This window comes from Solanum dulcamara, chromosome 7 (genome assembly GCF_947179165.1).
Source record: "Solanum dulcamara chromosome 7, daSolDulc1.2, whole genome shotgun sequence".
Classification (NCBI taxonomy): domain Eukaryota; kingdom Viridiplantae; phylum Streptophyta; class Magnoliopsida; order Solanales; family Solanaceae; genus Solanum; species Solanum dulcamara.
This window is the reverse complement of record NC_077243.1, coordinates 68,335,048-68,407,136: the sequence shown is the minus strand read 5'-3', so window position 1 is coordinate 68,407,136 and position 72,089 is coordinate 68,335,048. Positions and strand designations below refer to the sequence as shown.

General features: G+C 35.1%; 3 protein-coding genes, 1 long non-coding RNA gene and 1 pseudogene across 4 annotated transcripts; 1 reads left to right on the top strand and 4 right to left on the bottom strand.

Annotated features, from left to right (window-relative positions):
• Nucleotides 1-25,999: 25,999 nt before the first annotated feature.
• Nucleotides 26,000-27,460, top strand: LOC129896475 (elongation of fatty acids protein 3-like). Its single transcript, XM_055972394.1, has one exon. It carries the CDS (start codon nucleotides 26,366-26,368, stop codon nucleotides 27,242-27,244), a length of 879 nt encoding a protein of 292 aa, XP_055828369.1. The 5' UTR covers nucleotides 26,000-26,365; the 3' UTR covers nucleotides 27,245-27,460.
• Nucleotides 27,461-34,048: 6,588 nt separating this feature from the next.
• Nucleotides 34,049-35,632, bottom strand: LOC129894837 (uncharacterized; annotated as a pseudogene).
• A 19-nt stretch (nucleotides 35,633-35,651) lies between these two features.
• On the bottom strand, nucleotides 35,652-36,175 carry LOC129894045 (uncharacterized). The gene is made up of 3 exons (XR_008767609.1): nucleotides 36,101-36,175; nucleotides 35,891-36,001; nucleotides 35,652-35,815 (listed from the first exon to the last, which is right to left on the bottom strand). It is a non-coding gene; the product is annotated as an uncharacterized LOC129894045 (long non-coding RNA).
• A 9,966-nt stretch (nucleotides 36,176-46,141) lies between these two features.
• On the bottom strand, nucleotides 46,142-47,679 carry LOC129894836 (uncharacterized). Its single transcript, XM_055970462.1, has 4 exons — nucleotides 47,182-47,679; nucleotides 46,829-46,836; nucleotides 46,317-46,726; nucleotides 46,142-46,146 (listed from the first exon to the last, which is right to left on the bottom strand). The coding sequence occupies exons 1-4, from the start codon at nucleotides 47,677-47,679 to the stop codon at nucleotides 46,142-46,144; spliced, it is 921 nt and encodes a 306-aa protein (XP_055826437.1).
• A 21,814-nt stretch (nucleotides 47,680-69,493) lies between these two features.
• On the bottom strand, nucleotides 69,494-70,444 carry LOC129894835 (uncharacterized). Its single transcript, XM_055970461.1, has 2 exons — nucleotides 70,325-70,444; nucleotides 69,494-70,243 (listed from the first exon to the last, which is right to left on the bottom strand). The coding sequence occupies exons 1-2, from the start codon at nucleotides 70,442-70,444 to the stop codon at nucleotides 69,494-69,496; spliced, it is 870 nt and encodes a 289-aa protein (XP_055826436.1).
• Between the last annotated feature and the right edge of the window lie 1,645 nt (nucleotides 70,445-72,089).

Genomic DNA, 72,089 nt, shown 5'->3' with positions numbered 1-72,089 from the left:
TGAAGATCATGAGTGAAAAAGAATTTTGGCGAAATATGTTTTGTTCTGTCTCCTTTGATGTATCCTCCCTTCAGTTGAGCTATACATGCAGCATTATCTTCATACAATATTGTTGGAGCGTCTTTTGTCAAAGAAAGACCACATGTTTCTTGAATGTGTTCAGTTATTGATCTTAACCAAACACATTCTCGACTTGCTTCATGAATGGCTATTATCTCTGCATGATTTGAGGAAGTGGCAACCATAGTTTGCTTTGTTGAACGCCATGATATAGCTGTACCACCACATGTAAATAAATAGCCTGTTTGCGATCGACCTTTATGGGGATCAGATAAATATCCCGCATCTACATAACCGATCAATTGTGACGTGGAATCATTTGAGTAAAACAATCCCATATCAATGGTACCTCGAAGGTATCTGAATATATGCTTAATTCCATTCCAGTGTCTGCGTGTTGGTGAAGAACTAAATCTTGCTAACAAGTTTACTGAGAAAGCTATATCTGGTCTAGAATTGTTGGCAAGATACATTAATGCACCAATTGCACTAAGGTATGGTATTTCAGCACCAATAAGTTCTTCATCATTTTCATAAGGCCGAAACGGATCTGTATTAATATCAAGAGATCTCACAACCATTGGAGTACTCAATGGGTGTGCTTTATCCATATAAAATCTCTTTAAAATATTTTCAGTATATGTTGACTGATGGACAAATATCCCATTTGTAAAATGTTCAATTTGTAGACCAAGACAAAATTTTGTCTTTCCAAGTTCTTTCATTTCAAACTCCTTTTTCAGGCATTTTACTGCCTTTGAAAGTTCTTCCGGAGTTCCAATAATATTTAAATCATCAACATATACTGCTATTATGACAAATTCAGATTCAGACCTTCTCATAAAGACACAAGGGCAAATTGGATCATTTTTATATCCTTCTTTTAGCAAATATTCGCTAAGACGATTGTACCACATTCGCCCTGATTGTTTCAACCCGTACAAGGATTTCTGAAGCTTTATTGAACAATTTTCTCGAGAATCCTTGTATGCTTCAGGCACTTTGAACCCTTCGGGAATTTTCATAAAAATGTCGTGGTCCAATGAGCCATATAAATAGGCAGTGACCACGTCCATTAAGTGCATTTCAAGCTTTTCATGAACTGTCAAATTCATTAGATACCTGAAAGTAATTGCATCCACCACAGGGGAATATATTTCCATATAGTCAATGCCAGGTCTTTGCGAAAAACCTTGGGCTACAAGTCGTGCTTTATATCTTACGACTTCACCCTTTTCATTTCGTTTACGCACAAAAACCCATTTGTGCCCTACTGGCTTGACACCTTCAGGTGTTTGAACTATTGATCCGAAAACTTCACGTTTTTTAAGTGAAGTTAACTCTGCTTGAATTGCATCCTTCCATCTTGGCCAATCATTTCTCTGTCTGCATTCATCGACAGATTTTGGTTCAAGATCCTTATCTTGTTGCATTATTTCAATGGCAACATTATAAGCAAAAATATTATCGACCACAATATCATTTCGGTTCCACCGTTTTCCTGTCGAGACATAACTTATTGAGATTTCTTCATTCTCATTATTTTCAGGTACTTGGACCTCCTCGGTGGTATCACCATTTGTTGTGTCTCTGGGCTCTTCTTGAGCACTCGCCTCCAAATTATGATCATCTTGATCATTTATTCCTTTCCTTTTTCGAGGATTTTTATCTTTGGAACCAAATGGTCTTCCACGTTTTAAGCGTGGTCTAGACTCATTTGCCTGAACAAGTTGTCCTACCGGGACATCAACTCGAACTTGAGCATTAGCAGCTGGGATATGCGATTTAGTAACCCGTGGAAGGTTAGTAAATGCATCCGACAGTTGATTTGCAATATTCTGCAAATAAATCATCTTTTGAACTTCTTGCTCACATTGATTTGTTCGAGGATCTAAATGAGATAGTGACAATGAATTCCAATCTATCTCATTTTTCAACTGCTTATGTTCTCCCCCTAATGTTGGGTATACTGATTCATCAAAATGACAATCAGCGAATCTTGCCGTAAATAAATCTCCAGTCATAGGTTCCAGATATTTTATAATAGAAGGAGATTCATACCCAACATATATTCCCAACTTTCTTTGGGGACCCATCTTTGTGCGGTGCGGTGGAGCAATTGGGACATATACCGCACACCCAAATATTCTAAGATGGGATATATTTGGCTCCCTTCCAAACGCCAACTGTAATGGGGAAAATTCATGATAATTTGTTGGCCTTATGCGCACAAGTGCTGCTGCATGCAAAATAGCATGCCCCCATACTGAAATAGGAAGTTTTGTCCTCATTAGCAATGGTCTAGCTATCCATTGGAGGCGTTTAATCAATGATTCTGCTAGACCATTTTGAGTATGTACATGAGCGACCGGATGCTCAACTTTTATTCCAATCGACATACAATAATCATTAAATGATTGAGATGTGAATTCACCAGCATTATCAAGACGAATTGTCTTTATTGCATAATCTGGAAATTGTGCTCTTAACCTTATAATTTGAGCTAACAATCTCGCAAAAGCCATGTTGCGAGTTGATAATAAGCACACATGTGACCATCTTGTAGATGCATCTATCAAGACCATATAATATTTAAATGGTCCACATGAAGGATGAATTGGCCCACATATATCACCCTGTATACGTTCCAGAAACGCAGGGGATTCAATCCCAACCTTAGTTGCTGATGGTTTGATAATCAGTTTTCCTTGGGAACAAGCAACACAAGAGAATTCCTTAGATTGAAGAATTTTCTGATTCTTCAAAGTGTGTCCATTTGAATTCTCAATAATTCTGCCCATCATATTATAACCAGGATAGCCCAACCGGTCATGCCAAATAATAAAATCATTAGAATCAGTAAACCTTTTGTTTACAATGGCATGTGATTCAACAGTACCAATATTTGTATGGTACAACCCAGAAGAAAGTGCAGGTAATTTTTCGTGCACAATTTTCTTCTCCATATTTATTGTAGTAATATAAAGGTATTCAACCTTTCCTTCATTTGCAGTCTCAATATGATAGCCATTTTGGCGAATAACCTTGAAACTTAACAAGTTTCTTTGAGACTTACTACAATATAATGCATTATCAATTACCAATATCGTTCCTCCAGGTAGTAATAAGGCTGCTTTTCCAGAGCCTTCAATTAATTTTGTACTACCAGATATTGTATTGACATAGGCCTTTTTCATAATCAAATGACAAAAATATTTCTTTTCTTTTAATATCGTATGAGTTGTGGCACTATCCAAAATGCACATATCTCCATTATTCATCTTGAATCCAATTGAAGACTGATAAATTTATTTATCTTTATAAAATAAAAATGCATTGTAAGAAATAAAATAGGTAACAATTTTGCTAGAAAAACATAAGTCCCTTTTTTTTTTGTAAAGTTAAATTATGGTAATTTAGAATTTAAAAAATTATATGATTCAATTATGATGAATGTTACAATAATTTAGTTTATGGAATTATATACTTATTAACCTTAAATAAATATTATACACAAGTATTAAAAACAAATATAAAATATTATAAAACATTAATATAATATTATTCATCATGTATAGATAATTTGTTTATTGACAAAAATAATACTATCATTATATATTATTAATGTCTAAAACATTAACAAGAATAAACAATTAGTATAATGACATTAAATAAGGCGAATATTATTTTTAGTAACAATATGATATTATGATTAAATAATAGCACATTAATAGTAATTAATTACAACATTGTAAAATAGCACAATGTAATAAACAATATACAATTATCATAAAAATGTGACCTTGATTATTATTATTTTTTTTTCTTCAAATACATAAACGTAAAAACACAATAATTTCGAAGTACATGATAACATATTGAAAAACATGAAATTAAACATCAATTAAGATCCTTAAAAAAATCTTCAACCTCCAAATGAGTAATATCATTGAGGTCATTAAAATCATCATCTCTTAAGGCCAGATTTGCTTCAATATTATCATTATTCAAAGGCCTTGCCTCAACATTATTTTCGAACGCCAAGTGTGACTCTATCCGAGCATTAGAAGAAGAGTCACCACCTCTATTTGCCTTTCTTTTAAAAGAATTTTGATAAAGTCTTATAAAATGCTCAGGCGTCCGACATTCATTTTTCCAGTGGCCTTTCATGCCACAACGATGACAGTTACTTTTTGAAGGGCCATTTTGAGAACTGATATTGTTCTCCCTTTTATGTTGACCACCACCACGACGATTATTATATCGTCCTCTGCCATTGCCACGCCCACGCACATTATTGTGACCTTGATATTTATTATGTCTTCTTTCAGACTAGCCATGTGCTTTTACCATATTTGCCTTCGGTAACGGAGCAGTTCCAGTGGGACGGGCTTCATGATTTTTCATTAAAAGGGCATTATGTTGTTCAGCCACCAGAAGGCATGATATCAATTCAGAGTATTTTTTAAAACCCTTTTCACGGTATTGCTGCTGTAATATTACATTAGAGGCATGAAAAGTAGTTAGTGTCTTTTCTAACATGTCCTCATCATTTATATTTTCCCCACATAATTTTAATTGGGAAGTTATTCTAAATACAGCAGAATTATACTCAATTACGGTTTTAAAATCTTGAAACCGTAAGTGCATCCACTCATAACGAGCCCTTGGAAATACCGTTGCCCTGAGGTGGTCATACCTCCCTTTTAAGTCTTTCCACAATTCAAGTGGATCTTTCACTGTCAAGTATTCCATTTTTAGGCTTTCATCTAGATGATGACGAAGGAAAATCATAGCTTTTGCTTTATCCTGACTTGATGCTGTATTTCCTTCAATTATAGCATCACCAAGACCCTTAGCGGTAAGGTGAATTTCAGCATCAAGTACCCATGACAAATAATTTTTACCAGAAATATCAAGTGCCACAAATTCCAATTTTGACAAGTTTGACATGATGAAAATTAATTTGAAAGTAACAAAGATAACTTAAAAATTAAATTTCTTTAGTAGATATACCTGATATAGAAGTTACTTTTCTGAAAAATTAGAGCTTCGTGCTGATAACGTGTTATAAATTAACTTACTTGACAATTTTATAAAGGAAGAAAAACAAGAGAATAATATAGAAAGTATTAATAGAGAGAGTAGTAATATAGAGAGAGTAATAGTAATTCTCTTCTTTTATATGTTTTGTGTGTTTTTACATTGAAGTTTAAAGCTATATTTATAGTCATATTTACAAGTGGAGGAAAATATTAGTGGGCATTTTACCCACTTAAAAAGTAAATGGACTATCCACCATTTTAAGTGGACAACTATTTTACTTGGTTGATAATAATAATAATAATATATATTGTGGGATGGTACTTTCTAAATGTGTATATAAGGTATATTTTGTTGGTGGAGCATTTTGTTTAGTTTCTACATTTTGATAATTGAGTTATTATTGTAGAATCATTTTTTTAAATAGTATTACCCTGTGAGATACCATGATTTTATTTTTTAATTTGTGAGTATTGCCTTTTTCATAAGAGATCATGATAGTAGTAGTATCGGAAATAACTTAAAGGGTGGAAATGACTTCCACCCCCAATTTTGCTTTTAAAATCAAACTCCCCTCTGTCCACTTAAATTTTTAGAATGTCTTTCATTTATCAATTTTATTTACTTCTTTAGAAATCATGCTATTTTTATTTTTTTATTTAATGTAATAATTTTTTCATAAAAGCACTAAAAAAAATTTTGGATAAAAAATTGAAAAATACTAATTAAATATATAAGTTAATGATGTTCTATAATGAAATAAATTAGCATAATATGAAAAAAATAATTTTATTAAGAATAATCAAAACTCTAATATTTATTTATACAAGTGAAAATAGCAGAGAATAATAACTATAAAATATATTTCAATGTAGGAAATACAAATAATTAATGTAATTAAGGACAAATTTTTAAAGATTGTATTATTTAGAATTTAAATTATTTTAGATTATAAAAATTTATGTAATACTCCATCAATGCCAATCAAAACTTGTTTATTTACATAGAAGAGAATATCCACCGCCATTTATATTATTTGATTCTCATTCTAAAAATAGTTGTATTAATTTACTTGTCCAGTTTATGAAATTAAAAAAATTTCTAATATCATTTTATTTCTACTCTTAGTATTAAATAACTGCATAAAATAGTAATAGTCAAATTTAAGGTTTCAAAATATTATTAATAATGTTAGTTTAGTAAAATACACCTCTAATTAATTTTTTTAATGGATATCATATATATCAAGAAGAGTCAAGTAATATGAAACGCATGGAGTAAAAATAGTGGAGAAAAGAAAAAATATACATATGCATACATATGCACACACTTAATGCATATTATATTGAAATAACGGTCAAAAAAATAGTATTAAACTTTGTGATAAATTCTTAAAAATATTATTCTACTTATAATGTTAAAGAACTTAAAGAAAAAATTATAAATATCTATGTTAAAAAATAAATTATATATAATATAAAAAGATATTAAATATATATGATATAACAAGGGTAAAATGGATAATGTATGAAATAAAAAGAGAAGTCTGATTATTGTTTAAAGTTGAAATGGGAATTTAATTTTAAAAGAAAAATTGGGGTGAAAATGATACCCTATAAAAGTATGTAATAACTTTAATCATGGCATTGTATATTGTTGAAAGAGTAGATAATGATATCATTCTAGGAAGTTTTTGTGTTCGTAATTGGGTGGACTTAATATTAAAAACCGTAATTTGTTGGGGCTTACAACAGTCCGTTACTACTATTAAACATCAAATGCACGAGTTCAAAAAAGAAAAAACTATACAAAATAGATCAAATTGTGAAATTATTTATTTAAGTTAGATTCAATTTAAAAAATTTATATAAATATACTATATTAAGAAAATATTTATAATTTATAGCAATAGTATTTATTTCACTGAACACTTATAATACAATTATAATACAATTTTAATACATATTAGCGAGAATAATTTATAAAACTCATATAATACAAGTTTTATTAATGGATAATATATTTATCACATACTTTAATACACTTATAATATATTGTGTCAATTTCTTACCAAACAAGTATAATATATTTTAAAACACTTATAATACATTTATATTGCATGCATAATTCACTTTTAGTACATAGTAGATATATCATAATATTGCTATAAATGGTAATAAATAAAGAGTATCGTTAAAATCAGTAAATATTTAGTAAAAAGTATTTTTCCAAGTAATTTTTCCTTTAAACTATTTATTATTAATAAACTCATGACCTAAATTATTTACCCTCTTATCTCATTTTTCTCTTTTTAATTTCGAGCATGACGTCATGATAACATTAGAATCACTGCTATCAAATAATCCTCTATTATACTCCATCGTTATATTGATACTATATCGATATCATAAAGGATTGAGCTTAATTCTATGTGTTATTTCATCGGTATATTGATACCTTCTCAGTATCATATTGGATTACACTCTTTTTTTAAGAAATAAAAATAAAACAATTAAGAGAAAATTATTAAAATCACAATCTTAGTTAATAAACTCTAAAGTAGTAAATATATTCTTTGTGATACTCCATCAATATATTGATACCATATCAGTTTCATATAGGACTGAGGTTAATCCTCTATGATACTCCATCGATATATTGATATCCTATCGGTAGGGCTGTACAGGGTAAACCGATAAACCGCACCAAACCGACAATTCGAACCAAATCGGAAAAAAAACCCGACTAGTGGTTTGGTTTGACTTGGTTTGGTGTTTGGAAAAAAAACCCCGACCATTATAGGGTTGGTTTGGTTTTAACTAAAAAAAAGTCAAACCGAACCCAAACCGACCCGATTATAGATATACTACTTTTAAATTATATTATACATAAAAATATTTATTAAAATGTAATTTATAAATATTTTTAAAATTTTTTTCATAATTTTTGTTTTCTTTCATACATTTAGATTTGGACTTGAGAAGCACATCTAAATAATATACAAAAAAAGTTCATCTTATAAAGTTATATTATAAAGTTAAAACTTCAAACTAGGGGTGGGCGTTCGATATTCGGTTCGGTATTTTCAAAATTTAGATTCGATAATTCGGTAATCGGTAATTCAAAGTATATACCAAATACCAAACTTTCAAACTTCGGTTCGGTAATTCGGTAATCGGTAAATAAAAATTCGGTTCAGTACGATATTCGGTAATACCCAAATTTCTGCATCTTATAAGATCAACACAAATGCAATCACTTTTTTTTACAAGATAAGTAGCCACAAACCATCTTAAAATAAAACCTAAAACTAAAAGGCAACAACAGGCAACAACAACAAAGTGCTTCAGCCTTCAGCTGCAACACACAAACACTAACAACAATACAACATAAGCTGCAAGCCTGCAACAATACACCAAGCAGCAACACACTACACACAACACCACCACCTCCTGCAGCAGCTCCCTACAACACCTGCAGGCTGCACTGCAACAACAATAAGCCAATAATTGGCAAGAGCAACAACAGTCAACAACACCTGCAACAGCTACAACATGCAACAACAGCTACACACAACACCACCACCTCCTGCAGCAGCTCCCTACAACACCTGCAGGCTGTACTGCAGCAACAATAAGCCAATAATTGGCAGGAGCAACAACAGTCAACAGCACCTGCAACAGCATACAACATGCAGCAACAGCTACAACATGCAACAACAGCTACACACAACAACAACTAACAACATAAGCTGCAATAAGCTGCAAGCCTGCAACACTACACCCAGCACTGCCAGCAGCAGCACACTACACACTACACACAACACCTCATGCAGCAGGTCCCTACAACAGCCACCAAAACAAGCAACAACCAGCAACAATAACACCTGCAGTACACCTGCAGCAGCAATAAGCCAATAATTGGCAGGAGCAACACAACAACAGTCAACAGCACCTGCAACAGCATACAACATGCAACAACAACAACAAAATGATTCAGCTGCAACACACAACAACAACAAACAACATAAGCTGCAACACTACCTGCAGCAGCAGCACACTACACACAACACCACCACCACCTGAAGCAGCTCCAAAATCAGAAGTCAGACACAGTAGCAGCAGAGGAAATAGAGTCCAAAATTTGCTTTTACTGTTTTTCAGCTTGAACAATGCAAGTCAATATCATCCATAGCTAAAAAGAATTTAAAATGTGTCAACAATTAAACAAAGTAAAAAAATATAAAAATATTAGCATTCTATTTCCTTGTTGGTGATTTTGAACATGATCCAGTACAACAGCCACAGCTTCAGGTCGAACAACACTGTGACAATGTTCTTCAGGAAGATGCAAGTCTTGACGACTTTTTGAATTTGAGCTTGTTGATGGTGATTCGAGGCACTCTATATAGCTTGGAAGCTTCATAACACCTTGATGAGTCTTTTGGAATTGGTCTCTTGCCAATTGGTTCAACGGAGCTCCGGCACCACCAAAGTCGTCTTGACGACTTTTTGAATTTGAACTTGTTTGTGGAGATTCGAGACATGTGTTATAATTAGAAACCTTCTCCACACTGTTATGCACCTTTTGGTATTGGTCTTGGATGAAATGGTTCGCCGGAGCTCCGGCGACTCCATTGTTGTCAGAGCTCAAGGGGATATTCGAAGAGTGTGGCAATGATTCGAGGTGGCGCACATGGCTAGGAAGATGGGAAACAGCTTGAGGAATATTTTGGCATTCATCTTGTGCGATTTGGCTCGCCGTAACTCCGGCGCCGACGACCAATTGTTCGCCGGCGTTGAGTTTATCGAAGATTTTTGTTCCCGGAGGGGCGCCATGTCCTTGCGAACAAAGCCCAGGTGGTGCGATGTCTCTAATGTCGCCGGATGTGGCTGGAAATTGAAGGCGCACTGGCAGAAGTGAAGAACTGAAGAAGTAGAAAAAGTGAAGAACAGAGAACTGAGAAGAAGAGAAAATGAGAAACAGAAATAAAGAATAACATTTAACCCTAGCTAAATGGATTTTTGTTGTAATCTTGTAATGTTGTTGGACTGGGCTGTTGTTATTGGGTTAGCGATTTGGGCTGAATTAAAATATTTCATAAAGGGCTTAGGCCCAACACATATAATAGACTATTAATAGTGGACTAGTCATATTAATTACGGTATTCGGTATTTACCGAAATACCGAACGGGAAAAAATTAAATACCGAAACCGAATACCGAAATTGTGAACTTTTGGTACCGATTACCGAACCGAATTACCGAATACCGAATACCGAAATACCGAAATAGCCGGTTCGGTTCGGTAATTCGGTTTTCGGTATTTTATGCCCAGCCCTACTTCAAACAGTGTTGTACCTCAATCTTATATGTTGATATTTTGTACTAGAACTCTTTTTAAGAAGCACTGCTCTGTGCTTTTTATTAGATACTATGAAAAACCCGAGAAATCCAAAAAAACCCAAAAAACCCGAGAAAAATTGATATAAAAAAAACCCGACTTTTATTGATTTGGTTTGGTTTATATATTTAATAACCCGATACAAATGGTTTGGTTTGGTTTGTAAAAAATCTGAACCAACCCGGTCCATGTACACCAATACCTATCGGTATCATATAGGGTAGGCGCTGATGTCAACATGACGTCAACGCACAAATTTTAAAATAAAAAAATATGAAAATAATGGGACATTTACGAATAAATATTTTCTCTTTTTGAAATATAACTGTTATTTTCCCAATAAATCTCACTAATGGATCTGTATTCATCTATGATGGATACGATTTCATCATTCAATTCTCGTCCAAATTTCCATTATTATGATAGGGTAATAGTTGTTCCAATATTTATTATTTATTGCATTGATTTTTTAAATCAAAAAATTATGACTATTTCAAGTTAAAAGATAACTATCCCTAATTAAAAAATCAGTATAATAAATAAGAATTGTTGGAACAACTATTATACTATCACAATAATTGATGTTGGATTTTTTGTTTGAAAGAGATTTGAATAGTGAAATTGTATCCATCATAGATGAACAATGAAAGTTTTGCGTTTTAAATGTTTAGTGAATCCGATGGGTCAGATTACGAGAATTTAAATGAGTTAGTAGATTTAATTAAAAAAAATATTACATAAAAAATTTAAGGTAGGACATGAGAATTTAATGCACTAGAAATAATTATGACTGTTTTAGAGTATAAGAATAAATATAATCCTAAAATTAGATGAAAAGGGTAAATATATTGAAGATACGAAATTTGAATGATGAAGAGGTAAATATAACCTTTTTGAGTGTAAAAGGACAAGTTTGACCCTAAAATGAATGATAAATATATTTTTAAAAATATATAAAAGGCAATTATCACTTATTTTTTTAGAGTAATGGAGAAAATAAGACCATTTCTTATTAAAAATATATATAGTATTTTAAATCTTCTCATCTTAATATTTCCATGTAAAATTAAAAAACAATACTCCCTCTGTTTCAGTTTATGTTGCACTTTTTGAATTTCAAAATTTAAACAAGTCTATTTTTTATCATAATTTTTTATATATCTTTTAAATATTTTGAATTGTCAATTATTGTGACTTATAATATTTTTTACATAATTTTTAAATATATAAATTTTTATTTTTTAAAAATTAAATTTATTAGGTCAGTTCATGGTCGAAATTGAATTTGTTTGATTTTAAAACTTGAAACTATACAATAAAAATTGGGATAGAGGAAGTAAAATAAAAAAAAGGGAAAAGGTTCAAATATGCAATCAAACTATTAGAAAATGATTATTTATGTCATCCGTTAAAAAATTGGTTTATTTATGTTATTTTCGTTTGAGAAAAGACTCGTTCATGTCATTATTTGCTAACTAAAATGACATAAATGAGCCAAGCTTCTAACGAATAGCGTAGATGAGTCTTTTATCAATGTTCTGCATATTTAAGCTTTTTTCCTTTTAAGAAATGATTCAATTAATGATGTGGTCGAATCACAAAATCGAATTTGTTTTAGTTTATAAATAATGATATGGATGAGTTTTTTCTCAAAATTCAATGGCATATTTAACTTTTTTTCAATAAGAAAAGACATTTTTAATTAAAAACAGATAAAAAAAAGGAACTTACAAAAATCACAGTCTAGAGGGTTAATTATCATTTTTTTCTATCTTTTTTCAATTTACAGAAATCTCTTAAAAACATGATAATTCAGATATATTAATTCAGTAATTCAGATATATTAATTGGAATTTTATGTATCAACAGATAATATTTAAAACATGATACATTGAATATAAAGATAATTTATGAATCATAATTAATATATCCAAATTATTGAATTAATATATTCAAATTATTGAATTTAATGTATTTGGATAAAAAAAGAGATTTTTAATTTTTTTTTAAAAAATAAAAATAATAAAAAATATAATAAATAAAGAAGTGTAATTAAGTAATTTTTTTTTAAAAAAAAGTAAGATATTTGTTGAATGAGGGAGTACTGCAATTCAATGTTGTACGTTTCTGTGGACCCAATTCCTGGCTGAACTTCATTTTACAACCATAAAATCTGTCTAATTTAATTAGGTCTTATCCAGCACCGACCTTAATTGTTGGTGAGGACCAAATGAATGTGAAAAGTCTGAAAAGTCCCCCACTACACCTACATTTGTGTAAACTAATTCGAATTTACATCATTCACACCGAGTAGGGTCATGCCAACACTTTTTTTATTGAGAAAAGAGTTATCCCATCTATTACACCCTATTTCAAGGATGATCGATTTCGTATATCAAAAAGAATAAATGGTGATAAATATATCTTCTTTCATCGACCGATCTATATGAGAAATGATTTATCTTCCTAAGAAATCAACAACAACGAGGATATATTCAATTTAATTTTATGAGTGGAATTTTTTTAAAAAAAATAATATACACAAATTTTATTCTTAACTTAAAAGTAAAGAGATTTTTTTATAGTTGTTTTCGGCAAAATAAATTAGTTCAGAAAAAAACGGAAGAAGTTCTGACAAAATAGTAGTGTATATAAAGTATGACAAAGCAATTTTAAAAAATAAAAGAAAAATTATCATAAAATAATACAAAATATAAGAAACAATAAATAAAATAATGTACACAGAGAAAGAGAAGGACAAGAAAATTTACTTATCAAAAATAAAAGTAAAAATTGATGCCATCTTCATTATGTAAAAATTATAGGGCCTAAAATGCCCTTGAATAATTGAAAATGGTATAAAAATACCTTTCATAAATTTATTGGACCTAAAATACTCTTGACATCCACCTTTAGGTTCAAAAAATGACATTTTCTTTAACGAAAAAGGGCATTTTAAGCCCAATAGATGAATGGAGAGTATTTTTATACCATTTACAATAATTCGAGGACCCCTTTTCCGAAAATTATATACTTAAAAATTAAATATAAAAATTAAAAATATCATATAATATGAACATGAAGAAGTATATTAAATATGTTGCACATTCAAACTCTCGACTTTCGTGAGCAACACCCAATATTTTTATTTTTTATTTATTTTTATTGCAGGGCTTAATTTGAGAGTGATACCTTTAACAAGATTTTCTCCAAATTTAAGATTTGAACTGAAGACTTTTGATTAAAAATAAAACAGTACCAAAGAGTACCACGATTCATAATGATGTTTTAACCAAACAACTTTTATATTGAGCGAATAATACGTTAAACAATAATAAACACAACCTTAGGTACTAACCAAAGAGAGTGCTTAGCTCACAATCTGTAACACTTGAATTCAATTGGAGCAGATAAAAAAATGAATTAAATTAGCCATGATCAGATGTGGACTAGAATTTAAAGACGACGACATCATTATCTTAATATAAACCGTAACAAAATTTTTAATGATAACGGAGGAATATACTGTCGGACTAGCCGCTAATAGTGTGAGCAGTTGTGAAAACACAAGTACATGGGTTAAATATAATTTCTAAGATAATAATTAAACTTTAACAAAATTAAAATAATTAAAAAAGATAGCTTACAGGTTAAGGTTGTGCAAAACGCATATACAAAATACACATCAATCCAGAGATCACATGCAAGGAAAGCGACGACCATAACCAAAATGCCCAAAGAATGCACAATAAATTACATACTACCTAGTTTTTCAAAATATAAAACATAATTTTTTAAAAATTAATGGGTGTACGTACATCACGATCCAATCCATCTAACCGTGCGGGCACCTACTCTATGACCTAAGTAGGAGAACTCTTAACCCCTTATATAAAACATTGCGGAATTTAAAGTAATTAAGCCAAAAATTTATAAAAATCTGAAGCAATACACTTGTATATGAATAACACCTAAAAATCCCCAGAGATACTAATCTAAAACAGGTACAACAGGTGTTATGAGTAGAAATAAATTAAAAGACCAATAACCCAACTTCCACCAAGAAGAAGGAAAAATTAAAGTTGTTGGAGGATCGCCTTCGTCTTCACCTAAGAGACATAACTGACCCTGCAACCAGACTATATCAAGTGGCATAGCAAAAGTAGTATCAGTACAAATAACACGTACTGGTAGGCATCATCGTTCAATCTGATACCCACCATATAATATATAAACTAAAAAATAAGAGATATCATACTAATTAACTTTATCATTTTATCCACCCCAATCAAATAAGTACACTCCTTATTCCCACCTAAGGTGTTCACCATTCCAAACTTCAGAGCTCTACTACCACCTTAGTTACAACTTAAGACCTGTGGGTTATGATCTGTACCTTACAATTGCTCAATCAATTAACAGTCTTCACCTAACAACCTTAGCCACTCAATGACTCCACCTAACTATCACTGGTCTTAGACCAACTGTCTCATGACACAGGGCCTTAGCCCTCCCACACCCACACTTTCTACTCAATCCGGTTTTAGGTAACCACTACTACTACCTCAGCTACTCGTTGGAATATCAATGATAAGACTCCGGTCAACAAGAACCTTAACCTCTACGCCTATAAGTATAGAATGCGTTTATAACACATATGTCACATCAAGACCCAGTACAACTCATACTCTTACCCACCAATAAGTTGTTCAAGCTCACACTTCTATATAACCAACACCTAAACTCAAGAGTTCGTTTATAGGTTTTTAATCCATGGCGCACTTGCCACTAACCTTATATTACATGGAATTACAAATATCATCAGGTCCTCTCATGGGATCATTCACGCATACAAATACTTGGCCCTCTCAGAGGACCCAATTCAGTCATATTTGTATTGGAACGTGATATCCGATCTAAAATTCATGTCGGAATATGACACCCGATTCAAATATATATTGGAACGTGGCACTCGATTCATATATGTATCAGAATGTGACACTTGATCTAGTCATACAAACCAACCATAAAATACTAACAATATATCACATTATATCAATAAAACATGTTCATCACAAACAAGCCAGCAAATAACAACAACAACAACAATAACCCAGTGGAATCTCACACCATGGAGTTTGGGGAGGGTAAAGGGCAGAATAACGAGACTCTGTACTAGCCTTCTACCCTAATATGGGTCCTCCATACCCTCCTATATAGGGTCATGTCCTCGGTAAGCTGTAAATGCACCATGTCCTTTCTAATCACCTTTCCCAATATTTCTTCGGCCTACCCCTACCTCTTCTGAAACCATCCATGGCCAACCTCTCACACCTCCGCACTGGGGCATCTGTGTCTCTCCTCTTCACATGCCCAAACCATCTCAATCGCACTTCCCGCATCTTGTCTTCCACCGAGGCCACTCCTACCTTGTCCTGAATAGCCTCATTTCTAATCCTGTCTCTCTTGATATGCCCACGTATCTATTTCAACATTCTCATCTCGGCAACTTTCACCTTTTGGAAGTGAGAGACTTTAACTGTCCAACACTCTGCCCATATAACATAGCCGATCTAACCACCACTTTATAGAACTTGCCCTTAAGTTGTGGTGGCACCTTCTTGTTGCATAGCACACCGGAAGTGAGCCTCCATTTCAACCACCCTGCCCCAATACGATGTGTTACATCATCGTCAATCTCCCCACTGCCTTGCATAATAAACCCAAGGTACTTAACACTACTTTTCTTTTGGATGCCCTGGTCACCCAGCCTAACTTCTGTGCCAACCTCTTGAGGTGTCTCACTGAACTTGCACTCTAAGTATTCTATTTTGGTCCTACTCAGTTTAAATCCTTTAGACTCCAAGGTATGTCTCCAATCCTACAGCTTAGCATTAACTCCACTACGAGTCTCATCGATCAGGACTATGTCGTCGGCGAAAAGCATACACCATGGCACCTCAACTTGAATTTGTCGCGTCAATCCATCCATCACCAAGGCAAATAGATATGGACTAAGAGTTGATCCTTGATGCAACCCCATCACAACTGAAAAGTGCTCTGAGTCTCCTCCTACTGTCCTTACCCTGGTTTTGTCACCCTCATACATATCCTTGATCACCCTACTGTACGCCACAGGTACACCTTTAGCCTCCAGACATCTTCATAGTATCTCTCGTGGAACTTTATTGTAAGCATTTTTTAGGTCGATGAATACCATATGCAAGCCCCTCTTCCTCTTCCTATACTGCTCCACCAATCTCCTCATAAGATGGATGGCTTCTGTAGTTGAGCATCCCGGCATAAATTCGAACTGGTTCTCTAAAATAGACATGCCTCTCCTCACCCTCATCTCCACCACTCTTTCCCACACTTTCATAGTATGACATATAAGCTTGATACCTCTATTTGTTGCAGCTCTAGATATCCCCCTTGTTATTGTATAGAGGGATCATTACGCTCGACCTCCATTCTCCGGGCATCATTTCTGTCTTAAAGATGACATTAAATAACCTAGTCAACCACTCTAAACCTACCGAGCTTGCGCTCTTCCAAAATTTCCTAGGGATCTCGTCGGGTCCAGTCACTTTTCCCCAGCGCATCCTACGCACAGCATCCTTAACCTCTTCGATACTTCTGCAACACCCAAAATCATGACACCTCTCTATATGTTCCAAATCTCCCAACACAATCTCTCTATCCCCTTCTTCATTCAAGAGTTTATGGAAGTATGACTGCCATCTCTATTTAATGAGGGTTTCCTCTACCAATACTTTTCCATGCTCGTCCTTAATGCACTTCACTTGATCCACATCGCCTGCTCTTCTCTCCCGCGTCTTGGCTAGCTTGAATAATTTTATATCCCCACCTTTCTCTCCTAGTTTAACATAAAGGCATTCAAAAGTTGTCATTTTTGTCGTCGAGACCACCGACTTCGCCTCCTTTCTCGCTATCTTATAAAGTTCCATATTCGTCCACTTCTCCACCTCATCCTTGCTTTCTATCAACTTCTCATACACCATCTTCTTTGCTTCCACCTTCCCTTGCATTTCTCCATTCCACCACCAGTCCCTTTGATGTCGACTACGAATACTTGTCGAGACTCCCAACACTTCTCTTGCTACAACTCTAATACAACTAGTCGTCCTATCCCACATATTATTTGCATCCCCACTACTATCCCATTCCACCATATCCTTCAATTTATCTCCCATCTCGAGGACACTAGCCGTGGTTAAACTCCCTCATCTGATCCTAGGTCGGTCATCCCCGACCCTTTTTTTCCTTGTTATCTTGATCCCTAAATCCACTACCAAGAGCTTATGTCGGGTTGTAAGGTTGTCGATCGGAATAACTTTACAATCTTTGCACATACATTTATCATTCTTCCTAAGTAGTAAATTATCTATCTGGGTCTTAGCCACCGAACTACGGAAGGTTACCAAGTGGTCCTCCTTCTTTGGGAAAGTCAAATTGGCTATCACCAACCCAAAAGCTCTTGCGAAGTCCAAAAGCGAAACTCCTCCTCCATTTTTGTCCCCGAAGCCAAAGCCTCCATGCACATCATCATACCCTCCCGAAATAGACCCGATATACCCATTGAAATCTCCTCCCATGAAAAGTTTCTTAGTAGGCGGTATGCCTCCCACTAACTCATCCAACGTGATCCCTTCAACGACCACATTAATCGACATCATCCTATCAATGACTCTTCTAACCTCCACCACTTGATCCCTTAAATCACTGTCTACTAAAATTCCTACCCCATTCCTATACTTCGATCTACCAGAGAACCAAAGCTTATACCCGTCTACCTTCTTAGCTTTAGAACCTACCCATTTGGTCTGTTAGACACAAACTATATTAATCTTTCTCTTTTTTAGAATCTTAACTAGTTTTATGGATTTTTTCGTTAACGTCCTAATGTTTTAAGAACCTACTCTCAGTTTAGACGCTCTTTTACCCCACTTACCTCTCCTTACTCTCGTCCCCGTCCCCATCCCCGTCTTTGAGTGAGAACATGACCCTAGTCTATCATCACTATCCAAAGCCATGAAAATGCGTATGAATTAAAAAATTACTCAAATGTCTAAAGTTAGCAAAATATAACTATAACTGTATGAGCAAAGAATAGATATTAAAAGATATGGAAACCGGAGGTACCAACTCCAGTTGAAATAAACATGGTTGCTACCAAACAGATGGGGTGCACATCAAGAAATAAGATCTGTTGGAAACTAATGATCTTACACCCACAACAGCTGAGATAATCACAAGCTTTTTTCGGGATCCGAAGTTTTATCTTGCTCCTAAAATTTCCTGAGTTATATTTATTCCCTGGAAATGTAGCTGAAGTCCTATGGTAGTGCTTCTCGGCTTGGAGATTCTCGACGGCTCCGTTAGCGACTTCTTCGGCGGTCCTGCAAAACAGAAATCAAGCAAAAATCCAACAGCTTTTTGTTCAAAAATCCAAGTTTTGAAGTCCTGTGGTAGTGCTTCTCGTCCCGGAGATTCTCAATGGCTCCATCAACAACTTCTTCGGCGGTCCTGCAAAATAGATGAAACAAAAGAAGGGAAAACAAGATCTGAAACTAAAATAGAAATATTGATTAAGCGAGGATGAACAATATCTAGTCGGTAAAAGATTAAAGGGGCATCTTAGAGAAAGTATAAAAGGTAAGAGAATGATCACAATGATGATGCATAAAAAGAGATGTGAATATCAAACAAGTCATCAAATAATTGTATATATAAGAACTAACTTATTTTCCCTATCGGTACACATTTATGCATGTCATAAGTAACACAATATCACACATTAAAATAACTCCGGGAATCAAACCAACACCCACATTACCAAACCCTTAGGGTTTATCATCAATCTCTACTTAGTTTTATATCCCTGTACACAATACTATGGCCATTATAAAATAACCGTCTATATGCAATAATATCATACCCAACACAATTTCCAAATCATTACAACTCCTTTTTACTCAGGTCACCTTTAAATTAGACCCTAACACAACCGAATTTATGCCCGTGACCCATGACCCAATTTAATTATATGATTTCTCATTGAGTTTCCTTTTATACTACATAATAGATATAGATTTACTACTCAGATAAAAGAAGATTAGCCTACCTAGGCGCCAAGCGACTATAGAGAGATAATGCTGCTGAATTCATTGGTTCCAGCTATTCTACGGACAAGACTGGATTGAATTCCACAGGTTGAAGCCTTCCAAATGTTGAGATTCCTTCCCCTATTCTCCACAGGTCAAGAGCAGCCTTTTTGGAGGTTTTTCCAGAAACCTTGCCTCTAACTTTCACTTGGGAGAAGTGGGAGAAATAAAAAATTCGCGACTTAAGTTCTGTCCCACGACATCCCGCTCTGACAAGGACAAGGATGCTGCTCCTCCCTCTTAGTCACAACCACCAGTTGACCCTCGCTTGGAGGAGGACTTAGCCCCGGTTCGGAGGCGACTAGGAGGCCACTTTGCCCAGACCCCTACTCCAGTGCCACCAGCTACCATTATGGAGGTAGAGATGCTTCGTCGTTAGCTGTGATGGGAGAGGGGGAAGAGCATAGAGAGGGACCGCCTCATGATGAGGATGTGGAAGACTATCAAGACCATCTTCTCCTGTGTCTCTCCCTAGAGGGAATTGCCTAGGTTGGAACCCGATGATTTTCGCGAATTTGCCTTCCTAAATGAGGCCTAGGTAGGAGAGTACCCCCGGAGGACCTAGATTCAAATGTCGACACTTCCCCTCGCCCCCGTTAGGATTTATTATTTGATTGGGTTGTCCCGTTTGGGCAAGGAACAGACAATTTATAGTTTTTCTTTATTATTTCTCTTATTTTTGTAAGCATCGGATGCTTTTTAATTCCTTCATATCTTTGGACATAATTCTCGCTTTGGCGGGATATTCCTGCTAGTGTGGGATTCGCCGAGACTGTAACCTCATAAATCTTCCTTGATATTTTTCTTGCCCCATATCCCCCTTAGACTCCCAGAGTTAAATCCATCTAACTCTTTTTTTCACGAAAATTTTGACATGAATTGTCCCGGAGTCGAGCCCAATGCTACACCTAGGAGATTATCGCTCCCTATTAGACCAAAGACATCAAGATAAACAAGGCATCTTTTAAAAATAACTTGCAGCATCAAGTTCTTATTAACTCAAGCTAATGGTTCAATCCATTATATCAGATAGACACAATTTAGCAACATCTTATTTTAACTCAATTACGAAATATGCTAAGGGTCTTTCATGATCACCATTAGCCTAATATACAACACTAGATCTTTTCCTCACCTGATTTTCAACCAAGTTCCGACTGCCCCAAAATCAGAGTTTCTCCACAGTCCCTACTGGTTAAATTTCCTTACAAATTAGCATAAATGGTAAGTCCATGCACCATTTACAGGCCGCCTTCCCTCACATGAATATATCATTCAACACATCAGAACTCAATCGTTAATAGTATTGGGTCTTACATAGTTCAATGCACATAATTCACTTATGACTCTTTTCGGACATCAAACCCTCAAAATTACTATGAAACATATACCACACAATTTCAGCACACATGCAAGGTGTTTTATACTTTAAATCAGGAGTCAATATGCATATAATCAAATATTCGGCTACATAACTTAAGCAAGTAAAGTAATTTTGTTCGCTCCATAGATGACCATTAGTTGATCATCTATGCATTCTCACCGCCTCTAATGCAAGATACCAATTGGAACCTTCTTGGTTCCAATTTCCTTACTTGTGTTCCTTCAGCCATGACAACAACATCTAGTTTACCTCGTTGAGATACCAATTGGAACTACTTCCTAAAATGTTTCATAACTTCCTGAATATTAGATGCAAATGTCAACACACCAATCTGCAGGAGTCTATTCCACACTCGCTCTTATACTGGAAGACCGGTAACCTGGGATTTGATACCAAATTATCACGATCCAATCCACCGGGCCGTGCGGACACTTACTCTATGACCTAAGTAAAAGAACCCTTAACCCCTTATATAAAAAACATTGCAGAATTTAAATCAACAACCTGAGTAATTAAGCCAAAAATTTATAAAAATCTGAAGTAATACACTTGTATAAGAATAACACATAAAACCCCTATGGATACTGGTCTAAAACTGGTACAAGAGTAGCTTTTTTGGAGTGTTTTGTAGAACCCCCCGCCTCTAATTTCCACTTGGGAGAAGTGGGAGAAATAAGAAATTCACGACTTAAGTTCTATCCCAGAACATCCCGCTCTGGCGATGCTACTAAGGCGGGACCATCAAGCTTTGACGGGATGGTGGGACCCAGTCAAGCCAAATTCTTGCGATTTTTTTTTAATCGTAACTAATGATGATTCCGGTCGTTACACAATAAGTATAAAAACATAATTTTTTTTATAAATTAATGGGTGTACGTACACCCGCCCTTCATTCACCTTTGATTTTGATTTATATATGTTAAATGTAAGGAAAGGGAAAAAATAAGTATGAAGAGTATTCAATAAAAGTGTCATCGACCATACCTAATAAAGTAGTGGTGAGACACGTTGGTAGCAAAAATACTTCTTCAGCTCACAGGTAAGCCATGCAAAGACAAAACATATACACCAAAATACCAAGGATCAAGTAAAACAATATGCAGAAATAAGGGAACATATGAAAACATCCACAGACTAGCCATAGTCCATAGATATTGCAAATACTTTTTGTTAAAAAATAAAAAGTTAGCAAAATTTATTTAGCCATACAATTTATCTACTCTTTGTGAAATTTAAATAATTAAATTCCAAAATTTCAAAATCTATTAAAAATATATTTTATCATTATTCCAAATTTTTATATTTTATTTTAAAAAATCATCTTTTTATGATCACAACTAATTTCTATCTATCTTTTTTTGGTCATATATCTGATCTGGAAATGTATATTATTGTGAAGAGATTGTTTGTACAAGTGCTGGAAAGATTATATTAAAGAATAACTACCTATTAGCGTTGTTGTTGTTGTTATTGTTATTTATTTATTTATTTATTTCACTGATGGATCTTCCTAAGCATTTATAATTTGATGAATGTAATAGTTAGTTTAAAATACGGAAAAAGGAATTAAAATGCATTCGAATTATTGTAAATGGTACAAAAATAAACTCATCTATCTATTGGGCCTAAAATGCCTTTGACATCCACCTTTAGGTCCAAAAATGACATTTTTTTAACGGAAAAGGGCATTTTAGGCCCAATAGATGGATGATGGACATTTTTGTACCATTTTCAATAGTTCGAGGGCATTTTAGGCCCTTTTAACAGAATTTTAATTAAATAATTTGAATAATTTTTTTAAACACGTGGCGGTCATCTATTGGTTACAATTTAATTATTTAAAATTAATTATATCTAAATTTATTTAACAGAATATTAATTAAATAATTTAAATAATTTTTTTAAATACGTGGTGGTCTTCTATTGGTTACAATTTAATTATTTAAAATTAATTATATATCAAAATTTATTTAAAAAAATTTTAATTAAATAATTTGAATAATTTTTTTAAACACGTGGCAATCATCTATTGGTTACAATTTAATTATTTAAAATTAATTATTAATCAAAATTTATTTAACAGAATTTTAGTTATGGAAAAGGACCTAAAATGCCCTCGAACTATTAGAAATGGTACAAAAATTCCCCTCATCCATCTATTGAGCATAAAATGCCTTTTTTCGTTAAATAAAATGACATTTTTGAACCTAAAGGTGGATGCCAAGGACATTTTAGGCTTAATAGATGGATGAGGGGCATTTTTGTATCATTTTCAATTGTTCGAGGGCATTTTAGGCCCCTTTCCGTCTAAAATATTGTGTTATAATTTTAAAATAATGTATTATCTTGTTCATTATAAAATAATAATTTTGTAACAAATTAATGGATATTCTTGATAGTTTTAAGAACTTATATGTATAAGTCATATTTTATAGTTTTAATCCAACTTTCACCCCAATTTGATTTTTCAAAAATATTTGAAAATCTATAGTTAAACTCTACCTTAATAACTTGTGCGGGAGGATCCATATATGAGTGGAAAAATCAGGTTCAGCTAAATCCACTGTTAAATGCTCTCTCTATCACGGGATTTAAGCTTCTATTAGGAAAAACAACCTAGCTAAGCAAATATACCTATTATATATAGATAACTTAGCAATACTTTATTATAAATTATTATCTTATTGAATTACTTAATTATAATAAATTTACACACTTTCATATACACATGAGCATAAATAAATAAATAAATATCCTCTATCACATTCAAAGGGAAAATGAAATATATATGAAGCTAATTAGACTAGAGTAATTTACCCACTTTAATATTAATCTGAATATAAATAAGTAATTACCTTCACCAAAGTCAAATGGAAATGGAAAATATATGAAAAAATTACCTAATTACACTCATTTATTTATCATATTTTTCATTATTTCTATCTATTTCAAAAACTTTCAAAAATTCCTTCTTTTCATCCGGATACATTAATTCAGTAATTTGGATACATTAATTCTGATTCATAAATTATCTCTATATTCAATGTATCATACTTTAAATGTTACCCGCCGATACATAAAATCCTAATTAATGTATCTGGATTACTAAATTAATGTATTTAAATTATCATATTTTAAAGAAATTTTTATAAATTAAAAAAAATAGAAAAAAATAATAATTAAGCCTCTATATTATGTGATTCCTAAAAAAATTGAAGAAATTAGAGCACAATTGTTATGTCAATACGCGTCCGGCTTCATCATATTTAATGTCATTTCAACTTAGGACATGATTTGTAATTTAACAGATAATAGGTGGGTTTTTTTTTTTTTTTTGGAGTTATTGATAGGGTTTGAATAGCAAAATAGAGAAGACAATCCTCTTAAGCAAGCTAATCTTGCAAAATATTTCAAAAATTATAATACCATCAAAAATTTCATTTAATGATCAAAAACTAACATGTTGAAACTGAAATTGTTAAAAATTGAATCGAAATTAATAATTTAAATCGAAGAAAAGTTAGTGATTCATCTATAATGAATTATTGATTTATCTGTTTTGATAATGATTTTGATTTTTTTATATGGGGTTATCGATTCTTAATGGTTCAATTTTTTTTTCTTAATGGGTTAATTATACCATTCGGTATATAAAGTTTTTGACTTAGAGTTTAATTTCGTATTTTTATTTCTGATTGTCTCGAACTCTAGATTATTCTGCAAGGTGTCAGTGTTTGTTTTTGAGCAATATACAATCTTTCAACTCATGTGCATGCTTCTTTTGGTTTGTCATCTTGTTTCTAAGTGATTGTTAATATTTTTTGTATCAAATCTAAATGATTGAACTGATAACGATTAATAACCAATAAGTTGATATCTAAGTGGTTCTATAACAATTTAACATGTGTATAAATCAATAATCGATAAATAAAACTAATAAATTTAAATATGAATCGAACCGCTCGATATACCACCCTAGTTGAAACTAACCTTTGTAATATATAGAAAGAAAAAATAGAGAGATAGAAACTATTTATTTCAAATAGAATTAAGGGTAAAAAACACACCTAAATTATTTTATTTTATTGAATTTTACATCTGAACTATTGAGAGTGTGAGTTTCCTACTTGAACTATCACCCGATGGTTAGCGAAACACACCTAGACGTTAACTAAACCAAATATTTGTGTAGAAATGCTTCTAGGCGTATTTGTCCGTAAAATTTTCATCCACCTAGCATATATAAAGACTCTATTTACTGATACATTATTTTTTTTAATTGACTTCTTTAAAATCCTAAACACTCCACTTTTGAGTTGGAGATAGTGATGCCACAATAGAGACGAGACCATGACTAAGAAGGTGGAGAAAAAATGGTGGATGTCACAGTTGAAATATATTAATTTATACAGTGATAGTTTTAACTTTAGGAGTCGTTTGATATAAGGTATAAGAAATAATAATTGCAGGATAAAATGTAGCATTATTTTATCATGTGTTTGGTTAGATGTATTAGATAATCATGAGATTATTTATTCCACCATTGATACCTTATTAATTAGATAAGTTATTCCATATAAATAGTGGAATAACTTACCTTGGGATAGTTAATCCCAAGATAACTTACTCCCAACCAAACGATCGCTTAATCTTAACTTATAATCTAATATTAATTTATTTAAATTTTCTACAGTAAAATTATTTTTCCACATGAAGTGCAACGTGACAGAATTTTTTTAAATAAAAGAGAGAGTGTACACAGATCATCAGATATAAATAAAGGTGTGTTTCGCTAATTTTTGAATGATAGTTCACATATGAAACTCAAAAACTTGAGATAATTTAGATTTATTTTCAAATTTAAATATATTTTCATTTTCCTCGTCTCAACATACCATAATGTTTTTTTTTTTAGATAAAAAGAAATATTCCTCCTTTGTCATTCCTATATTTTGTCCTCACTAGTCTTGAAGGTTGCAATACATGGTATCCCTGGTTCATATATATATGGGAGTTCGGTAAAGGAGCAGAGGTGCAGAAAGCTGTTGGGTTTCTCTCATTCACCGTCCTCCCAATTTTGACCTTTTGTTCCCACTATCTATATCTCATCATCCATATTTCAATTCTATACGTATAGTATTAATTATAATAATACAAGGAAAAAAAAAAGAAAGGAAAATACTGATCTTCGCCGGCGTAACTCCGGTACCGGCAACGGTTGCAGCAGAGAAGATATTTTTTTCTGTTGATCAACAAGATCTTCAATTTTCTCCATCTGCCTGAAACCACGATGATTCAAACCCTACGTTATTACCTCTCTGAACATCCTTCAATCGTCGGATTCAGATGGACTGATAGCCAATCATGGGGAAACACGTGGGTTTTCTTGTTCATCTCGATATTAGCATACATCATGTTATCAGTTTTCCTTCATCTATTCCTCCTCCTCCTCTTCCGTCACCGTCGTCCGCTTCCTCTTGGTCCAATCCCGGCCGTTCACTCCCTTTCCATGGCGTTAATCTCCTTCACCATATTCGCCGGAATCCTCCTCTCCGCCGCCGCAGAGATTCGTGACACCCGTTGGTTCTGGCGGCGGTATAAAACGACGCCGTTTCAGTGGCTCCTCTGTTTTCCTCTCGGTACACGTCCTTCGGGTCGGGTTTTCTTCTGGTCATACATTTTCTACCTCTCCCGTTTTCTTCATACTTTCCGCACCTTTTTCACAATCATACGACGTCGTAAACTCTCGTTTTACCAACTGTTCAATCACTCAATCCTCATATTTATGTCATTTCTATGGCTTGAATTCTCACAATCCTTACAAGTTCTTGCTATAATTTTGACAACATCAATTTACTCTGTGGTTTATGGTTACAGATTTTGGACTGCTGTAGGATTACCCAGTAAGTGTTTTCACTTTGTGAATCACTGTCAAATTGTGTTGTTGGGTTGTAATGTAATTTGCCATGTTGGAGTACTTTTGCTGCATTTCTTAAGAGGTGGGTGTAATGGAATTGGTGCTTGGGTTCTCAATTCAGTACTCAATGGTGCTATTCTCTTCTTTTTCCTTAATTTCTATGTCAAATTGCATTTGGAGAAGAGAAAAATTAGTGCTGCTGGTAAAGAAACTCAAACTTTGGTGGACTCTCTTAAAGACAAGGATAATTGAGGTCTTCTGCTCTGGTCTGTTAGGCTGAGTTGGGCGGATTCTTTATTTTTATGTTGTATTCTTGACATTTTTGAAGAGTCCGATTAATATATATATATAGTACTAGGAATATTCTTCCAGCCTTCTCATATATATATTTCTTGAGATTTTGTAAATGAAAATGTATAAACTGTGTATTTTTGTTGAGATGTAAGAATAAGCATACATGTTTATTGAGTGTGTGTATATATATATATTCACAACTTATTAATTTGATGTTTATTAGAAGTGATGAATAGTTCTTTTTAAAGCTAGTCTTTTGTTCGATTTTCTGATAATTCAAATAAGAGAAGCATCCGGACACATATTTCGTAAAATGGTTCATATATATTTTTTGTTTCATTATTATGTGTAAATGCGGCTATTCTATTTGTAGAGATAGAATGGAGGGGTTCATGTAATCCTTGTTTATATGAAGATGAGTTCGTTTTGTTGCTCATGGCGTTTCCTCATGCTGCTAATTTCAATAATTTTGAGTTCAAATTAATATATTAATTTAATTTTTACTTAGACATTCTAACTATCAATCATTTTGGGATCATATATGCAAAGTGGTTAACGTTTGTGACATAAGATAATATTTTAGAGTTTTATATAATTTAGAATGAACAGCCAATAATTAAGTGATGAGTACTGCTATAGTGAATCATGATGACAAAAAAGGGTGCCTGACTTGGTCAATTTGGTAGTTGCTGAGTACTTTCATTGGTGCTCTAGTATGTTGACCTAATAACATGGGCTAAGACTTTTGTACATCGTTACTCAAAGAATAGGTTGCTGGATTTTGTTGTATAGGACAAATTAATAGCTTGTTTGGGCCAAAAATATCTACTTCTTTTTTAAAATAAATAAATAATTACTTAAAAGAATTGAGATATTTGATAATGCTTCTAAAAAAAAATAGTACTCCTCTTTTGAATACTAACAAAGCAGTGGTTCTTTAGAAACTTAAAAAAGTTTTTTCAAAATCACTTTTGAATAGTAGCCAAACACAAATTTTGCTCTAATATCGATAAAAGTGCATTTTAAATTGATAATCCAAATGAAAAAAAGACTATTTTCTAAAAGTATTTTCCTCGGAAAATATTTTTCAAAATAAGTATTAAAGCTGATCATGTTAGGTCTCTTGTAAGATTGAATTCTTTCCCAATATTTGTTAGGGTTAGTTGCACGAGGAATCATCATTGATTAGTTGAGTGAAAATCATGAAAGTACAGGATTTTTTTTTAAAAACAACTACTGGAGCTAAAAGCTCAATTTTATTTAGTGAAAATTGCACGGAATGACAAATATTATTAGTTTGTTATTTTATATGAGTATAGTTTTATTTTATTATTACTTGTGATATATTTTGCTGAGATTTGCTATAATTCGTTTATATATTTCGCTATATAATTCATGTATAATGTTTGTATAATTCGCTATATAATTTGCAGTGTTTGTATATTTCGGTATATAAATAATTCGTGGGTATAGTGTTTGTAAAATTCGCTGTATAATTCGCTATACAATTCACAGTTTTTATATAACGTTTGTATTATTCGCTATACAATTCGCAGTGTTTGTATATTTTGGTATACAAATAATTCGCTGGTATAACGTTTGTATAATTCGCTATAAATTTCACAATTTTTGTATAGTGTTTGTATAATTCGCTATACAATTCACAATATTTGTATGTTTCGGTATACAATTCGTGTACAATGTTTATATAATGACAAACAGAAATTTATCATTATAAGTAATTAAAAAAACTATACCCATATGGAGTTATTATGCTTAAAAGATTTGCCATATATGACATTTTTCCTTTCATTTAACCCATTAAATTGGTACAAAATGGGCCAAATGAACCCCAAAAAAGCAAAAAAAGAAGTAAACTTTACCTAAATCCCATAATGGAAAAGTTTAATTACTATACATCCCTCATTGTATCAAAATTACCCGATATCCCCTTTTTTTCAACTTTTCTGATACATTTGATTTGTATCTGATACATCAATTATCTAATGAGTAATTAATGAAGATCATCTATTTATGGATAGTATCTTAATATAAGGGATGATTGGTTCTTTAAATCAATTATTGATCTAATTAATAGAATTAATTTGGTTAAAAAAAGAACGGTTGTGTAGTTGAAGATTTAAGCCAAAAAAAATAGAGCATAAATTCAAACCAACTTCGATTTCAATTTTTTTTCAGTTTGGGTGATACATAAGTTATGTATCTGATACATCAATTGTTAAAAAAATCAATTGTTATGTCCATGAAGATTCAAGTCAAAAAACAGAGCGTCGTCTCGAATGGAAAAAACAGAGCATCAATTCATACCGAAGTTGATTTCAATTATTTTTCCACTTTTGCTGATACATAAGTTATGTATCTGATACATAAATTTAGCTATAGAATAGTTAATGCACATAAGCTATTTATGGATAAAAGATTGGCTCTTTATATCAATTACTGATCTATTAAAGAAGGCGACAATTATGTACATGAATTTTGAAGCCAAAAGTCAGAGCATCGACTCCAAGGAAAACAACAGAGCATCAATTCAAAGCAAACTTCGCGTTTCATCAATTAATCGATATGAATATCCCGATACTACTGAGACATTCTGGAGTTTGGCAATCCGATATTACTTATGAACAATACAAAAGTGATGGAATCGTTGTCGGTGACAATGTATCTTACTCAAATCTAAAAGCAACAATCGCTGCTGAATTGAGTGTGGATGAATCAGAGAAAAAAATTGAAATCCGATACATAATTAAAGGTAACTCATCGCCAATATATATTCGTAATGATATGAGTGTTAATCTTTACATAGAGTTGAAGAAGAAAGAGCCTGGTTTCGTGAATTATCCCCTGTGCATATCAAGCTTTGATATAAAAAGATGTGAGATAAAATCATTCGACAGTACATCTGGAGCAATCGTTTGTGCCGAATCAAATGCGAATGAGTCCCAAATTTTTGGTTTAGAAGAATCTGGTAATGTTGCAAATTGTTATATAGCAGAATTGGAGTTGACGAACTACATAGATGATACAAATGGTGCGGAAGTGAAGGAGAATCAATTCTATAAGGATAAAGCAACTCTAGTTGATGTAATGGCCAAATACAAAATCAATAATGAATTTAATTTCAAGGTTAAAAGATCCGACAGTAAAATGTATGCGCATATTCTGCATTTGGAAATTTTGATGTTGGATAGTATCCAACAGTATGTATCAGATACATATTAATGTGTGTATCTGATACATTCTTAAAATAAAATAATTTTTCCTGTCATGATACATCAAAACTCTATTTCTGTAACTCAGTTAAAAAATGATAATAATGCTGTCAGTATGTATCAGATTCATAATACTCTATGTATCAGATGTTTTTTTTAATAATACATACAAAGAAGCATGTATCAAGTACATGGGTTGACACACTTCCTATCAGTATGTCACTGTATTTGTTGATATTATAAATGAAAAAATATTGGTATGATACATGTCATTTTTTTTATACAAATGCAGTTATGTGTTAGTATGCCTTTCAGATGGCTGTTGTTGGAGAATGAAAGCTTCATGTTGGAAAAAATCTGATATATTCAAAGTTAGATATTTCAATAGTGAACATTCATGTGCACTGAGAGATAAGATTTTCAACAAAGTTCATGCTACAAAGGCTTTTGTTGGTGCATTCACAGCCCCTAAATTGGTTAATCATAAGAGAATTGTCACCCCTAATGATATACGAGAGGATATTAAATCAGCGTATGGAATTGATATTACCTATCAACAGGCATGGCGTTCAAAAGAACATGCTTTGGAGATGTTAAGGGGAAAACCTGCTGATGGATATAGACAGCTGCCTGTATACATACATATTCTAAAAACCGTATATCCAAATTCGTACATAAGTATGCACAAGTCATCAACTGATGAGTTCATGTATTTGTTCATAGCGTTAAGGCCCTTGATGAGGGGGTTTCAGTTTTATCGACCAGTAGTTGTTGTTGACGGTGCACATCTTGATGGACCTTATAAAGGGACGTTTGTATCAGCTAGCACACTTGATGGGGCAGGTATTACTTTCTTATACTGTTTCTTATTGAATAACAGTGTGTCATCTCATTTTTCACGTTTGTTGTGATTCTGATGAATTCTAATAACTATTGTATCGCTATTATTGATTTATTAGGTTGCATATTGCCGTTGGCGTATGGTATTGTTGATACGGAAAATGATTCATCATGGACGTAGATTTTTTAGAATTTCAAGAATGCATTTGGAGAGAGGGACAATATGTGTGTTGTATCAGATAGGAACGAAAGCATAATCAAGAGTGTAAGCATGGTATTTCCCAATGTTCCTCATTTTGCATGCATATGGCATATATGGAAAAATGTGTGTACTAAATACAGAAGGAGCAAAGCTGTACTAAGTGACATCTTCTATTCAATGGCCAAGGCATACCGAAAAGATGAAGTCGATAAATTAATGGCCAAAGTTGAAAGAATCGATCAACGGGTGGCACAATATTTAAAACATGCAGGATACAAAAAGTGGTCAAGGGTTCATGCTACTATCAACAGGGGTAGAATAATGACTTCTAACATCGCAGAATGTATCAATAGATGTCTTGTTGAAGCACGAGAGCTGCCTATGATTGACTTTTTGGAGCAAACGAGAATGTTATTTGGTTCTTGGAACTGCAAAAATAGGGAAATAACATCTTATACAAAACATACTGTGGGTAAAAAATTCGAAGATATCCTAGTTTCAAACACGATCAAGTGTTCGAGAATGAAGTACACGATACATACTTTCTGACACATATATACTGATACATCAGTTCTGGTACATGATACATACTTTCTGATACATACTTTCTGATACATATATATTGTTACATCAGTTTTGATACATCATTTCTGTAATTGATACATACTTTCTGATACATATATGTGAAATTTATTTCTTGGTGGCTGATGATTCATCAGTTATGTATAACTTGTGCTAATTAAATAATGAAACTTAAATTATGATACATAAGTTCTACATTTGATACATAAGTTCTGATACATATATGTAAAGATTATTTTCCTTCAGGCTGATGATTAATCAGTTATGCATAACATGTTCTAAATATATACTGATACATCAGTGTAGATACATTAGTTGTGTAGATGATACATAAGTACTAATAGATATATGTGAAGTTTATTTATATCAGTTTGTTGCTTCATCATTTAGGTATAGCCTGTGCTCATTATACACTGATATATCAATTCGGATACATCAAATGTGTAGTTGATACATAAGTACTGACACATATAAACATAACATGTTTAAAATACATACTGATACATCAGTTCTGATACATCATTTCTGTAATTGATACATGCTTTCTGATACATATATGTGAAATTTATTTCTTGCTGGCTGTTGATTCATCTGTTATGTATATCCTGTGATAATTATTACCCTTTTACATCAGTTCTGATACATAGTTGTGTATGTGAGGAAGCAGTACTGATACATATATTTGAAATATAATTCTTGCAGGTTGTTGCTTCATCAGAGTATCTTTATTCTGTTTACGAATTAGGTATAAGATACATTGTGTGTATAGAGAGAAAAACATGCACTTGTGGTAGATTTCAACTAGACGAGATACCATGTCCATATACAATTGCAGTGTTGAAGAGCAAAAACATTACTGACCTGCACCCATATTGTTCTGATTACTACAAACTAGAGGCGTTGGCAAATACTTATGAATTACCAATGATTCCAATGCCAGATAAGAAAGACTGGACTGCTCCGAAGGAAATTTTGGAAGAATTTGTCTTGCCGCCAATATACAAAAGGATGCCAGGAAGACCAAAGAAAGGGAGAAAAAAGTTCGCTAGTGAGAAGATAACAAGTAGCACAAATTCTTGTGGACGTTGTGGCCACGAAGGCCACAACAGAAAGACTTGTAATTTCATTCCTAAATAGATATGATGTTTGTGGTATCTCGATATACATTCTATTTGAATCATATAATAACATCTATTATTATATTTTATATTTGAGTTTGACACGTGACATAAATATAAAAATCTTTTTTCAGTTGATATGTATCAAGATTAGAACATTTTATTGCTATAATTTTTTTAAAAATAATATACAGGACGTCCATCGGTTCGCCTTGACTTGGATTAATGAAATCTCACATGGTTTATTTTTTGGATCATTATTTTCCCAAACATAAACATTCTTGTCTTTTCGACAACCATAATTACACAAGAGTTGTGGGTGATACATAAGATCTTATTTGATATAGGTTGTAGATTATCATATGCAGTAAATCTTGATAAATGCGAATCTGATACATAAGCAAGATGTATCATATACGTTAAATCTTGAGACATAGAATTCTTATGCAAAAAATTAATGTATCGGAATCATTAAATATTGAGAAATGAGAATCTGATACATGTGCATGATGTATCATAATAAGTAAAACTTGATTCATGTATCAGAATTCACAAAATGTGACACTTATGAATATTATACTCAATACAAGTTTGATACAGTAGAATATAAAACATAAACTTTGATTTTATATTCGATTTTGACACCAGAGAAAAACATAGTAAATCTGATGTATGGAAATATTAAAACATATTAAATCTGATACATTACAGTTTATGTATTAGATACATTAAAAGAATCAGAATCACCTAAAATGTTTACTATCAAAAAAAAACTATTGGACATCAATCAGTTCTCCTTGGTTTGGAGAGATGTCTCTCCTAGGTTTCTTTGGATCATCGTTATCGCTAACATAACCATCAATGTCTTCTGACAACCATATCTCCATAAGAGTGCGGCATATCTTGAACGGAAGAATTCAGCGTTTAGTCCGGTATTTGGAATAGAAATTCCATCACTAAGATATTCAGCAAACATGGCCAGGAAAACTCCACAATCCCTGCAAAGAAAGGAATACACGAATTTAAAAAAAGTAAAATTGACATATGAATGATTTAGGTATACATAGACGATGTTAATACTCACAAGCTGTCACTTCCCTGTTGCGCAATTCCTTCAACATACTCAACTGCAAATGGGTGATGTGGTTCAAGCATGTTACCGGTTGATTTGTCCTTGTATGAATCAAGAGACGACCAATCAGTACGTTCGTTATTGTCAAAGAAACCACTGTCTTGCAGGTATGTTGGTAGCATTGCTGCTATCTTTTGGATCTCTTGGGAAGGGTTGCTACTTCTTCGTCTAGGCGATGAATCATACACACGTATCAACCTCTCTTTCAACACAACTACCGCAAGAACCCAATGAAAATCCCTGTCGCAGTTTACTGGAATGTATACCGCATTTACCAAATGCCAGGGCAAACCGGCTGGTATTGAGAAACCTCTTATTATGTTCTTCACGGATCTCTCGTGATGAGCTGTAACAGTGGCCCTTGCCATATCTTCTTGTGTAGAAATGTTAGGTAGAAGGTGATAGTAGCGTGTGTGTGCATATTCGATGTAAATTTTGAAAATGCAGTTTGTCGTTGTGTATCGATACTGATTGCTCAACTGCATCTTCGATTTCTTCCGAAGGTAGTAAAATATTACATCGATGTGCTGCACATTTTAAGAAAGTATTAGTTATATAACAACTAGCATCATATATCAGATTATGTATGTATCAGATACATTTATCTATATATGTATCAGATACATTAATATGTATGTATCAGGTAGTTAGTATGAGTTGTATCATATTATTTATGATGAAATTTTTACCTCATCGTTCTAGCATCTGTTCGGCTGTGACATTAGGTAGAACCAGTTCTTATCTTTAGGAAATGCCACAACAAAGTCCATTTTTTCAAAGCCGAATGAAGAGCACTTAGATCTGTAATGATCCTCCTTCGAATTCCTGAATGGAAGCTTGTAGTTTAATAACATAACAAATATAATACACGACTTGTATGGGTATAAGTTGAATATATCATACTTACTTGTTGCCATGTAATTTTAGAAGTCCTTTATCTATCCATTGAGAGTAGTCTGTGACAAGCTCGGATGGGGGATGATAGCATATACCAAAACCTTCAAAAGGGTGTGTCTGATGCATAACAACTGATAAATTTTCCTTTCCCTTTTCACTCGACCCAAAGTTTGAAAGATACGGCGACTGTAAGATCTTCGAAGGAATCCTGCCTCTTCGAAATGGTGTCTTCGCATCGTCAGACAATACATTGGCTTTTGATGGAAGAGTGGTTGGTAGCTGGCTATCACGTAATAGACATTCATCCTGAACTTGCTCATGACTAACAGATGTCAATGGCATGGCTGGTAATTGAAGTCCGTATATTAGAGCATCTATCACATCCAGAGTTTCGGTCGAAAATGGTGCTGAAGTATTGGATTCTGATGTGCTTGGTTTGATTTTTTCTTTTTCAATCTCCTCAACTTGCTCTTCTACTTTGTCAGTTTTATCATCGGCTACTCTTCCATCTTTCTTTCCAGTGTTCTACACGTAATGTATAACGTCATTAAAAAACTTAATAATGTTGACTTTATCTCAGTAATGTATCTGATACATTACCTGTAATGTATCAGAATCAGCAATAAGCTGATCAGTATCTGCTCTTTGTGGTTCCATTTGGTGTGCTGATACATCCTTCAATTGTGGTGTAAAATTTAATATTTTCGGTTCCTACAAATGTTAAAAAAAAATTACTTAATAAAAAACTGTGGATATCATACATTATCTTAAAAAACCAATTACTTAATAAAAAATGTGCAGATATCATACATCATCTGATACAATGTTATGTTGTGATACATCATCCACCTTTTGTATCTTGATGGATGGTTCATCTTCCTGTAAACATAATAAAATTTACTTATGATATATATGTACTAAATATCTAGATATATATATATATTTAAAGAGGTTGAGCTTATACAAAATATATATATAGAATCAAATTATTCATCAATTTGTTTATGATACATTACCTTTAATGTATCAGAATAAACTTGCTGATCAAATAATTCAGGAACATCTGCTGAAATGCTTTGTTCCAATATATTGTCCACCTGATTTATCATGGTGGATGGTTCAGGTCCCTGAAAACATAATAACATTTACATTTGATACATGACAATGAAAAGTATCCAGAAGTTTAAAAGCATAAATGTCACGCCCCGAGAGGGTACCCTAGGTGTGGCCGGCACTCAGAAACCATTTCTGACTTCTGAGAGAACCACTTGGTCTCATTTCTTATTTATTCATGAGCGGAAGACTTAAGAATACTAATGTGGGCTTGTCATAATCAAAGGAAAAATAGATAATTATTAGAAGAAGTAGTTTCTAAGGAGAACTACTCCGATTACATCATCAGACTCTGTCTATGAAGCCTCTAATACTCTTAGATGGTGCCAATGACATGTCCATGGCTACCTCAAAAGAAACATCACATTCAACAATAATAAAAGGATAAGGAGTTCCTTCGAATACAAGAAGGACTCACCAAATAGCTGAAAAGAAATGATCTTCAATGATGCGCCTGTTGAGGATCTCTAACACCTGTATCTGCATCATAAAACGATGCAGGTCGAATGACGTCAGTACGTGGAATGTACGAGTATGTAAAATGGCAGGAAGGTAAGGATAGATATCAAGATACTCCTCTCAATAAAACTCAGCTCAGAACTCAACATCATCTCAACATGAATATGTAATGCAAGTTTAAAATATAATAATAAAAATAATAGTAATAAGCAATGCTTACTCAGTTGGGAGTTTCTCTAACCGACAACCATCACTTATGAGCTAGCGATGATACAACGAAGCGATGTCGTTGCCACATCCATCCAATACCTTGCCAGGGTAAAGGACATCACCATCTTGGATCCATTCATCAAGGTCCTCTTTTTGGGACTTAAGAGGCATAGCCTCCATCCTACGCTGGCTACGTAGTTCTGGGGTTTGAGTCAATTAAACTCTTACCCAACTCGGTGCTCAATACTACTCCCAAAATATGTGCTCATATTAAACTCATCATCTAGTCTCATTGGACTTTAATTTAAATCATCAAACTCATCTCATTTCATGTTCATCAATCATTATACTTCCAAAAACATCATTTACATCTCATCAAAACATCTTGATCAAAATATCATTTTCTCAAATTCATTCAAATTCAACTCTTTTACTCTTTCAAAACTCAATAAAATACATATATAGTATTAATTCATATAACTCTCTTTTTATCAATAAAAATAATAAAAAGCCAACATCTTTACTCAAAACATATGTAAAAATATTCATGAACATCAAATCAATTAGAATAATGGGAAAGTAGCCATGAACAATAATTCCAATAATATGAGAGATAACAATAATAATAATATTAATGCATAAATATATCAAACTCAATAGAAGAAGAATTAATTCATCTAGAATTCAAGATTTGAATAAAACTCAACTATAACTCAATTATAATAAATTTAAATATTGGGCGCATGGACGAACTCAATCCAATGCTATGAAAGCCTTACATACCTTAAATCCGAAGGTTTACTCCGAATTGGAATACTCTTGGATCCCTAGCCTTTTCTTCTCGCCGGAGCGTTTTGTGTACTACCCGGAGTATAAGAATAACCGGAGTAGTATTTTTATACTACTAAAACTAAAACTATATTTGAGAAGAAGTATATAGAGAGAAGAAATGCTTAGGAAAGCTTGATGAATAAAATGAGGAAATAAGGTGGGTATTTATAGGTGGGAAAGAGGGACCTAACAATAAATAAAATAATTATAAAGAAAAATCTGAAAATTTAATGGAATATATTGATGTCATGGATGATGTTAAATGGAGGACAATTTATGTCATGCATGATGTCAAATGCATCTAGATGTTTCCATGGTAGGTAAGATGAGTTCTTTTTAACAGAATACTCATTTTCGAAGCTATGTTTGAATACGATAAATTCCTTATTAGGATTTGGTTTCTTCATAAGAATTGTAGATATGGAAGTCTAGTTTCATATCGTTCAAGAATTAACCAATTTGGAGCAACCTACAGTGAGATATGAATTTTCTTCTATCAACACTCAATTTCGTCACAGCACTATATCTTGCAAAGATTAATTTATTTGACCTACTTATACTCCGAATTTGAAGTTATGTTCTTCATGAAAGTTGTAGGTAAGGATGTTGTGATTACCCAGAAATTTGAATCACCTAATTTGGACCAACCTATGAAAAGTTATGCCCAAAATACAAAGGCTGTATTATTTTTGTCGAGAATTGAAATACCGACATACAACATTTTAGGGGTTGTTACAATATCTCCCCCTTGGGATCATTCGTCCTCGAATGAAGATGAAAATAGGAGACATAAAGAATGAATATCATCAATACATCAACTCCGATACTCAAATGGTTAATGACTCAAACTCAAGAATAAACATCGACTCAAAGGTAGAAGTAAGGAATATTACCTTGAATATCGTCATCAGAAGGCATAAATAGATGAGGATAGTTAGCCTTCATATCTTCTTCAGCTTCCCATGTAGCCTCTTCAACAAATTGATTTATCCATAGGACTTTGACAGATGCCACTTCCTTAGGTCTTAATTTGCGAACCTGACGATCAAGAATTTGAACTGGAATCTCTTCATAACTCAAACTCTCTTTCACCCCAATGCTCTCAGCTGGGACAACAAGTGAAGGATCTCCCAAACACTTCTTAAGCATAGAGATGTGAAACACGGGATGAATAGCAGCTAATTCTGGAGGCAACTCCAATTCATAGGCTACGTTACCTACCCTCCTCATAATCTGATAAGGACCAATGTAGCGGGGACTAAGCTTCCCTTTCTTTCCAAATCTCATCACACCCTTCATGGGTGAAACTTTCAAGTATACCCAATCGTACACTTCGAACTCTAAATCTCTTCTTCTAACATCAGTGTAGGATTTTTGGCGACTTTGAGCAGTCCTCAACCTCTCTTGTATGGTTTTCACCTTCTCCATAGCTTGGTGAACCAAGTCTGGTCCAATCAACTCAGCTTCACCAACTTCAAACCAACCAATTGGTGATCTACATCTCCTCCCATACAGAGCTTTATAAGGAGCCATTTGAATACTCGAATGGAAACTATTATTGTATGCAAACTCAATAAGAGGTAAATGATCATCCCAATTACCTTTGAAGTCAATGACACAGGCTCTTAACATATCCTCCAAAGTCTGTATCGTACGCTCTGCCTGGCCATCTGTTTGCGGATGAAAAGCAGTACTAAGGTTCACTCTTGAACCCAAGCCCTTCTGAAATGACTTCCAAAACTGAGCAGTAAATTGAGCTCCCCTATCAGAGATGATAGACAAAGGAACTCCATGCAGTCTAACAATCTCTCTAAGATATAGTTTGGCATAATCCTCTGCAGTGTTCGTAGTCTTAACCGGCAAGAAATGGGCCGATTTGGTCATCCTATCCACAATCACCCAAATAGAGTCATGTTGTTTGCGGGTTCGTGGTAAACCGGTAATGAAGTCCATATTGATCATTTCCCACTTCCATTCCGGTATCTCTATATTCTGAGCCACTCCACAAGGCCTTTGGTGCTCAACTTTAACTTGTTGGCAATTTGGGCACTTGGACACAAACTCTGCTATATCTCTCTTCATTCCACTCCACCAGTATACTTCTCTTAAGTCATGATACATCTTTGTTGAACCTGGATGGATGGAATACTTAGAATTATGGGCTTCTTTCATGATTCTCTCCCTAATACCATCAACACTTGGAACACATAATCTTTCTTGATATCTCAACACTCCATCTCCCCCTTTGGTAAAAGCCATTACCTTCTGCTTGTGAACCTCATCCTTCAGTTGAAGAAAAATAGGGTCCTGATCTTGCTTTTCTTTCACCTCTGCAACTAGAGATGATTCGGCTCCATTTCGTACTATTGTACCACCCTCACTAGAGTCAATAAGTTGAACTCCCAAACGCGCAAGTCTATGCACTTCCTTTGCCAACTCCTTCTTTTCCTCTTCCACATGAGTTGTACTTCCCATAGATAACCTGCTAAGAGCATCAGCAACTACATTTGCTTTACCTGGGTGGTAGAGAATGCTCATGTCATAATCCTTGAGCAACTCTAGCCATCTCCTTTGCCTCAAATTCATCTCCTTCTGGCTGAATACATACTGCAAGCTCTTATGGTGTGTGAACACATCCACATGTACACCATAAAGATAGTGACGCCAAATCTTAAGAGCAAATACCACAGCTGCCAACTCAAGGTCATGAGTGGGGTAGTTCCTCTCATGAGTCTTAAGCTGCCTGGAGGCATAGGCAATGACCTTACCTTTCTGCATCAATACACATCCCAACCCAACTCTTGAAGCATCACAATAGATTACAAAACCATCCATTCCTTCGGGTAGGGATAGTACTGGAGCAGTAGTCAATCTAGCTTTCAACTCTTGAAAACTTTTCTCACAAGCATCAGACCATTGAAACTTAGCCTTCTTCTGAGTCAGCTTAGTCAATGGTGAGGATATGGATGAAAATCCCTCAACAAACCTCCTGTAGTAACCAGCCAAACCTAAAAAACTCCTTATGTCGGTTGGAGAGGTGGGTCGGGGCCAGTTCTTAACTGCCTCAATCTTTTGAGTATCAACTTGGATTCCATCCCCAGATATAATATGACCTAGGAATTCTACAGACTCAAGCCAAAACTCACACTTTGAAAACTTAGCATACAACTCCTTCTCCTTAAGAGTTTGAAGGACTATCCTAAGGTGATTAGCATGCTCACTCTTACTTCTAGAGTAGACCAAAATATCATCGATGAAGACAATTACAAATATATCTAGGTATGGCTTGAATACTCGGTTCATGAGGTCCATAAAAGCTGCTGGAGCATTTGTCAATCCAAAGGACATAACAAGAAACTCAAAATGACCATAGCGGGTTCGAAAAGCCGTCTTCGGGATGTCACATTCTCTCACTTTCAACTGGTGATAGCCTGATCTAAGGTCTATCTTAGAGAAGCATGTGGCACCCTGAAGTTGGTCAAATAAATCATCTATTCTGGGAAGAGGGTACTTGTTTTTAATGGTGACCTTGTTTAGTTGTCGGTAATCAATGCACATTCTAAGGGACCCATCTTTTTTCGCACGAATAGGACAGGAGCGCCCCAGGGTGAGACACTTGGCCTAATAAACCCCTTATCTAGGAGGTCTTTCAGTTGTTCTTTCAACTCTTTCAACTCAGCAGGAGCCATCCTATAAGGAGGAATGGAGATAGGTTGTGTATAAGGAAGGATATCAATACCAAAGTTTATCTCTCTATCAGGAGGAATTCCGGGTAGATCCTCAGGAAAGACTTCAGGAAACTCATTCACAATGGGAACTGACTCAAGAGATGGAGTCTGATCATTAATATTTTTGACTCGAACTATATGATATATACATCCCTTAGAGATTAATTTTCTGGCCTTAAGGTAGAAAATAAATTTACCCCTAGGCACTACAGAATTCCCCTTCCACTCTAAGATAGGCTCATTTGGAAATTGAAACTTGACAATTCGGGTCCTACAATCAACCGAAGCATAACAAGAATAAAGCCAGTCCATACCAAGAATCACATCAAAATCAACCATGTCCAACTCAACTAAGTCAGCCATGGAATCCCTATGATAGATTGACACAGTACAATTTCTATAGACCCTCTCAGCTAAGATAGAATCACCAACAGGAGTAGACACACTGAAAGGCTCAAGAAGACACTCAGGAAGGATCTCAAATTTACTAGCCAAGTAAGGAGTCACAAAAGATAATGTAGCACCCGGATCAAGTAATGCATACACATCAAAAGAAAGGACTCGAAGCATACCAGTAACAACATCGGGTGCGTTTTCTTGGTCTTGGCGACTACCCATAGCATACAGACGGTTGGTTCCCCTACCTGCACTTGAAGCTGCACCTCTATGATTACCTCTATTCTGTGGAGCTGCAGAAGAAAACTGAGCTCTACTACTTCCATCTCCCTGCCTTTTTGAAGGACACTCATTCTGGAAGTGACCTATCTTTCCACATCCGTAGCAAGCATTGGTGCCCACACGACACTCTCCTAAATGGAGCCTCCCACATCTAGCACATGGTGGTTTTTCTCTAGAACCTTGAGCCATACTTAATTGGGACTGAGAACCTTGAGATCGAAAGTTTTGGTGACTTAGCGATCTCTGATCATACCTGGTATTAGGTGTAAAAGCATTTGTTGGGGAAGGTGCATAATTGGAAGACCTTTTCTGAAAGAAAGACTTGTTACCCTTCCCTTGCTTCTGCTCATTCTCATGCCCAGCAGACTTAGCCTTCTTGCTTAGGTGTTCTTCTCGGTCCTTTTTCTTGTCATCCTCAACCTGCTGAGCATACACCATCAATCTAGAAAAATCCATGTCAGAAATCATTAGCATTGCCTTACATTCTTTCTTTACATGTTTGCCTAGGCCAGAGACAAACTTCCTCATCTTAGACCTCATATGGGGAATCATTTCTGGGGCATATTTGGACAATTGAATAAACTTCAAACTATATTCTTTCACAGTCATACTCTCTTGCTTGAGGTTCACAAACTCCTCAATTTTTGCTTCACGTAGCTCTTGGGGAAAAAAGTTATCAAGAAATGCTCTTTCAAACTCATCCCAAAGAGCAGGCTCTGCATCTTCACCTCTACTTTCTTCCCACTGGTTATACCAGACATTTGCGACATCCTTGAGTTGATAAGACACCAACTCAACACCCTCAATCTCTGTAGCGTGCATCGCTTTTAGTATCTTCCACATCTCATCAATGAAATTTTGGGGGTCTTCATCAACGTTAGAACCCGTGAAGACCGGTGGATTCATTCTCAGAAAATCTCTGATCCTCGTGGCAGCAGACGGCTCTTGATAACTAGAGCTAGGAGTTGGTGAACTCTGGCTACTATTTCGAGCAGCCACCAACTGGGTGAGCATAGCAATCGCTCCTCGAAAATCATCCTCAGAAGTAGGAGTGGTCTGAACAGTAGGTACTTGGGGTACCTCAGTAGACCTTGCAGGTCGGCCCCTAGTTCTCCGTGGAGGCATCACTGACTGTGGAACCTCAGTGCTGGGAGCGTTCCTCTGACTAGCTGAACGTTTAGGAGGCATGTCTGAAACGTGTAAACGCACGAATTAGAAAGAAAGCTTTTATAGAGTTAAACTCTATCGCACGAACTCAGATTATGAAAGAAGTGAAATAATTCCTAATGTCCTATAGCTTCCTGATTATAAGTGTGGTGCACGACACACCTATAAACAAGACTCTACTAGACACGGCTTCATAGACACCCTAGGACTCTTGAACCTGGCTCTGATACCAAGTTTGTCACGCCCCGAGAGGGTACCCTAGGCGTGGCCGGCACTCAGAAACCATTTCTGACTTCTGAGAGAACCACTTGGTCTCATTTCTTATTTATTCATGAGCGGAAGACTTAAGAATACTAATGTGGGCTTGTCATAATCAAAGGAAAAATAGATAATTATTAGAAGAAGTAGTTTCTAAGGAGAACTACTTCGATTACATCATCAGACTCTGTCTATGAAGCCTCTAATACTCTTAGATGGTGCCAATGACATGTCCATGGCTACCTCAAAAGAAACATCACATTCAACAATAATAAAAGGATAAGGAGTTCCTTCGAATACAAGAAGGACTCACCAAATAGCTGAAAAGAAATGATCTTCAACGATGCGCCTGTTGAAGATCTCTAACACCTGTATATGCATCATAAAACGATGCAGGTCGAATGACGTCAGTACGTGGAATGTACGAGTATGTAAAATGGCAGGAAGGTAAGGATAGATATCAAGATACTCCTCTCAATAAAACTCAGCTCAGAACTCAACATCATCTCAACATGAATATGTAATGCAAGTTTAAAATATAATAATAAAAATAATAGTAATAAGCAATGCTTACTCAGTTGGGAGTTTCTCTAACCGACAACCATCACTTATGAGCTAGCGATGATACAACGAAGCGATGTCGTTGCCACATCCATCCAATACCTTGCCAGGGTAAAGGACATCACCATCTTGGATCCATTCATCAAGGTCCTCTTTTTGGGACTTAAGAGGCATAGCCTCCATCCTACGCTGGCTACGTAGTTCTGGGGTTTGAGTCAATTAAACTCTTACCCAACTCGGTGCTCAATACTACTCCCAAAATATGTGCTCATATTAAACTCATCATCTAGTCTCATTGGACTTTAATTTAAATCATCAAACTCATCTCATTTCATGTTCATCAATCATTATACTTCCAAAAACATCATTTACATCTCATCAAAACATCTTGATCAAAATATCATTTTCTCAAATTCATTCAAATTCAACTCTTTTACTCTTTCAAAACTCAATAAAATACATATATAGTATTAATTCATATAACTCTCTTTTTATCAATAAAAATAATAAAAAGCCAACATCTTTACTCAAAACATATGTAAAAATATTCATGAACATCAAATCAATTAGAATAATGGGAAAGTAGCCATGAACAATAATTCCAATAATATGAGAGATAACAATAATAATAATATTAATGCATAAATATATCAAACTCAATAGAAGAAGAATTAATTCATCTAGAATTCAAGATTTGAATAAAACTCAACTATAACTCAATTATAATAAATTTAAATATTGGGCGCATGGACGAACTCAATCCAATGCTATGAAAGCCTTACATACCTTAAATCCGAAGGTTTACTCCGAATTGGAATACTCTTGGATCCCTAGCCTTTTCTTCTCGCCGGAGCGTTTTGTGTACTACCCGGAGTATAAGAATAACCGGAGTAGTATTTTTATACTACTAAAACTAAAACTATATTTGAGAAGAAGTATATAGAGAGAAGAAATGCTTAGGAAAGCTTGATGAATAAAATGAGGAAATAAGGTGGGTATTTATAGGTGGGAAAGAGGGACCTAACAATAAATAAAATAATTATAAAGAAAAATCTGAAAATTTAATGGAATATATTGATGTCATGGATGATGTTAAATGGAGGACAATTTATGTCATGCATGATGTCAAATGCATCTAGATGTTTCCATGGTAGGTAAGATGAGTTCTTTTTAACAGAATACTCATTTTCAAAGCTACGTTTGAATACGATAAATTCCTTATTAGGATTTGGTTTCTTCATAAGAATTGTAGATATGGAAGTCTAGTTTCATATCGTTCAAGAATCAACCAATTTGGAGCAACCTACAGTGAGATATGAATTTTCTTCTATCAACACTCAATTTCGTCACAACACTATATCTTGCAAAGATTAATTTATTTGACCTACTTATACTCCGAATTTGAAGTTATGTTCTTCATGCAAGTTGTAGGTAAGGATGTTGTGATTACCCAGAAATTTGAATCACCTAATTTGGACCAACCTATGAAAAGTTATGCCCAAAATACAGAGGCTGTATTATTTTTGTCGAGAATTGAAATACCGACATACAACATTTTAGGGGTTGTTACAATAAATATCAAATATTACATGATGTATGTACCTTAATATCTTCCTGGACATTAGATTTGTCATTTTTTTTGGGTGGGTCAGATTTATTTGCAAAATTGTGCACCTCCAATTTAGTAGGTGCTTCTTGTTGTTCAACCACATGGAATGTTTGATCAAAATCATCTGTTTTAACTTGAGATGATGTGCCAGTCATTCGGTTCGCCATACTGTCGATGGCTTTCAAAAGATCAATGTGATTTGAATCAATTTTATTCTCCAAACGCTTGAACTTCCGGTCAACCTTGATACATGTATATGAAAAATCAGAATGTATCACCTAATTAAAAGTATATTGTATGTGAATCATCTTAAAGTAAAAACTTACGTATCTCTTTAGAGACTTCTTTATGGACTTCTTCAATGCTTTGAATTGCATATGAATAATTTGATCCGAATGACCGGAAGATTTACCTCCTACAACTGACTTCACCCCTGGTACATTGTCAGGAGAAACAAGCTTTTCTGATTCATTTGGTGACTTCGCCCCTGATACATTATCAGGAGAAACATGTTTTTCTGATTCATTTGGTGGTATGAAATCCTTGTGCATGTTGGCTGTTTCTATTTGAATTGGCTTTTTAGCAGGGGAAGTCTTCATTCTCTTGGAAGGAGGTGGAGAAGATGTATCAGCGACATGACTGGATCTCTTTAATAATTCTGTGGGTGGTGTTGTTGAAAAGTCCTCAAAATGCAGGGACTTCATGAGGTTTTCTGAAATTGACCTTGGCAGCCGATGTTGAAGATTCAGGTTTCTGTTGGCTGCCATGAATGATAATAGATTCCATTTTATGTTGAGATTGGACAATGTTGGAGCATGGATACTGCAAAAAATATTGATTGATTGTCAGAAAATAATTGAATAATTGATACATTTTAATGCTGATACATAAACATGATGTATCAGAAATATTAATCCTTCATACATGCTAAACTGATAGAAAAACAACATTATCTGATACATACATGCAGATGTATCATGAGATGTAATTCTTGATACATTATAATTTGATACATAAGATAGAGTTTTCATGAGCTGTAAATACTGATAAATGAGTTTCTGATACATACAATTATATGTATCAGAAAGGTTATATAAAGTATATGTATCAGTTACATTATATCTTGATACATTTATATCCTGATACATAAATATATGAGCTGATACATCTACTTTATGAATCAAATTATACTGTATCAAGGTCATGAATATATAATGTATCTTAGATTTTATGTATAATGAATCAGTGCATAAACGAATAATATTCAAAGCATGTACCTCACTGAAGATGGTAGACATGAAGGTCTCAAATTTTGGCTTCACGGCGACAACACGCCAGTTAAGAATTCTGGGAATTTTATTACCCACTCTTAAAGCAATTTCAGAGGGAACTTGAGATGCACATTCATATATCCAAACATTCAGAGCGTATGGCATGCCACCTAGACGATACATTTGTTTGGCATTTGAAAACTCCTGACGCATTCCTTTTATCAGTTTTGAAAATGCTATTTTCCCCCATGGGTATTGCTCATACCTACCATCTTCTACCATCTTAAAATCATCAACTGATATAGGTGCATCACCTAGTTGAGAAAAAACAAAAGTGTGGATGAAATAAAGAATGGCCATCTGAATAGCGTCTTCATTTGTTTTCCATCCTCCAACTAGAAAACGCTCAACGAAACGAGCTTTGTTGACCCCATTTTTGGCACTAGGAAAATATAAAGACAATAATCTACTTGTTTGGTCATCAGAATACCGAAAGTCATTCATATTACCGGTACATCGCAAACCAGTAATGATAGCAAAATCATTTATTGTAAATCGTAGTATATTACCCTGCACATGACAAATGTGCAATTCTTCTTTATTTTTTTGGTCTACCTCAAGAAGTAGGAGGCATTTGATGATTTGCCCTTAAAAATTGCAGTTTGGCATATCTAAGTAGTGACCAAATATGGATTACCTAAATAACTTTATACCTTCTTCACCTATTGATGATTCAAAATCATCAAGAAAATTAGCCCTATATGCCGTTCCGAATCTCAATTGGTGGGACGGGATCTTTTTGATAACGTATTTCATTCCCTGCATTGATATGAAAATGGTTAAATACAACTTGAACTTTATACATAAATACGATGTATCATATGCATTAAAATATCTGATGCATGAGATGAGATTCTGATACATACAGAAGATGTATCAGAAACAATTATATATTATATTCTGATACATAAATGTAAAAGTATCAGAATTATTAAAACATGAAACATCAAAAAATAACACTTACACATGATGTATCAGAAATAGTAAATCTCTAAAAAATTGCATTTGAAAAAAACATTATGTATCTGATACATAAATGTATATGTATCAGAATCATTAAAACTTGAAATAAAAAATACTGAGACTTAAAGATGATGTATCAGAAATAGTAATTCTAAAAAAATTGCATATGAAACAGACATTATGTATCTGATACATAAATGTAGATGTATCAGAATCATTAAACTTGAAATAACAGAAACTGAGACTTAAACATAATGTATCAGAAATAGTAAATCTCAAATAATTGCATTTGAAAAAGACATTATGTATCTGATACATAAATGATATGTATCAGCTTCATTAAAACTTGAAACAACATAAAATGACACTTAAACATGATGTATCAGATATAGTAAATCTCCAAAAAATTACATTTGAAAAAGACATTATGTATCTGATACATAAATGTATATGTATCAGAGTCATTAAAAATTAAAACAACAGAAACTGACACTTAAACATGATGTATCAGAAATAGAATAAATACAAAAAAATACATTTGAAAAAGACATTATATATCTGATACATAAATGTATATGTATCAGACTCATTAAAAATTAAAACAACAAAAACTGACACTTAAACATGATGTATCAGAAATAGAAAATCTCCAAAAAAAATTCCTTTTAAAAAGACATTATGTATCTGATACATAAATGATATGTATCAGAAACATTAAAACCTTCACAAAATTTTCATTCTAAAACAAAAAAACTTAATTGAACACATACCTTTGGGAGATTAGGACGTGTTGTAACCCCTTCAATCTTATTGTCTATTTCTTATGGTGCATGTTTAACTGTAGCTTTCGACTTCAATTTCTCACGTAGCTTATTCATCACTGCTGGATCATTACGATGTTTGGATCTAACTTCGTCGTAACCTTCCCAAGACGAATCAGAACCAGGAGAAATAAGAATTCGTTGATTTTTAGTGGACTGTTTGAGACAATGAACGGATTCCATATGTATCATTGAAGGTATGAGAAATAAAAATAGAAAGATTTACAGAAGAAAGCAAATGATAAAAATTTAGAAGATTTTTCAAAGATTTTCAGAAGAAATCAAAATATACAAATTTTAGGAGAAATCAGATTGAATGAGGATGAAGTAAAATTCCATATAAGGAAAGATTGAAATATACCTTATTTGGAACCTTGAAATTGATTAACAGTTGAAGAGTAACAAATTAACTAGAGCAAATTAGGGCAAGAATGAAGGAAGAGGCGGATGTATCAGTGAGGTATAGAGAGAGAAAGGAAAAAGAGGGAATTTGGAATTTTTTTGGTGTATATGGGAATAAAAGTAAATATATTAGGGGAATATGTGTAAAAGGGTAATTTACCCAAAAAAGAAATAGAGAAATACAAATAAAGCCCAATCTAAAACAACCCCCCCCGCTGCTTTTATATATCCACCCTAAAAAGTAGGGTTTTCCATTTTGAGCTTCCGGCGTCTCCCTTTATGTCGCCGCTTGGAGCTACTGCTAGCCTGAGTTTTTATTTCTTCTTGCTTTGGGTCTTCAACATCTATTATGATGTTGATGTACCTGATAACGTTTCAAGTATAATTCTCAAAAGAAATATAGACGATCGTTAGCAATATATTTATCCAACTAAGAGTTAGGGTCGATCCCACAAGGAATAGGTTGAAACAAGTCTATTAGCGAGCATTTTTCAGTTGCATGCAAAATCTAGCGAGTTATGTAACATCTAATTCACCTCCCGGTCCTTCTTAGATGCATATCATTCATCTCCTCGCATCTAAGAATGTGTGTTTTACTAACCCTTACTCTAGATCTCAGAGTACTATCCCCTCCCAAGCTCTAGTAACTTAGACGAAGTTTTGTTCCTCCGAATTAATATTGTGATAATCTTTTCCTAATCACTACCTCCCTCCCGGGAAAGCAATGAATACGAAAAGGTTTCCAATGCGTGCACTCATTAAGAAAGATTTTTAGACGAAGAAAATCACAATACATGCAAGATAAATTACGATAATCACTTTACATGTTTGCCTACTTCGTTATGTTTTCATGGTTCCCACAACCCTAGTTGTGGGCTTAGCTACTCATAATTGTAAGTAAAGGAATAAGATTTTTTTTAGAATTCATGAATCAATACCTATGCGAATGAAAAAGTGAACCTTGAATCACACACATGAACCACGAATCAAAAATAAAAATCGAAATTATATTTCAAGAATCAATCTCAAGAAGTAGTAGAATATGTCTTCCAATGTCGTTCACGAAAATAACCAAAAATATAATAATACTGTGTAACCTTAAAAATATAATAAATTTGAGTATTTATAAAAGTACAAAACCTACTCCTAAACCAACTAGGAAAACTTAAGTCGGCATAGTTCACAGTTAGGCACTACGGTCCGTACTGGACTTAACGGTCCATGGTCATGCTTCATAGTCCTTGACTTAGTTCCACTGCATGGTGGCCTTCATATCTTCACGGGCAAGAACCACGCCTCGTGGTACTGACTATGACCCGTACTGGGGTCCATAGTGCCATCTTTAGCAATATTCCCAAATCTTCCTTGGCCAGCCTTCACAATCCATCATCACGGTTCATAGTGGGCTCCACGGCCCGTGAAGGGTTTCGTGGAGTTACACTTAGCCAAAATTTCAGCATCAGGCTCTTCACATGGTCAGCATTACGACAGCCACCATGGCTTGTGCAAAACACTACGGTCTGTGGTGGAGCTCATAGTCCCCAGTCTTCAGCAAAATAACATATCCGATCCACAAAATTATTCAAACTTGTGTGCGACTTAGTTTTTATTCAAAATAAATAAAACACACATTATATCTACAAAAATATGCTTGGAACGCACACTAATTCACCATTTTGAGCATCGAAAGTGTCATAAATACGCGACACATCAACACCCTTAACTTAAAACCATTGTTTATCCTCAATCAATGACACAAAATAAAACAACATGACACGCAAATTCAACGACTATAAAGAGATATACAGAAGCCCAACATATCAACCATGACCCTCCTATTCAATTTACCCGACTATGCAACATACTAGCAGTCCAACTAACTCACAAGAATTGATTTACGATATCACACTACTCACAGTCAACCAAGAAAATGCAAATGGCAGTATAATAATCAATATAGCAACTCAACCATATAGTCATAGTGCCCTCACAACAAAGAATTTTCTCGCATAGTATGCACAAATAGAACAGAGATTAGGATGAACTCACTCGCACTCACAAATGAAGTTCAAAAAATACATATCTATAGACCATAGGATTATCCTTATTTTTCATACTGCACTTTTGAATAGCTTTTTTAGGATCACATTAGGACTTTATTTTATTTAACGTTGGCTCGGGATTAGGTAGGATACATTTAGGATTTAAGTGACTACTTTTTCCCTCCTTGACGCTACTTTGACTTTGCTACTTCTCTTCTAATCCCCAAACTATTTCATCCCCTTGTTTACTTCTCTATTCTCGCCCGAATGTGGTTTCTACCTTTGCTCTTTTCTTCTTCCTTTTCTTTCTCTAAGCATGTTTTATTATTTCAATTCTGAATTTCATGATGCATCACACTTGTTCTTTTATTTCATCAGCGGCCCACATCCCCATGCTTATTTTTCCTCCCATCACATAACTCTTTTCATACCCCACTTTTTCGCTTCTCTTTATAGTAGCCACCCTCAACTTTGGCTTTTGGCCTGAGTTGAGATGCACATTGTCTTAGAAGGGACCATGACCAAGATAAAGGTCTACAATCAGATAGGGAAGGTGATTTGTGTTATGCCAAAGAAAAGGTCTTTTTCAGGCTCAAACTTTTGGATCAAAGGGTATGCTTTCATTTGGTCAGTTATTTTTAGGCTAACTGACTCATTTTCAACAACGCCCTATGATCTTGTCATAATCAAGATATTCAATCATTTTAGTGAGATAAACTAGACAAGTTCTAGCTTATAGATGCATTGTTCGAACTAAGTAGTTAAGCTCACACACACATGGCACATATGTTATACTATTCAACACTAATCAACCCAGCCATGTCCTAGCTAGAATTTGATTGACAAGTCAATATGTACAATTTCCTATAAAGATCCTAACAAGTCAGTTTTGACAAGCCAAGTTAATCACATAGTATTTCACAAAATTTTCAGTTGGGAGTCATTTTTTGTTCAATTTAACTCATTCCTTTCATAGGCTAATATATACTTCTATAGACTCTTGTATTTATACAGAAATAACCTAAACATGCCAGTTCTATTAGGTATACACTTGAGAGAAAAGAAATATGGCAAGAAAAACTCTAAGCATCAAGATGCCCCACCCCTATAAAAAAACTATGCATTGTCCTCAATTGCACGTTAAAAGGCTAAAAAATAAACACAAGGAAAGTGATCATACCTGTGACGCCCTAGGAATTAGTAGGTGGTGGTGTAGTGGCACTATCTTCGGTCGGTACACTCAATGATGTAGGCTCCCCCGAAGGGTCATTGCTTGTAGCAAAAGTAAGCATACTAGGAGGCACTTCACTCATAGTCACAGTTAGAGCCGAAATTGCAGTAGTCTCAAAATGATCAACTCCATTAGAAAATGCTCCAACCTTAGCAGCCTCAACCTGTTGTCTTAGTAGCTCCTCCTTCTCCCGGGCTTCCCTTTTAGAAATACGCTATGCTTTCTCTACTGCTTTCTTCTCAACCCTCATTTTATTTTCGTCCTTATCAGCTGAGCTATCCTGTTGGTGATGCTTCTTGTACTTGCCATTTTTATCAAGCTCGAGTGCTGAAATGGACACCTATACCCCCTCTAGATGCACAGGTGTGAGAGGTGAAGATAGCAGCTACAACAAAGTATCTGTAACAGTAGACAGTAGAGGACAATTTTTCTTCCAATTTACCAATGGCCTCTCATAAAGAGGCCAACTCTGCCTGTATGGATGCGGTTTCCGCAGCACCTCATCAATCACTCTGACCTGTAATATGGGTCTTAAGGCCATCTATGCAACCCTGTACTAGTGTAATCTCTACCTGAGCTCAATACGAAACTGAGTTGCCTCTTTTTTATCTGTGTCTAGACCACCCTAGGCAGACGCTCAATCACCTGATCTACCAAAGCCCATGTCTGTCATTGATTTTGCACCAATCGCTCAAGAGGTGGGTAAGGAATAGTGATCATCATATTTAAAGCTGCGAGAGTGAAATGAGTAGGCCTAGTGTCGCCCTTGGGCTGTTGTACGGCCTTTTCTATTAGAGAGACTGAAGTCTCACCCTCCAAAGCTAGAGTAGGATGGGGTAGGCCTATGGTAATATGGACTGGTGCAATGGGTCGACCTGACTTGGTCTTGTATAATGGATTGTCCAAATCCTTTATTAGTGCTGTATTTGTGGACCTCATCGCTGTGTTGTACTTGTCAAAGTGTTTGCATACCGGTGTACTCATGAACTCACATAATCTCCTGATCAGATATGAAAATAGAAGCCTAACTCACCTATTAAATGCTTTGTCACAAATCTCGGCCACAATGCCTATGTTGGGTAAAGCGTGTTGTCATTCCCTTTTGGTTGAAGATAAACACAGACAATGGCTCACCAAAATTTTGCTGGGAATGTGAGGGAAGCCTTAGTAATCAACTGCCTAAGATTACTGACCTATGGTGCATTTATACTCTTAATAGCAATGTGACCGGTAATCCACCCCATAATCTGTTGGCACACCTCGAGGTCTATCATTTTCTCCTCATCACTAAGCTCATGGTGTCGGTGCTCATACAGATGTGTCCAAACATCCATTTAGAATTTTGGACTATATAAGAATTTGTTGAGTGTGGTTTTAGAGATGTTAATTACCTTTCCATGAACTATGACCTTATTTAGTGGTGGTGACTTCATTTTCAAGGTCTCTTTGAGCATTACATTCATCATCGCAGCTGCATATGTAGAATAAAACTCCCGAATGAGATTTTCACCATAATAGCTCAGGTTCTTAGTTATCCACTCAAAATGATGGTTATAGAAGAGTTCCTTTAGCTTAGGCAGGGTGGAGAGGTTATTAGTGATCACCCGAACCTATGGCACAATGGGACGCTTAGTCAAGCCTTTGGAACCTTTGGTTAGGCTATTGGCAAAGATATCATACTGGACTGAAACACTCCATATATTTCTCAAAAAATCAACAAGTGTGCAACGCGCAACTGGGTATCTCTCTCTCTCTCTCTCTCATGAACAAACCTCTCAATATCATCCATATCATCTCCATCGCTACTAGTTGCATTTGCTTCTCTACCCTCCTCTACAGATTTACCATCGTTCTCTCTTGCCTCATTTTTCTAGCTGGCTGCCCCCTCATCAAACTGGGAGGTAGTGGCATTGTCCTAGGCAGCTACCTTAGCTCTAGTAGTGGGAGGTGCGTGAGGAGAGATAGTGGTGGCAACTTGAACCTCTGATCCAAAAAATGCCTCGCTTTCTAACCCCTTCTCTGACTTATGCACCGATTCTTGGGATGGAGAGTTGTGGAGTCGAGATCGGGATGCATTCTTAGTGTGTGGTCATGCCATAGTACCTATGGAAGTGAAAAATAGTTAGTAACATTACAAGACGATGCAACAAATTTAAGAGGGTAATCAGACTTCCCTGTATTGTATACAAGCATGACAATACCCCTTAAAGAATGACGTCGCTCAATCTATCATAGGGTGATTACAAACTGTAACAAAATAAAACTTATTTTTTGGATTTTTTCAACTTTTTCAAAAAAATTTCAAAGTCTTTCAATACGGTGGACCTTCACAGGCCGTGTAGGTCTCCGTGGTGCCTTTCAAAACCTTAGCTTCATGGGGTATCTAGGAAATTTTCTAATTATTGGTACCACAGAGAAACATCACAGCCTGTGATGAAGTTCATGGTCTGTGATGCCTTCCATGATTCTACACTTAGAGAATTTGTAGAAGAGTAGACAACGGACCTCCACCACGGATCGTGAAGTCCAATATGGTCTGTAGTGAAGGTCGCCGTCCCCAACCCCTCAATTCTACCATTATTTGAACTATTCTTTTGTACAACTCAATAGCCACACAATGTGAAGCATATGTAATACATTTAACCATTTAAAGTAATGCCAAACACCCATAAGCAACTCCAATTATAGCAAGAACACGTAAGGTTCAATTACAAATTCAAACTTAAACCTAATAAATTTAAAACACATCGTCCCACATAATATGTACCTTCACAGACACATACCTAGTCCAAACCATCTAATAACTATGCACAGATGGTTAAAGCTACATCACAACTCCCATTTTACATCGACTCAAATAATTGAAAGAAGAACTTACTTGATTCACTTTGATGTTCAGTTATTGGTACTAGGTCATGTTAAGTACACACGCTAACACTAAGTGCAACTTGAATCGATTGGTAAAGGGATGATGTGAAGTTGAAGTGTGGTGAGTTGATGAGGTTTGTAGTGAGGAAGAAGAAAAATAGCCCGTATTTTTTTGGAATCAAATAGGTAATAAACCTAATAACCCTACTTAAATTTAAACCGGGTCGGGCTAAAATCTAACTAGCCATTTTAGGTTTCACAACTAGTGGTGATTACTTATGAAAAGTACCACGGATCGTATTGCCTTTTGTGACACGGGACTTGGATAAAAAGGAAATTGGCTTACCTGGGCTGCACGGAAGGAAAAATAGTCCGTGAAGTTTATCACGGGCCGTAATCCCTTTCATGACATGGGACTTTCAAAAAGAGGAATGGATCCTACCTGGGATTCACGAAAGGCAAAATGGTCCGTAAAGTTTATCACAGGTTGTAATTCCTCCATAATCCTGAAGGTCATTAACCTAGTGTCCACTATGCCACTCCACCACGTGTCGTGGTGACCAATATGGTCCATATAGGTTCCTGGGTGGGGAACCTTGGCCAATTTTCAACATTTTCTCCTTGTTTGAGACTATGAACTCACAGAACACACCGTGAAACTTTAAAAACATCAAATAACAAAATTTAATCTATCTATTACAAATACAATCCTTGGGTTGCCTCCCAATTAATGCTTGATTTAATGTCATGGAACGACGTGGGTCACTCTACTACTTAGACTTCATGAAGCTCTTCCCCTAGGGTTTCCTCCCATGCAGCACCTGGATTAATGTTGCAGCATGACACAGGTTCCTTGACTCTCAGATTTCATCAAGGGGAGCTCTTCAATAATTTTCACTTCTTCAGGGGATCCTAAGTATAGTTTCATACGCTGTTCATTCACTTTGAACTTATAACCATCTTGAGATTCTAGGTCGATTGCTCTATGAAAAAATAACTATGTCATGGTGAAAGGTCAAGACCACATTGACCGCAACTTACTTGGAAACAAATTTAGTGTCACGCCTCGAGAGGGTACCCTAGGTGTGGTCGGCACTCAGAAACCATCTTCGGCCTCTAAGAGAGACACTTGGTCTCATCTCTCATTCGTTCATCAGTGGAAGACATAACTGAAAATAAGAATACGTATGTGGGCTCGCCATCATCAACATCAAAGGAAAGAAATAATCCTTATAAGAAGTTTCAAAGAAGAACTACTCCAATTACATCATCAAACTCTGTCTATAAAGCCTCCAACACTATCAAACGGTGGCAATGACATATCCATGGCTACCTCAAAAGAAATATAATACTCAACAATAATAAAAGGATAAGGAGTTCCTCCAAATACAAGTATTTACCAAATAACTGGAAAGTAATGATCTTCAATGATGCGCCTGTTGAGGATCTCTAACACTTGTATCTGCATCATAAAATAATACAGGTCGAATGACGTCAGTACATGGAATGTACGAGTATGTAAAATGGCAAGAAAATAAGGACATATATCAAGAAACTCCTCTCAATATGCATGCCATGATACAATTTCATCCACTCTTTATACAGAGAAGCACTCTCATACGCACGCAAGCAAAACTCATCCATCTCATTGATTTGATCTAGTCTCATATGTGCAGCTTCACTCCAGCTTAGGTTCAACTTTTTAGGGCCCAAAATACCTTGTGTTCTAGCTCTACAAGCAAATGACATGCCTTTTCAAATACTAACTGGTATTGGGACATACCAATGGGTGTTTTGAAAGGTGTTTGATATGCCAATAAAGCATCATCTAGCTTCCTAGCCCAATCATTCCTGTTAGCATTCACAGTCTTGGCCATAATCTCTGTGTTTCATAGTTTGACACCTCATCATGTCCACTCGATTGGGGGTTATATGGAGTAGCTACCTTGTGCTGTCGCACACCATATTTCACCAGAATGGTTCAAAATATCTTATTGCAAAAGTGGAAACCCCTATCACTGATGATAGCCCTATGAGTCCCAAACCTGGAGAAGATGTTTCTCCTCAGAAAACCAACAATTTACTCTTGCTCTCATTATCTGGTAAGGCGAGAACTTCCACCTATTTTGAGACATAATCGACTGCCACAAGAATGTACTTCATCCCATATGATCTCATTAACAACCACATAAATTTGATGCCCCATACATCAAACAACTTTACGTCCAAGATTGGTGTCATATGCAACTCTTGACTCCTGGATATGTTCCCTTGACTTTGGAACTGGTCACAACTCTTCGCCAAATTGTGAACATCTTTATAGATAGTAGGTCAATATTAACCACATTCTAGTATCTTTTGCAAAGTACAGCTCCCACCATGGTGTCCACCTACCTGAGATGGATGGCAATCCTCCAAAATGCTCAACATTTCTGCTTCTAGAATACACCTCCTGATGACATTGTCAACACACAACCTGAATAAATATGGCTCATCCTAAAAGTACCTGTTGACATTGTGTAAGAACTTCTTCCTCTGGTTGAAAGTCAGATCCTCAGGCATAATATCACTAACAAGATAGTTAGCATAATCAGCAAACCAAGGAATAAGATCAAGAGTGGCATCCAAAACCTATTCATCTAGGAAGCTCGTCTTTGATGTCAAGTTTGTCATTACCTTTATTTTCATCTTTTAGCCTGGCCAAGTGGTCAGCCACTTGATTTTCACTTCCTTTACAGTCCTTCACCTCAAAATTAAATTCCTAAACCAAGAGCACCTATCTGATTAACCTTGGATTTATATCCTTTTTGGTCATCAAATATCTCAAGGCTGCATGGTCAGTGTGCACTATCACCTTGGTACCCAAAAGGTATGCTCTGAAGTTTTTGAATACAGACAATGCTGCCAACAACTCCTGCTCCATCATAGTGTGATTTTTCTAGGCTACATTTAGCTCTTTGCTAGCATAGTATATGGGATGGAAGATCTTGTTGCAATTTTTCCTAGCACAACCCCTAAAGCAACCCCGCTAGTATCACATGTGATTTCAAATGGAGCAGACCAATCTAGAGAAACAATCACCGGTGCTGAAATCAACTTCTCCTTCAAACACTCAAACTCTTTCATGTGTGCCTCATCAAAATAGAACTTTATCTCCTTCTTCAGCAACTTGCACAAAGGGTGTGCAATTTTAGACAAATCTTTGATAAAGCGCCCATAGAAACCTACATGACCCAAGAAGCTTTGGACACCCTTTATAGAGATAAGAGGAGGCAGTTTCTCAATCACCTCTATCTTCATCTTATCAACCTCCAAACCTTTCTCTGAAATCTTGTAGCCCAACACAATACCCTCTTTGACAATGAAGTAATATTTTTCCCTGTTCAGGACTAGGTTGGCCTTTTCACGTCTTTGTAATGCCCTACTAACATTGAACAAACAATCATCAAAAGTATCGCTTACCACAATTTTTTTTTCCATAAGTACCTCAAGAATGTCCTCCATCATGTTAGAGATTATAGACATCATATAGCACTGGAATGTAGCAGATGCATAACATTGTCCAAATGGAATATGCTTGAATGCAAAGGTACCATAAAGACATGTAAAAGTCATTTTATCTTGGTTTTCTGGTGCTATGGAGATCCAATTGTAGCCAGAGTACCCATCCAAAAAATAGTACTAACCTCTGCCTGCCAACCTATCTAGCATTTGGTCCATGAAGGGCATTGGAAAATGGTCCTTCAAAGTCTATTTGTTGAGCTTTCGATAGTCCATGCAGACTCGTCAACCAATAACTGTCCTATGTGGGACCAACTCATTCTTGTCATTTGTGATGACTATCATACCTCCCTTCTTTGGGACACATTACACAGGGCTAACTCAACTGCTATCTGATATAGGATATACCACACCTGCATCTAACCACTAGATAATTTCCTTCTTTACCACCTCTTTCTTATGCAGTTTTAGTCTACTCTGGTGTTTAATATTGGAAGGACTACAATCCTTATCTAATTGAATTTTTTGAGTGCAAATGCCATGAGGAATACCTATAATATTAGTAATAGTCCAACCAATAGATTTCTTGTACCTTTGCAATACCTTAACCAGTGTTGTAACCTGGCCTTTACTCAAATTTGCATAAATAATCACTGACAAAGTGTTATTCTCACCAAAAAAGACATACCTCAAATGTCTTGGCAACTATTTAAGCTCAAGTACAAGCGGCTCTTCTATGGATGGTTTAGCGAGTGGAGTTGGTTTGTTTTTCAAGTCAAGATCCAACTTTCTTGGAGAATATGTGTGTGATCCTACCCCTTGCAAAGCATTTACAGACCCATCATACCCCTCAATACCATAACTTTCAAAATTCATGATTACAACTGCTAAAAGCTCAACCACAAGCCTTTCCTCAATGGTCACATCGATAACACTCTCTACCTCGACATCAAACAGAGACATCACTATCATATCATTTGGCTACTTCATGGAAACGCATACATTGAACTTGACTTCTTTATCATTTAGTCTGAATGTAAGATTTCCACGCTCTACATCTACTAATGCCATGTTAGTTGACAAAAATGGTCTCTCCAGGATGATAGGTGTAGCATCCCCTTTGGGAGGATGCAACTTACGAAGCAAAAGGTAGTTTTTTTATAATTTCAATTCAACACCATTGTGGGTCCATAAAATATACAAAACTCAAACTAATAATTATCACAAAACTATTATCTTCATTTGTGCATAATAACAAGTCAAAGTATAAACTCAGCACATGGCATGACTTGAGTTAAAACAACACTTAAAAAATAGAAAAAACTAGTCACCTTGTTTAAGTTACAAGCATCTGGTTTTCTTTTCACAAGTTTTCAAAATTTCATACATAAGTGCCACATGTATCCTGTACAAGTCCTCAAAATATTTACAAAACTAGATGCATATGCAGTTGTTATCTTCACAAGGGCTCCACAAGTCTACTCCAAATGACCATCTTCACATCTCGTCCCGCAAATTACCTATGATAGAAAACAACTATCGCTAAGTATAAAACTTAGTGGTATAAACTTTGGGCTTGGAGCCATTAAACTCTTTAATTCCCTTTTTCATCGCAGGTGTCTCAATAAGGTAAAAGTGAGACCAAGTGAACTAGTCTATCAAAGTATCGAATACAAACCTTGAAGAGTTTCAAAATATCAATATTAATATTCGAAGGCTCAAGTATCAAGAAAGCTTATAATTCAATTCAAATGAGTTGTCAAATAATTAATTTCGCCCAATATATACGTTATGCATTCACTCTAAGCATAATCAGTACTAAGACGGACCGAGTCTCTAAAATAAAAAATGACCGAAGCCCATATCAAGAAGGGTCGTCACCTAATATCAAGAGAATTAAGAACTATGTTGAAAGTGGCTTTCTACTCGTACTCGAAAATGGACGAAAATCCACTGACAAGACGAAATATAAATCCAAAGTCAAGATGACAAGATCTGAATCGAGAGACATGAAAATATAGAGGACAAGTCATCATAACAAGAAGGACAAAGTCCCAGAAAGAATGCAAAATGATCAAGAAATTCATACAAGTGGGTGATTTAGCAAAAGGTTTGCAATACTTGAGATAATAGTCATACCATAATACAAAACAAGGAGTAAGAAAATAACCCATCAAAATACTTCAAATTTTAGAAAAATAAAATATTCCAAGTTCAAGTTTATACAAGAACCTTGGCGTTTAGGCACATAACATGTTCTACCACAACTCGGGGAGTTTAATTCATCTACGCCATAGGCCAACCAAAGTCCACTTCATCAAACAATTCCCCTTAGCTTGTATAAGAGCATATACACCTTAAATATACAATCAAATACCTACTTAAGTTTAACAGTCTTATCATATCGAAACTAAACATGAAATTAATGAAAATCAGCCCAAACTATCAAAACAAGAGTTTTGGACAACCTACAGTCTTGTATTGTTGTTAAGTTTTGAAGGGGTAAATGGAGGAAGTAGGCTTTGTGGCATCAATGAAAGTTATAGATTTGTGTCTTAGGGTCGCATACAATTTTGAATCACCCCTACATCAATTCTTTCCAAAAGGATATGCCTAAAATACCAACAACAGTCCATGTAAGATTTTTAAAACAAAATCTGGACAGCACCTCCCATATACTTTATCATCCTTTTTCGAGCAGATAAAAGCAAAATTGGGTTTTATAGCCTAAATAAAAGTTATATATCTATGAAATATATTTCCAAAACATCTTGAATCACTCAAAACAAAGCTTTACACAAGAAGTTATACTAGTATTATTAACAATAGTCCATCAAAAAAACATGAGTTTGTTAAGAAAAAATAGAACCTCCTCGCTGCTCCAACTATAAATTTTATGTTGTTAAAGACCGTTACTTAACCGAAGAATAAATTAGATAATTAATTTATGGAACAAAATCGGAGGACTTACCTTGCTTCAAGCCAAACCCATGGCTACCTCTCGTGATTCACTACATTTCCTCTCAACGTTTCGCACTTTCTAAGTTATAGAATGAGGTCTAGACGAAAGATTAGTACACTTTACATATATATATGTTACCTTAAAGTGTGACACATGGCATCCCCTAGGGGTGACATATATCCATCCCCTAGGGCCCCACCTCATTCATGCACCCAATCCAAAGCTACCACATGGCATCATGGGGTCCACCCCAAGTAGGTGCATCACCTACTTGGTCCAAGTAGGTGCATCACCTACTTAGTTCAAGTGGGTACTACGCCTCCTTTTCCCTCTTTCGTGGGTCCGTAATCTCGTCTCACTTTAAGAACCTATGTAATCCTTTCTTCTTAAGCTCGACGTGTACTCAAGTAGCTTAATTATATAAGACATCCCAATCAATAGCTTACGCTAGTAGGTTGATTACCACGACCAATTATTTGGCCTCCAACTCCTTCCAAATCCCTCGACCTATTTCCAACTATCGCTACTCACATAGAACTTCATAGATAACATAGATCACATGGAAATCTTTTAGAAGAAAACATAAAAAGTAAATTGGGGGTGTTACAACTCTCTTCTCCTTAAGAAATTTTGTCTCGAAATTTACCTTATACTCAAAATAAATGTGGATATTGAATTTGCATATCCTCTTCTCGCTCCCAGGTTGCTTTATTGCTAGAATGATTCCTCCAAAGGAGTTTTACTAAAGGAACTTTCTAATTTCTAAGCTCTTTTGTCTCATAGGCCAAGATTTGGATAGGTTCCTCATTATATGTCAAGTCAGGACTTATCTCAATGGATTCGACAAGGAGAACATGAGATGGATCGGAGCGATATCTTCTAAGATAGAAACATGGAAGACATTGTAGATCTTATCTAATTTTGGGAGGGTGATTCAAATCTTGGAAGATATGCTTCGAACTTGCATATGGAATTTGAAGGTAGTTGATACAGACACCTAGCCTTGATAGATTTTGCTTATAATAATAGCTACCAATCAAGTATAGGCATGCCTCCCTACGAAGCCTTATATGGGAGAAAGTGTAGAACTCCTCTTTGCTGGAGTGAAGTTGGTGAATGAAAACTGGTTGGTCCTGAGATTGTGCAACAAACTGAAGATAAGGTAAAAGTCATCAAGGATCGTCTAAAAATTGCTTCAGATAGACAAAAGTCTTATGCTGATCTTAAGAGGCGTGAAATTGAATATCAAGTAGGAGATAAGGTGTTTTTAAAGGTTTTTCCATGGAAGAAGATTATGAGATTTGGCTAAAAAGGAAAACTTAGTCCTCGATTTATTGGACCATATGAAGTACTTGAGAGAGTTGGTCCAGCTGCATATAAATTAGCACTTCCACCGGAATTAGATAAGATCCACAATTTCTTCCATGTTTCTATGCTTAGAAGATATCGCTCAGATCCATCTCATGTTCTTCCTGTCAAATCCATTGAGATAAGTCCTGACCTGACATATTATGAGGAACCCATCCAAATCTTGGCCCATCAGACAAAAGAGCTTAGAAACAAGAAGGTTCCTTTAGTAAAAGTCCTTTGGAGGAATCATTCTGGCAATGAAGTAACCTGGGAGCGAGAAGAGGATATGCGAATTCAATATCCACATTTGTTTTGAGTATAAGGTAATTTTCAAGATGAAATTTCTTAAGGGGGGAGAGTTGTAATACCCTAATTTTCTTTTTATGTTTTTTCTAAAGGATTGCCATGTGATCCATGTTATCTATGAAGTTCTATGTGAGTAGCGATAGTTGGAAATAGGTTGAGGGATTTGGAGGCCAAATAATGGGTCATGGTAATCAACCTACTTGAGTAAGCTATTGATTGGGATGTCTTACATAATTAAGCTACTTGAGTACACATCGAGCTTAAGAAGTAAGGATTAAATAGTTTCTTAAAGTGAGGCGAGATTTCGAACCCACGAAAGAGGAATAAGGAGATGACGCACCAACTTGGAACGAGTAGGTGATGCACCTACTTGGACTAAGTAGGTGATGCACCTACTTGGACCAAGTAGGTGACACACCTTCTTGGGTGGACCCCACCCTTCCATGTGGCAGCCATAGGGTGGATGCATGGAATGAGGTGGCGGCCTAAGAGTCGGACACGTGTTACCCTTAGGGGCTGACACGTGTCACTCTCAAGGGAGAAGTATATAAGGCAACTAATGACTAAGGGTTCTTCTTTATTCATCTTTTACACTTAGAAACTTAGAGAAAATTTGAGATAAAGCAAGAATAAGAGGATATTAACGTGCACACCACATATTTTAGCCAACTTGAGAGACCTACTTGTTAAGGTAAGATTCAGGTTCTTTTTCTTGTTAGCAAACCCATTGTTGGATGGGACTGCCGTTAGTAATGTTAGTATAAATCCTTGTGTAAAGCTTCATTTCGAGTGATTTAAGATGTTTTGGAAATATATTTCATAGTTCTATAACTTTCATTTAGGCTCTAAAACCCAGTTTTTCTTTTATCTACTCGAATAAGGGTAATGAAGTATAGGGGAGGTGCTGCCCAGATTTTGTTTTGGAAATTCTACATGGACTGCTGTTGGTATTTTGGACATATCCTTTTGGAAGGAATTGATGTAGGGCTGATTCAAAATTGTATGCGACCCTAAGACACAAATCTATAACTTTCATTGAGGCCACAAAGCCTACTTCCCCCATTTACCCCTTCGAAACTAAGTAACAATACAAGACAGTAGGCTGTCCAGAACTCTTATTTTGATAGTTTGGGCTGATTTTCATTGATTTTATGTTTAATTTCGATATGATGAGACTGTTAAACTTAATTAGGTATTTGATTATGTATTTAAGGTGTATATGCTCTTATACAAGCTAAGGAGAATTGTTTGACGAAATGGACTTTGGTTGGTCTATGACATAGATGAATTGAACTCCCCGAGTTGTGGTAGAACTTGTTATGTGCTAAAACGCCAAGGTTCGTGTATAAACTTGAACTTGGAATATTTTTTTTTTCTAAAATTTGAAGTATTTTGATGGGTTGTTTTCTTACTCCTTGTCTTGTATTATGGTATGACTATTATCTCAAGTATTGCAAAACTTTTGCTAAACCACCCACTTGTACGAATTGCTTGATCATTTTGCATTCTTATTGGGACTTTGTCCTTCTTATTATGGTGAATTGTCCTCGATATTAGCATGCCTGTCAATTCAGATCTTGCCCATCTTAACTTTGGATTTATATTTCATCTTGACGATGGATTTTCCTCCATTTTCGAGTATGAGTGGAAAGCCACTTTCAACATGGTTCTTGATTCTTTTGATATTAGGTGAAAACCCTTCTTGATATGGGCTTCGATGTTTCTTGATTTTAGGTATTCAGTCTGTCTTGGTACTGATTGTGCTTAGTGTGAAGGCATGACGTATATATTTTGTGAAATTGATTATTTGACAACTCTTTTGAATTAAATTATAAGCTTTCTTGATACTTGAGCCTTCGAATATTAATATTGATATTTTGAAACTCTTTAAGGTTTGTATTCGATACTTTGATATACTTGGACTTACTTTTACCTTATTGAGCAACCTGCGATGAACAAGGGAATTAAAGAGTTTAATGTCTCCAAGCCCAAAGTTTATACACCACTAAGCTTTATGCTTAGTGATAGTTATTTTCTATCGTAGGTAATGTGCGGGATGAGATGTGAAGATGGACATTTAGAGTAGACTTTTGGGGCTCTTGTGAAGATCACAACTGCATACGCATCTAGTCTTGTAAATATTTTGGGGACTTGTACAGGATACATGTGGCACTTATGTATGAAATTTTGAAGGTTTGTGAAAAGAAAACCAGATGCTTGTAACTTGAACAGGGTGACTAGTTTTGCTATTTTTAGAATGTGCTTTTAACTCAAGTCATGCCATGCGCTGGGTTTATACTTTGGCTTGTCATTATGCACAAAGGAAGATAATAGTTCCGTGATAATTACTAGTTTGAGTTTTGTATATTTTATTGACCCGCAATGGTGTTGAATTGAAATTATAAAAAAAAAACTATCTTTTGCTTTATAAGTGGCATCCTCCCAAATGGGATGCTACAAGTGTTGGTATTAGAGCCTAGGTTTATGATTTTAGGACTTTTGTTGTGACTTGTTGGTATACTGTTTGTTTTTGTTACATGTTGTTTTTTTATATAGTGCATATGCATCATGTACATGTCCCTAATGTAATGTGATCTTCCCTGATAAAGGAATCAACTCGTGGCATCTTCTACATCCAATAGACTTATGGAAGCCACTCGTGAGGGTTTAAATACCTCTAATGCCCAACTCCACCTACAAGAAGGGGTTGGAGAACATTTTTATGATTTTAATCCTCTTAGTACAAGTGGATCTGAAGCGGGAAGTAATCATGGTATGAGATCTTCAAGGACTAAGTTTTTCTTTTTGGCCAAATCTCATAATCTTCTACTATGGAGAAACCTTTAAAAACACCTTATCTCCTACTTGATATTCAATTTCATGCCTCTTAAGATCAGCATAAACGTTTGTCTATCTGAAGCAATTTTTAGATGATCCTTGATGACTTTTTCCTTATCTTCAGTTTGTTGCACAATATCAGGACCAACCAATTTTCGTTCACCAACTTCACTCCAGCAAAAAGAGTTCTACACTTTCTCCCATATAAGGCTTCGTAGGGAGGCATGCCTATACTTGATTGGTAGCTATTATTATAAGAAAATTCTATCAATGCTAGGTGTCTTTCCCAACTACCTTCAAATTCCATAATGCAAGCTCGAAGCATATCTTCTAAGATTTGAATCACCCTCTCAGATTGACCGTCTGTCTGAGGATGGAAAGATGTACTAAAGTTCAACCTAGTGACCAAAGCTTCTTGCAATCTAGTCCAGAATCTAGATGTAAACCTTGGGTCTCGGTCAGATACAATAGAAATAGAAACTCCATGTAACCTCACAATCTCCTCAACATATAATTTTGCTAGACGTTCAAGTGGGTAGTCCACCTTGATGGCAAGGAAATAACCACTTTTGGTTAGCCTATCCACTATAACCCAAATTGCATCATGATTTCTTTGAGTGCGTGGAAGACCAAAAATAAAGACCATACTTATTCTTTCCCATTTCCACTCAGGTATCGACAAGGGTTGTAACAAACTAGTTGAGACTTAATGCTCGGCCTTTATCTATTAACAAACTAAGCATCTAGAAGTAAACTCCGCAATGTCCTTCTTCATACCATTCCACTAGTAGTGTTCTTTAATTGTTTGGTACCTTTTAGTACCTCCAGGATACATTGCATATGGTAAAGTATGTGCTTCATTCAAAATTTCTTTTCTCAAATTATCATCTTTAGGGACACATAACCTATTTTGATAAAGTAGAGCACCATCCTCCCTTAATTTAAAATCAAGCTTTTCTCCAATTTGAGCTCCTTTGATCAATTTCACCAGCTTCTCATCTAACGTTTATGCTTCTTTCACCTGTTCAAGTAGAACTGGTTTGACTTGCCAACCGACAGCAATAGAGCCCTCAGAGTAAAATTCAAGACAAGTATTCATGGCTCTCAATTTAACAAACAAAGGCAAGTGTCTTAGCGATAAACTAGCAAGGGCTTTACGACTTAGAGCATCTGCTACCACATTGGCTTTACTTGGATGATAATCGATCGTGCAGTCATAATCTTTAATGAGTTCAACCCATCTACGTTACCTCAAATTCAACTCTTTATGTGTACCCACGTACTTCAAACTCTTGTGATCCATAAATATGTGACATATTTTACCATATAAGTAATGCCTCCAATTTTTCAAGGCAAACACTATGGCAGCGAGCTCAAGTTCATGAGTAGGATAGTTCAATTCATATGGTTTCAATTTTTGGGAAGCATATGCAACCACTTTCCCTTCTTGTATCAAGACACAACCCAAACCACGATGAGAGGCATCACTATATATCACATATTCCTTCTCTTCAGTTGGTGGAGTAAGTATAGGAGCTTGTGTTAATAAGGATTTGAGCTTTTCAAAACTCTCCTGGCATTTGTCGTCCCATACAAACTTGACATCCTTCCTCAAGAGTTTAGTCAAAGAGGAGGCTATAATGGAGAAGCCTTTTACAAACCTTCTATAGTATCCCGCTAAACCCAAGAAACTCCTTACTTTATTTTGAATTTTAGGTGGTTTCGATTCAACAATAGCTTGAATTTTACTAGGATCCACTTTTACACCTGCCGCCGACACAATATGTCCCAGAAAGGCCACTTCACCGAGCCAAAATTCACATTTAGAAAGCTTGGCATAAAGCTTCTTCTTTTGCAGAATTTGCAAAATAATTCAAAGATGCTTTTCATGATCTTCACTATTCTTGGAGTATATTAAAATATCATCTATAAAAACCACTACAAATTGATCAAAATAAGGACATGCGATTCATCAAATGGCATCACTAAAAATTCATAGTGGCCATATCGAGTTCTGAAGGCAGTTTTAGGGACATCATGTTCCCTTACCCGCAGTTGGTAATACGAAGAACTTAAGTCAATTTTTAAAAACAAACTAGCACCTTTTAACTGGTCAAATAAATCATCAATCCTAGGCAATGGGTATTTATTTTTAATGGTTACCTTGTTCAGTTGCCGGTAATCAACAGAAAGACTAAAAGTCCCATCTTTTTGTTTTTCACAAATAGCACAGGAGCTCTCTAGGGGGAAACACTCGAGCGAATAAAACCTTTCTCAAGGAGTTCTTGCAATTGATTTTTCAACTCTTTCAATTCTGCTAGAGCCATTCGATAAGGCGTCATAGAGATAAGAGTAGTTCTAGGAACAACCTCTCTAGGAAATTCAACCTCCCTTTACGGGGGCAGTCTGGAAAGATTTTTAGGGAAGACATCAGGAAATTCACACACCATAGGTATATCCTCAAGGCTTGGACTTTCCAAGCGTGTAACAAATATATGAGCAGGATGAGCTTCATAACTTTTTCTAATCATCTTCCTTGCCACAACCACGGAGATGATATTAGATGTCAATGATCTTTAATCTTGAACAATGATGTGTGAAGGTGAAGGAACTCTAAAGGTCATATGCTTTGACCTACAATCAACTACCGCATGGTATCTATAAAGCCAATTCATACCGTTAATGATATCATAGTCATGGAAAGGCATTTCAATTAAATCAACAGGGAAGACTAGATTTTTAATTACCAAGGGACATCTTTGATAGATTTGATTGCAAATAACTTGTTGAGCCAAAGGACTTTGGACAAGCACACCACAATTGAGTCTCGTAGATTTCACATTTTCAGGAAAAGCCAATGATAAGCAAACATACGAATGTGTAGAATCAGGATCAAATAATGTAACAACACATAAGTTGAATAAGTGAAATTTACCAATAACCACATCTACTCCATCTTGGTCATCCCTCTGTCTCATCGCATAAGCTTTTGCTGTAGCTCTTGACCCATAAGATGTATTAGATGCACTGCACCTGTTGCTTGTGTATTTCTAGATCTTACACCTCTATTCCTTTGAGAGGGAGTGGTAACATGTTTTTGAATTGAGCCTTCCATACGCGGAGAAGAAGTGGGGTTAGGATTAGGACAATTCCTCACTTTATGATCGAAGCTCCCATAATTAAAACAAGTGCAAGAAGTTCTTCTACAAGTACCAAAGTAATTCTTTCCACATTGTGCATAAGTGGGTATACGAGTCTTGACTTGGTCATAGCTTGGAGTGCTGACAGTACAGAAACTTGATCTATTCTGCCTATGTTGGGATAACTTGAGAAAAGTATTAGATGTGGAACTGTCAAACCTCCCTCTTTTTAATGGACCTCTTGAATCTGCATAAGCTTTCCTGAACTTGTGTTCATTTCTACCAGCTTGTTCCTTGTCGATCCTTTTCCAAGTAAGAGCAGCTGAAACTAATTTACAAAAGTATTCATATTGTAGGACCGATACATATTTTTTGATAGAATCATTCAAACTGTCTTCGAATCTCCTGCACTTATCGTTTTTGTTATTAATAATACCCCCAGCATAGCGGGACAGCCTGAGAAACTTCTGCTGATATTCAACAATAGACATACTCCCTTGCTCTAAATTTAAGAACTCTTTTTTCTTTGCATCATGATAAGCAGATGGGACATATTTCTTACGAAATTCTTTCACAAAATCATTCTAAGTAAGAACAGAAGGTTTAGCCTTGGCATTCAGTACACTTACCTACCAATCATAGACATCTTTTTGTAACAGTGAGACAACATACTTAAATTTGGCAGCATCTGAACACTCTAACTGCTCGAACACTCTTTCAATCCATTCCAACCACTGCTCGACATTTGTAGGGTCAACAGTGCCTTCAAACCCAACTTCACCCATTTTTTCTCATTTTCTCAAAGTTCAGTTCATCAGGGTCAGGCACTCTTCTAGCCATGTGATGAAAGAAATTGGCCATTTGTTGAAAATTGGGATCCCCAAGGGGAAACACTCGGGTGAATACCTTTCTCAAGGAGTTCTTGCAATTGATTTTTCAACTCTTTCAGTTCTGCTGGAGCCATTCGATAAGGCATCATAGAGATAGGAGTTGTTCTAAGAAAAACCTCTATAGGAACTTCAACCTCCCTTTCCGGGGGCAGTCCAGAAAGATTTTTAGGGAAGACATCAGGAAATTCACACACCACAGGTATATCCTCAAGGCTTGGACTTTCCAGGCATGTATAAAATATATGAGTAAGATAAGCTTCACAACCGCGGAGATGATATTAGATGTCAATGATCTTTCACCTTGAACAATGATGTGTGAAGGTTAAGGAGATTTAAAGTTCACATGCTTTGACCTAAAATCAACTACCGCATGGAATCTATAAATCCAATTCATACCGATAATGACATCATAGTCTTGGAAAGGCATTTCAATTAAATCAGCAAGGAAGACTAGATTTTAAATCACCAAGGGACAACCTCGGTAGATTTGATTGCAAACAACTTATTGACCCAAAGGACTTTGGACAAGCACCCCGCAATCGAGTCTCACAGATTTCACATTATCAGGAAAAGCCAATGATGAGCAAACATATGAATGTTTAAAACCAGAATCAAATAATGAAACAACACATAAGTCAAATAAGTGAAATTTACCAACAACCACATCTGTTCCATCTTGGTAATCCCTCTGTCTCATCGCATAAGCTAGTGCTGTAGCTCTTGACCCACTAGCTAGATTGGCTGCATCTGCACCTGTTACTTGTGTGTTTCTAGATCTTGCACCTTTATCCCTTGAGAAGGAGTGATAACAGGTTTTTGAACCGAGCCTTTCGTACACGGAGAAAAAGTGGGGTTAGGATTAGGACAATCCCTTATATTATGATCAAAGCTCCCATAATTAAAACATGCACCAAAAGCTCTTCTACAAGTACCAAAATGATTCTTTCCACATTGTGTATAAGTGGGTAGACGAGTCTTGCCTTGGTCATAGTTTGGAGTGCTGGCAGTAGAGAAACTTGATCTATTCTTCTTATGTTGGGCTAACTTGCAAAAAGTATTAGCTTTAGAATTGTCAAACCTCCCTCTTTTTGATGGACCTCCTGAATCTGCATAAGCTTTCCTGAACTTGTGTTTATTTCTACCAGCTTGTTCCTTGTCTATCATTTCCCAAGTAAAAACAGCTGAAACTAATTTACAAAAGTTTTCATGTTGTAGGACCGCTACATATATTCTAATAGAATCATTCAAACCATCTTCGAATCGCCTGCACTTATCATTTTCATTATTAATAATACCCCCATCATAGCAAGATAACCTGAGAAACTTTTGCTGATATTCAATAATATACATACTCCCATGCTCTAAATTTAAGAACTCTTTTTTCATTGCATCATGATAAGTAGGTGGGACATACTTCTTATGAAATTCTTTCACAAAATCATTCTAAGTAAGAACAGAAGGTTTTGCCCTAGCATTCGGTACACTTACCCACCAATCATAGGCATCTTTTTTATAACAGTGAGACAATATACTTAAATTT

Excerpts from the sequence above, each read along its gene's own strand:
- LOC129896475 (XM_055972394.1), top strand. The coding sequence starts at position 26,366 with ATGATTCAAACCCTACGTTATTACCTCTCTGAACATCCTTCAATCGTC.
- LOC129894835 (XM_055970461.1), bottom strand. The coding sequence starts at position 70,444 with ATGGGTGAAGTTGGGTTTGAAGGCACTGTTGACCCTACAAATGTCGAG. Across the intron at positions 70,244-70,324 it reads CTGCCAAATTTAAGTATGTT|AATGATTTTGTGAAAGAATT; the intron begins GTCTCACTGTTA and ends GTTCTTACTTAG.
- LOC129894836 (XM_055970462.1), bottom strand. The coding sequence starts at position 47,679 with ATGAATGACTTTCGGTATTCTGATGACCAAACAAGTAGATTATTGTCT.